The sequence below is a fragment of the Malania oleifera genome, chromosome 2 (assembly GCF_029873635.1).
Source record: "Malania oleifera isolate guangnan ecotype guangnan chromosome 2, ASM2987363v1, whole genome shotgun sequence".
Taxonomy (NCBI): Eukaryota; Viridiplantae; Streptophyta; class Magnoliopsida; order Santalales; family Ximeniaceae; genus Malania; species Malania oleifera.
Window position 1 is genome coordinate 89378301 of NC_080418.1, and position 72089 is coordinate 89450389.

At 36.5% G+C, this 72089-nt stretch overlaps 1 protein-coding gene across 1 annotated transcript; it reads left to right on the plus strand.

Moving 5' to 3' along the window:
* The first annotated feature begins 29012 nt into the window (after positions 1 to 29012).
* LOC131147821 (uncharacterized) lies at positions 29013 to 53054 on the plus strand. Its single transcript, XM_058097412.1, has 3 exons — positions 29013 to 29511; positions 29659 to 30454; positions 49429 to 53054. The coding sequence occupies exons 1-3, from the start codon at positions 29480 to 29482 to the stop codon at positions 52522 to 52524; spliced, it is 3924 nt and encodes a 1307-aa protein (XP_057953395.1). The 5' UTR covers positions 29013 to 29479; the 3' UTR covers positions 52525 to 53054.
* The last annotated feature ends 19035 nt before the right edge of the window (positions 53055 to 72089 follow it).

Here is a 72089-nt window from a genome sequence, read left to right on the forward strand (position 1 = left end):
TAAAAGGGGAGAAGAACATAAGGTTATGTACACTCATGTATTATTATTATACACCTTTGTTAGCTTTACCGTGATCCCAAGAGGGGGGGTGAATTGGTATTTTCAAATTTAAACTCTAGGTCAATCACCTAACACCAGTATGTTCACAACCTTAAGGACAATCTAGTGCAAGTAAAACAAATGTGCCAGAAATTAAGTAAAGTAGTTTTAATCAAAACCACATGCACCAGAAAGCAGTAAAGTAAAAATGACACACAGAAATTTTATCGAGGTTTGGCCAATTGCCTACGTCCCTGCCTTGGCTAACGAGCGCAAAGATTACCACTATAAGTTGCTCACTTAAATGGGTGGAGCAGCACCTATACAAACCAGGTCAATTAGCACAGGGCTGACCTCAACCTTTACACCAATCCTGACCGGGCTGGATTATCGCCCCCTCAGGCCACGCCTGGAATCACTCTGATTTACAATCAAATGGTACAATGAAATAGTGCTTTCACATAAAGCATATTTGTACCCAAACAATACGCTCAATCACATACGCATCAAAAGCAAGGATATAGTCTAAGCTCAGTGATGCAAGGTTTGTTCTATCAATTCTCAACACAATAAAGTCAATATGAAGCTCAAGAGTATTCAGCACAATACAATTAGTATGATGCTCAAGAATAATCAACACAAGCAATGACTTGGAATCTAAACAAAATATTTCAACAACACGTCAATATTCCAAGTATACTATGCAAATAATCAAACTAGTTTCTACATGATTTTCTTCATTGAAATGAGCACAAAACTAGTTTGAAAAGGTTGCTTGCTTGTTTAAAAAATCTTTGCACACCAAAAGCAAAGCTATTGGATACTTGCAATGAAGTGCAAATATCCTAAGCTTACTAGGTTATCCCAACACTAGATTTATAGTATGAAAATCCGTGGGATAAGCCTAAGCTATGCTCCCAACAAAATAAATCTCAAGCACACACAACAATGGGAGTATTAGCTCTGAGCAACAATCAAATAAACACGAATGAAACTCTCACAATCTTGGATTTGATCAAGAAGATGCAAGTTTGAGAGTGTTAGGGCAAAAATTGGATTTTCAAGAGAAAGAGAATTTTTGCTAATCACTTTTTTCTAATCATATACTAATCATGCAAATGAGAACATATTTATAGTTAGGTGAAAAAATATAACCGTTTGGGACAGGATGGGTATTATTAAAAAAGTTCCAAAGGATTAAGATCCAATTAGCTTGAAATAACCTTGTTTTACCGTGGTTAAAATAATTTTAACCGGGCGAGGTTCGAGTGGCTAAATCTTGGTTCGGTCACCCGATAAGACACAGTTTAAAAAGTTCTTCAATTAATTTCGATCACCCAGATAAAGGTTCGGCAACCCGAATCAAAGTTAGTAGCCAAGCTTTGTGACTTTGGGTGCCCAATCATATTTTTGGTGGCCCGAAGGTAGGTGTTCGGTCGCCTGGGGATATATTTGAACTAAAACCATAGGGCGCCCTAGTTGGTGAATAGTCCTTTTCGAAGGGTTCGGGCGCCCGGGAAAGATGTGTGCATTTGAGGTTCGGTCACCCGAGGGCTGGTCAACATTTTGACTTTCAAAGTTCGAGCACCCGAGGATTTTTGTACTCCAAAGGTTTGGTCACCTGACTCCTCTTATCTTGCTTAGATTTGTCCAATTTTAAGCACAATTATAACAAACTTATATATTTTATGCTATGTGTTTGAGTGTTGGAGCCTAAGGTCTTGCTATGGTCTAATTAAGCTTACGCTATATCTTGTATGCATGATTGTGTAGATGACAAACATACAACCATAGCCTAGGTTACTATTATAGACCCATATAAATTATTACAGACCGATATGAATTACAATTACAAATACAAGTCTTTGTGGTCTTCTTGTTTCTTTAAGTGTCCTTCCTTGGGATATTTATTTGAACCTGCATAAGCACTTGACAATCATCAAATATCAGTATTTGTCATTATCAAAACCGAGTACGACCTATGAGGTCAACATTCTCTCCCTTTTTGATGATGACAAATACACTAAACAAAAATTAGGTATAGCTTAAAGAAGCTCCGCCTAACCATATGCATCATGTATTTAACCAAGGTTTTTGCCTTAGATCTCCCCCTTTTGGCATCAGCAAAAAGGTACATAGGAGTGAACACTCTAGGCAATGAGTAAGTTTTACGTTTATACATTAGAAAATATGGAAAGATTTGGAAAAATTTTAGCAGTGTTGTTTGTAAATCAGATTTTCCAAAATAATCACCTGTATAAAATGTGACCTGTTTAAGGTTATATATCCTAGCAGTTTATTCATAGCTACTCAAATAGTCTAGTAATGTCCAATCAAGCAAATAAAATTTCAATACGATCATGAATTCGACAAGTTGTGTATTACAAATGATAATCATTATTCATTTCACTCAATACGATTATGCAGTAGATAAATATTTGACATGTGCAAACAATCAATAATCAACTTGCACGAAGTCTAAATCAAGAAGATAAGTCAAAAGTAATATTAGTTGCTAAGACTTGGAAAGTTCCCATTATTGAGCTCCCCCTAAATTTATCCAAGTTATGAATATATAAGCCTAAGAAGCTTCTCTACTATGCATTAAGCCTAACTCACGTCTAATTTGTATGAACCTATCCTCAGGTAGTGGTTTAGTCAATATATCTTCCCATTGTTCATTAGTGCATACAAACTCAAGAGCCACATCTCTTTTTTGCACATGATCACGAAGAAAGTGGTGTCTAATTTCAATGTGCTTAGTTCGTGAATGTGAGATAGGATTTTTAGAAATGTTGATTGCACTAGTATTATCACATTTTATCGGTATGGTTTCATAGTACAATCCAAAGTCCACAAGTTGTTGTTTCATATAAAGAGTTTGGGCACAACAACTTCCAGCCACAATATATTCAGCTTCGGCTGTGGATAAGACAACTTAGTTTTGTTTCTTAGAGAACCAAGAAACAAGAGATTGTCCTAAGTAATGACAAGTGCCGCTAGTACTTTTTCTATTGACCTTACTACCGGCAAAGTCAGCATCAGTGTAACTAACAATCTCAAAGGTAGTATGCTTAGGATACCACAAGCCTAATTCTATAGTCCCAACTAGATACCTAAGGATTCGTTTGACAACTTTTAAGTGAGATTCCTTAGGAGCTGCCTGAAACCTAGCACACATACATACACTAAACATAATATCAGGCCTACTAGAAGTGATATATAGGAGACTCCCAATCATGCCACGATACAATTTTACGTCAATAGGGATTCCTTGCTCATCTTTATCAAGCTTGATGGAAGGGTTCATAGGTGTACCAAGAATTTTGCAATCTTCCATATTAAATTTCTTTAGCAAATCTTTGATATATTTAGATTGGCATATGAAAGTTCCATAATTGGCTTGCTTAATTTGTAGCTCTAAGAAGAAACTAAGTTCACCCATCGTGCTCATTTCAAATTTACTTTGCGTGCATTTGGCAAACTCATTACATAACTCGTCATTAGTTGCTCCAAAAATGATATCGTCTACATAAATTTGAACAATGAGCATATCATCATTTTTGGATTTGATGAAGAGTGTAGTGTCAATCTTGCTACGGGTAAACCCATTTTCTAGTAGAAAACCACTAAGTCTCTCATACCAAGCTCTAAGAGCTTGTTTCAATCCATACAAGGCTTTAGATAACCGATAAATATGATCAAGATATTTATGATTTTCAAAACCAGGTGGTTGTTCTACGTATACCTCTTCATTAATGTAGCCATTTAGAAAAGTGCTTTTAACATCCATTTGAAACAATTTAAAATTTTTAGAAGCGGAAAAGGCAAGTAGCATGCGAATGGCTTCTAACCTGGCAATAGGAGCATATGTTTCATCAAAGTCAATCCCTTCCTGTTGGTTATACCCTTGGCATCTAGTCTAGCTTTATTCCTAGTTACTACCACATTCTCATCTTTCTTATTTCTATATACCCATTTAGTTCCAATGATGGTGTGCTCATTAAGCCTAGGAACTAGAGTCCACACTTTGCTTCTTTCAAATTGGTTAAGTTCTTCTTGCATGGACATTACCCAAGACTCATCTTCTATTACTTCTTTAATATTTTTAGGTTCTTCTTGGGATAAAAAGGCGGAATGATTTACTATATTTCTCAAGGAGGATCTTGTGACTACTCCACGGGATGGTTCGCCTATGATTTGATCTATAGGATGACTTCTAATGAATTTCCAATCTCTAGGCACCTCTTGATTTCCATTTTCATTATCTTCAGGTGATTTTTCATACGATTCTTGATTTTCACTTGCACTGTTTTCAATAGACATTTTCTCTAAGCATTTTCTAATATCAATATCATCTTTATCATCTTTATTAGAAAATGGATTAGACTCATCAAACACAACATGAATAGATTCAATGATAGTTAAAGTTCTTTTATTGAAAACCCTATATGCTTTGCTATTTAAAGCATATCCTAGGAAAATACCTTCATCAGATTTGGAGTCAACCTTTTCTAGATGTTCATTATCTCTAAGTACAAAGCATTTACAGCCAAACACATGAAAATAGGAAATATTAGGCTTATGGTTGTACCATAATTCATAAGGGGTTTTATTAATTGATGGTCTAATCAACACCCTATTCATAACATAGCATGTAGTATTAATGGCCTCGGCCCAAAAATATTTAGGTAAGTTATGCTCATTCAACATAGTTCTGCCCATTTCTTGCAATGACCTATTCTTTCTTTCTACTACACCATTTTGTTGAGGTGTCCTAGGTGCAAAGAAGTTATGTGATATGCCCTCTAAGTCACAATATTTTTCTATGCTTTCGTTTTTTAATTCCATGCCTTTATCACTTCTTATATGAGTGATTTTATATCCTTTTTTCATTCTGAATTCTCCTACAAAGTTTGGTGAATTGTTCACATGATTCATTTTTATGTGCAAGAAACAACACTCATGTGAATCTAGAAAAGTCATCCACAATTACAAAAGCATAAGATTTACCACCAAGACTTTGCACAGAATTACGTCCAAATAGATCTAGGTGAAGCATCTCCAAAGGTCTAGTAGTAGATATGAATTTATTTTTCTTAAAACTAGATTTTGTTTGCTTACCCATTTGACATGCATCACATATTTTATCCTTTACAAAAGACATCTTAGGCAAGCATTTAACTAATTCTTTTCTAACAAGTTTAGACAGTAAATCTATGCTAGCATGTCCTAAACGCCTATGCCATAACCAACTAGTTTCATTTAAAGCAGAAAAGCATGTTACTTGTTGTGAAGCTAGATTATCAAGAGAGGTAGTATAAACATTTTCATGTCTATTAGCAGTAAAAAGCACTTTGTGATATGTTTTATTTTCTACTATGCATTTGTCATTTTCAAAAGATTCTTTATATCCTATGCCACATAATTGACTTATGCTATGTAGATTATGTTTTAGTCCATCAACCAGCAAAACATTGTCAATAGTAAGAGAAGAATCCTTACCAACCTTACATACCCCGATGATATGTCCTTTGGCATTGTCCCAAAATGTTACATAGCCTCCATCCTTGGGAACAATTAATGTAAATTTGCCCTTGTCACCGGTCATGTGCCATGAGCACCGACTATCCAAGTACCATCTGTTCTTGGAGGAGGACGATCTTAGGCATACCTGCAAAATAAGCTAAATAACTGATGTTGGTCCCCAAATTTTGTTAGGTCCACGGGCGTTAGTAGCAGGATCTCCCTTAACTACCCATACCTTCCTAATTCTAGCATGCTTATTCCTAAGTGGACAATCAAATTGAATGTGACCAATCTGTTTACATTTAAAACATCTTAGTCTACGCTTAGGTTCTTTAGGAAGAATATGAGATTTTGACTCACGTGTAAAGTGTCCTAAGTAAAGATTAGGTCATCTAACATTTTCAATACCATTAAAACCAAGACCCTCTTTACTTAAGGACACGAGATTACCCAAGGATAGGGGTGATTACCCACCCATACAAGTAGCACCCCTCTGCTCTGATACATTTGGGAACCCGAAGGTCACTACTAAAGCATATCAGGGCACTCACCTTACTTAGTAAGCCCTCTAGTGTTAGATTGATCTCGTACTCACACAGTTCAAACAAAGGTTTACCAACGAAGGCCCCAAGGATAGGAAAATCTACATGCCCTTACAAGTAGGTTCCCTCTGCCCTAGTGCGTTATGCAGCCTATTGCTACATCTGATACTACTAGCACCCTCGCCCTTCTCAGCAAGCCCTTAAGCGAAGAGTATTCCCCACCGCAGTTGTAACATATTCTATTAGCACAAATACCTCTAATATCATATATATTATTCTTTCTATCATTATTCAACCATTCACATCTGTTCATGTTCATAGCTCAACATTTCATTGCATTTCACTTTAAGTGACTCTTTCTCATTTACATCGTTCACATTTCATATTTCATTCCATTTTCATTTCATTGCCTTTTCATTCCATTTTCATTTCATTCATTCATACTACAGCTCCTCTTTAGTCATCATCAGTTAGTCCACATAAAAATGTATTAAAAGTTGCTAACATAGCTCCTTTTAGCTATCATCAGTTAGTCCACAAAGAAATGCTTCAGAATCTGCTAATACGGCTTTCAGTTGTCATACATTTACATGGTTGCATTAACATACACAAACAGCATGGTTCATATCATATTACATTCTTAATGCTTTACTTACTTAGCCTGCATCTTATACATTGAATATATATTTGCACAGAACTTACATTTACTCATGCCACATAATTTGACAATAAAATTCATACATTGCCTGTAAAATAAGCGAACCAACATTTAACGTTTATATACTGAAAATACCTTTCATTTCTTACATAATTATCCTGAAAATATTTTCCACTTTCAATAGTTCATTTTCACATATGCATATATAATAAACAGCCTTAAACTCAGAAAAACATAATTTAAATGGTTAGCATTTTAAATCCATACTGAAACATATACACGTATATATAACACAATTCATTTTCCATTAAATTTATAAAAATTCTGATTTAATATATATTTTTCTCCTTACCTGGTTTCTTGAACTACGCCAACAGGGACCTCGAAAAATACCTGCAGCGCTCACCCGAGTCTTGAATCAAAAATCCTAATTCCATTAAATTAACCCTAAATAAAATATTATTTTAATATTTCCTAAGCTCATAAATTCCAAATAAATAATTATACCCTCAAATATAATCAATTTACCTAATTTCCCAAATCCCACTCTCGCTTTGGAGTGGGACCTAGAAAACCCCAATTGGAAATTTACTCACGCCAAAATGACGACGATCATGACTAGAATCCCATTGTGGTTCCTGATTGTTGATTTAATGGCAGATTTAAGGAGAAATTAAGGATTTAGAGGAAATATACCTTTCCCCAGGAGTGGTGCCTACGCTGCTCCCACAATAAATCCACTTTAGTAGAAATGTCGGTAGCGAAACTAGGAATCTAACGGTACCTTCTGTTTTCCGATAGGCGCTCATTAGGTTGACAAAATCGAGGAGAGAGAGGAGGAAGATGGAGGAGGTGACAAGAAGCACTAAGAGAGAGCGTAGGAGCTCTCTCTATAATTCAGGAAGCTTCTTAGGTAAGTTTTTTTTTTTTAACTTCCTTTATCTTTTTTTTTTTTTTTTGTATTAACATAATATCATATTATATTATATACTTTTATACATATCTTATCCTTATATATATATAAACACCATTTTACTTAACTAAATTAATTCAATTTAATAATGTTTAATTAATTAATTAATTAATTACTAATTACTCTTAATTAAATTTTTTTTCATACTATTTCTTTTTTTTTGTTTATTTAATACATTAATTTAATAATGTTTAACTAATTAATTGATTAATAATTTTAATTAATTAATTTTTTTTATTAATTTTTTTTCCATGTTATTACATTCTTCCCTCCTGCAAAGAATTTCGTCCTTGAAATTTTTGCCAATTAATCAATCATTTCCTCATTTTAAGAATTCATAACTCAACACATCTCACATATCACAATATCTATCCAATGAATTCCTACATTATCCATACTGAAATAAAATCATCATATAAACTTCTCAATCATCCATAGCCAAATTAAATCATTATTACCTTAATCATAAACTCATACCTGTGCCCTTGACATTATCTGGCTCAGTCGGGATCAACAAGTACACTCGTGCTGATCCACCTCTACCTAGAGCTATTTGTTGGTTTCCCCCAATACCATAACCTCTGAAATCAATTAACCAACCTCATTCCACACATTTCCATATACTCCAATTTAAATATCAAACACCCAACTTGACCACAAACCAATTAATCACATCACCTAAATTATTCTTCTTCAAAGGTTTTTCTCCCCAAATCAACCAACCTAACCTTCAAGTTCAAATCCCAAGTTCTTATTTCTCTGCTCGGAAACATCACCATCGATGGATTTACCATGATTTTCCAAAGCTAACTACTTCTTTAGAAAAACAAAGAAGACCATCAAGGGATTTCTGCCCCCAAGCTTACGAAACACAACTCAGAATTCCCAACGGTATCTTAATCTACTCATTCCTATCTTTATCGCAACTCAATCCAATACTCTGGTATAAATCATCCCTAACCTAATACTCTAATATTTCCATAACCAGCAATGTGAAATTAATCACACTTCCAACTGGACATTGCTCTGATACCATCTATAATGCCCTAACCCCCTACGTGGGACCGGAGTGCTACTAATCCATCCATTTACCTAATAATCCACATACTAATATCATGTATGCAGTAGAAAACATAAATATAATACCAGATTTTACTATTCCTATCCATAACCCAAATTAACTATTCACCACCTGTAATCAAATATATACATGTCTCCAAAACATAATCCCCAAATACCAGTATTCTCAACCATCCATATCTCAGAAAACTCAAAACATAGAACATAGAACATAAACTTATACATCTCAAAATTAATATAAAAACATATCCTTTTCCCTTTATGTTTCCCAAAAATTCTATAAAACCTCGAGCTCTCTAAGTTAGATCTCGAAATCCTGAAAAGATAAATTCATATTTGGGTGAGACACATTGTAAGAACCCGAACTGTGATATATAGATTAATTATGTAAAATAAGGGTTAATTGGTAAATAGTACAAGGTTCGTCGACGAGACCAAAGTTCGTCGACGAAGTCCCTTTTGTTCTCGTCGACGAATTTCAGAGGCTCATCGACGAGGAGAAGCCGAGAGATTTTGGGAAATCAAGAATCTCAGGCTCGTCGACTAGATCATCATCTCGTTGATGAGGCGTCTTCAGTGGCTCGTCGACGAGGGCGCCATTTCATCAACAAGGGAGGCCGAGTCAAGGGCTATAAATATCACTTTCCTTTGCTTAATCACTAAGTTATCTCAAGAATATCCTCTCCCTTTCTCTCTAGAACTTGAAGAACTCTCTCTCTCTAGGTTTCTTTGTCATTCGTCGCCTGATTCATAAATTTGACGTTACCATGTAGATTAGGGGAGGATTCTCTACATTTTTAGCATATCAGAATTTTGTTTCGAGTAGTTTCGGGTTTCAGGCTAAAATCAAGGTAAGGCTTGATTTTCTTTTCTGATTTGAAATATGTATAGTAGTATGAGTTGTAAGTTGGTATTGTACTGTGGTTTATAGGTTTTGGAGTCTCAGTTCGTAGTTTTGGGGACCGTAGAGTTCGTAGTTGGAATTCGAGCTAAGGTAAGGGGATTCTATTTATATAAGTTTATTTTCAAAATTAGTATTAGTAAGCTTGTACGTTACGATTGTATGTATTTTTTGACTACTTATTTGAGAAAATCTATCAAGTAAAATATGAGATTTTCGGGTTACAGTTATCGGGAAAATTTGGGGATTTCGGGTATCATCTCTGCTTTTTTTTAGAAAACCGTTTGTTTTGTTTAAACTGTATTATTGAGATGACTGTTATCCATATTTGTATAAAAATGTATGGTTGAATTGAAAAATGATATGATTTGTCATAAACCAAATAAGTGTGGAATGTATGATTGTATGTAATTGTTCCAAGTATTTTGTAAAACAGCTAGTGGTGGCTAATTACCATACGCTAATATGTATAGGAGTGTGAGCTCCAAAATGATTTCAGGCTTTGTGAAATCAGCTAGTGGTGGCTAAATACCGTACACTGAGACAGCTATGTGGCGACTAATTACCGTACACTGTACCATGTACCGGTGTCAAAACTATAGGCAAGAGTGTCCGGCTCTATATCCAAGGGTGTGAAATATCGCCTTTGTGTTCTGGCTAGTCATCGATGGGCGTATGCTAAATCGTAGTGGCAACGGTATCGCTGTGGGGCTTTAATTTCCATAGGGTATTAGGTGCTCGTATTGGCAACGTAATCGCTGTGAAGCTTCGGGTTTCATAGAGTAGTTGCGTATTAGTGTGATGACACTGACCATATGTTTGGGTATCATATGTACTGGAATGGATTTGTGAAAATACTAGAACTATATGGAAATGTTTTTGAACTGTATCGTATTGTATGGTGTTAATTTCTACGTAAAATAACACTGGTATGCCACACACTGATATAACCTGCTTTCTTCCTCATTGAGATGTGTCTCACCCCGAATGTATATACAAATGTTTTTAGGTCCTTCTAGCAGCTGAAACTAGCATCCTAGTATCCATAAGCAGGGGTGTCGTTTAGCTACATTTAGTGCCTGAGTAGGTACGAGTTTTGTAACCGGGTTGTCGTGATGTTTTTTGTAGACACCCGGAGTATATATTGTAATTATGGGATTGTATATCTAAGTGTTGTATGGGTTTGTATATCCTAGTGTTATATAGACTCTGGTATGGTATGTTATATAGATAGATGAAACATTTTTCGCTGCGTATTTGATGAGTATGGATGTATATGTGTATATGTATAAGGCATCTGTATACCCCATGGGGTCCAGGTCAGACCCTCTTATTGTATTGTATCATGTATGTTTTAATTGATACAAAGACAGGTTAGGTTCCTATTTTAACACCTTGGATCCATCTACGGGTTCGGGTCATGACAGCTTGGTATCAGAAATAACCAGGTTGTTAGGTCTTGTAGACTTGGTTAGGTGTATTTATGTGTATATACCAGAGTATAGGATGTAGGAAATGGGTAGTGTAGGTCAAGGATTGTGTTGTTGCTAGATGGGGACTCATTGGCGGTGTTCTGTGTCCTTCCTGGAATGACGATTTCAGAAAGATCACGGCAAACCATTGATGGATTCATGTCAGTGTGATGGGATAGGCCTAGACTCGTGGGATTGGTAATTAACATGATTAGGTGATTGATTGTGTTAATTGTGTACGATATAGGAATTCTAACTGATTCCTAATCTATTTTCAGAATGGAGGGAAAGCAGTTCTGAGGGAACTGCAAATGACGAGACTCCTTCTGTGCTTCATGGGTTGACGAGGCAGGTTATGCGAGAAATCAGGCGAAGCATTAGGAGATGCGAATGCTCTCCTACTGATGCAGGGTGTACTATTGAGAGGTTCACACGCATGCACTCTCCGACATTTGCAAGAGGACCAGATACGATTATAGTGGAGGACTGGGTCGAGAAGATCGAGAGCATTCTGGAAGTCCTCCACTGCTCTGATAGGCAAAGAGTCCTTTATGCTACTTTCCAGCTGTCGGGAGAGGCCGGGCGTTGGTGAACTACGGTGAGTCTGCTTGAGAAGTAGAGAGCTAGTTCATCGGGTATGACGTAGGGCCGCTTCAAGGAGGTATTCTTCGAGAGATACTTTCTGGTTTCCACTCGTGATGCCAAGGCTGATGAGTTTTCGGGCATGATGCAGGGTACCCTGACGGTGTAGAGATATGCTGCCAGATTCATCGAATTGTCTCAATTTGCACCGTACTTGGTCCCGAACGAGTACAAGAAGGCTCGGAGGTTTGAGAGAGGTCTGAGGAAAGACATCCACCGTCTTGTGGGGATGTTGCAGATCCGTGAGTTCTCTGTTTTGGTGGACAAATCCACCATAGTTGAGACCAACCTACGGGGAGATGAGGTGGTGCAGGATCAGAGGAAGAGGTCAGTATCTTTTGGTTCTCAGAGTGGTCCTCGGCAGGGAAAGTGGAAGAAAAAGAAGAACTATAGCTCAGGTTATCGACAGAACACCGAACAGTAGAGTTATTAGGGGGATTCATCCTCCACACCGTGCACCAAGTGCTGTAAATGGCACAATGGCGAATGTTAGCCATTTTGGGGTAATTGCTACAACTGTGGCAAACCAGGCCACCTGTCACGGAGCTGTTAGGCACCGAGGAGAGATACACCTGCACAGAGCCAGAACCGTGGGAGTAATCAAATGCCTCGGGGAAACTACCAGGCAACCACGGCTCCGGCGAGAGTGTATTCACTTACTCCAGCAGATGCGGAACACGCGGGAAACGTGGTGACAGGTACCATGGTTTTGCTTTCAAATAGAGTTATTCTTTTATTTGATTCAAGAGCAACCCATTTGTTTATATCTACTAGTTTTGTGAGGTTGTGTGGGGTTGAAACCTGAGTTATGGATGAGGGGTTGTTTTTGGCTACGCCGACTGGGAGTGTAATGATCTGTAGTAAGATGTTAGGAAACTGCCCAGTTGTAATTCAGGAGAGACTGCTACCAGCGAATCTTGTAGTATATGACATGTCTAATTTTGATGTCATATTAGGGATGCATTGGCTATCCTACAGTTTTGCGGTGATTGATTGTCGTAGGAAGGTAGTAGTGTTCAGACCTCCTAGGGAGCAAGCGTACGAGTTCGTAGGATCTTGTGTGCGTTTGACGCCACAGGTTCTATCAGGAGTACAAGCAAGGAGGCTACTCTTGGACAGATGTTAGGGGTACCTAACTTGTGTGAAGGAACTATCGAGGGAGGAGTTAAGGCTCGAGGATATTCAAGTGGTCAACTAGTTTTCGGATGTGTTTCCTGAAGATTTACCCGGTTTACCTCTGGATCGTGAAGTGGAGTTTGCAATAGAGTTGCTGTCTGGCAAGGCACCGATCTCTAAAGCTCCGTACCAGATGGCTCCAACAGAACTTTGAGAGTTGAAGGAGCAGTTGCAGGAAATACTAGACCAGGGTTTTATTTAACCGAGTGTTTCACCTTGGGGAGCTCTAGTTTTGTTTGTGAAGAAGAAGGATGGGTCGATGCGTATATGCATTGATTACCATGAGATCAACAAGGTAACTGTGAAGAATCGTTACCCATTGCCTCGTATTGATGATCTCTTTGACCAGTTGTAGGGAACACAGGTCTTTTCAAAGATCGACCTACGGTCAAGGTATCATCAGGTGAGGGTTAGATCTGAGGATGTAGTGAAGACTGCTTTCCGAACCAGATATGGCCATTATGAGTTCTTGGTTATGCCATTTGGTTTGACCAATGCTCTGACAGTATTCATGGATCTAATGAACAAGGTTTTCCATGAGTACCTGGACCAGTTCGTAGTGGTGTTTATCAATGACATTCTAGTATACTTGAGGAGTTCAGAAGAGCATGAAAACCATCTGAGGTTGGTATTATAGATTCTGCGAGAGAGGAAGTTGTATGCTAAGCTAAAGAAGTGTGAGTTCTGGTTGAATCAAGTCACGTTCTTAGGCCATGTGATGTCTAAGGGCGGTATCTCATTTGATCCTAGAAAAATTGAAGTTATGGTTGACTAGATGAGATCGAAAAGTGTGCAAGAGGTTCGGAGTTTTCTAGGACTGGCGGGTTACTATCGTTGGTTTGTAGAGGGTTTCTCTAAATTATCTGGACCTCTGACATGATTGAACAGGAAGGGGGTGAAGTTTGACTAAACTAGTGATTGCGAGCAGTGCTTTCTTGAGTTGAAGCACCGACTCGTTACTGCTCCAGTATTGACCATTCCTTCGGGGGATGGTGGTTTTGTGATCTATAGCGACATGTCCCTGAAGGGTTTGGGATGTGTGCTTATGCAACGGAGTAAGGTAGTAGCCTATGCTTCTCAGGAACTTAAGGAGTATGAGAAGAATTACCCTACGCATGATCTCGAGTTAGCTGCGATTGTTTATGCCATGAAGATCTGGCGACACTACCTGTATGGTGTTCAGTGTGAGATTTTCACTAACCACAAAAGTGTCAAGTATTTTTCACACAAAAGGAGCTGAATACGAGGCCAATGCGGTGGCTAGAGTTGATCAAGGACTACGATTACACAATCAGTTATCGCCCGAGGAAGGCTAATGTGGTAGCATATGCGTTGAGTCGGAAGTTAGAGCATGCAACAATATCTGCAATTGTAGCTCAGCATCATGTTAGACGGGATCTAGAAAGTCTTGGCGTAGAGTTGGTGTCTAGTGATCATCAGGCTTTCATTGCTAGGTTGGCGATCCAGCCGACTTTGCTTGAGCATATTAAAGCCGTGCAAGCTAATGATGCAGAGTTAGCTAAGATTGTGGAGAAAGTGCAGTAGGGGTTGGCTGCGGATTTTAACATCTCTAACGGAGGTGTGTTGAGGTTTGGGACTAGGCTGTGTGTTCCAAACGATGACAAGATCAAAAGGACGATTCTGGAGGAAGCGCATCGTTCTTTGTATACGGTACATCTGAGTAGTACGAAGATGTATCGGGATTTGCTTGAGTCCTTCTAGTGGAGTGGTATGAAGAGGGAGATTGCCCGATTCGTGAAGCAGTGTCTTACGTGTCAGAAGGTGAAAGCTGAGCATTAGAGGCCAATGGGACCGTTGCAGCCTTTGCCTATTCCGGTGTGGAAATGGGAGCACATTTCCATGGACTTTGTTACTAGATTACCGTTAGTGCCTCACAGGCAGAATGCTATATGGGTAATCGTGGACAGGTTGACAAAATCTGCTCACTTTGTACCAATGAAGGTTAGCTGCCCTTTGAATAGGCTAGCGGACTTGTACATGCATGAAATAGTAAGAATGCACGGGGTACTAGTGTCCTTTGTTTTAGATTAAAACCCAAGGTTTACTTCTCGATTCTAGAAGAGCTTACAGGAAGCACTTGGGACAAAACTTACTTTCAGTACAACGTTCCACCCCCAAACTGATGGACAATCGGAGGGAACAATACAGATTTTGGAAGATATGTTACGGGCTTGTGTATTAGACTTCGGGGGTAGTTGGATCCAATTTCTGCCACTAGTGGAATTTACCAATAACAACAGTTTCCAAGCTAGTATCGGGATGGCACTGTTCGAGGCTTTGTATGGTAGGAGGTGCCGATCTCTTCTGTTTTGGGATGAGGTTAGTGAACGTCAGGTGTTAGGACTTAAACTCGTACAGCAGGCGTCTGAGAAGGTGGGTTTGATTTGGGATAGGATTAAATCGGCTCAGAGTTGGCAGAAGAGTTATGTGGATATTCGCCGCCGCGAGTTAGAGTTCGAAGTGGGGGGTAAAATATTTTTTAGAGTCGTTCCGATGAAAGGAGTGATGAGATTCGGGAAGAAGGGCAAGCTGAGCTCGAGGTATATCAGACCATTTGAGATTCTAGAACGAGTGAGTTCGGTGACTTACCGGATTGCACTACCCCCTGTGCTCTCAAGGATCCATGATGTATTTCACATATCCATGTTGAGAAGGTACGTGTCGGATCCATCACATGTAATTAGTTACGAGTCCTTAGTGATTGGGGATACTTTGGCGTATGAGGAAGTACCTGTTCAGAAAACATAAATATAATCTCCACAAATATAATACCAGATTTTACTATTCCTATCCATGACCCAAATTCACTATTCACCACCTGTAATCACATATATACATGTCTCTAAAACATAATCCCCAAATACCAGTATTCTCAACCATCCATATCTCAGAAAACTTAAAACATAGAACATAGAACAGAAATTTATACATCTCAAAATTAACATAAAAATATATTCTTTTCTCTTTCTATTTCCCAAAAATTCTATAAAACCTCGAGCTCTCTAAGCTCGATCTCGAGAAAATCCTGAAAAGATAAATTCATATTCGGGTGAAACACGTTGTAAGAACTCGAACCATGATATATGGATTAATTATGTAAAAGAAGGGTAAATTAGTAAATAGTGCAGGGTTCGTCGACGAGGCCAGAGTTCGTCGACGAAGTCCCATCTGTTCTCATCGACGAGTTTCAGAGGCTTGTCAACAAGGAGAAGCCAAGAGATTTCGGGAAATCGAGAATCTCAGGCTCATCGATGAGATCATCGTCTCACATTGACGAGGCGTCTCTAGTGGCTCGTCGACGAGGGCATCCGAGTCAAGGGCTATAAATATCACTTTCCTTTGCTTAATCACTAAGTTATCTCAAGAATATCCTCTCCCTCTCTCTCTAGAACTTGAAGAACTCTCTTTCTATAGGTTTCTTCGCCGTTCGTCGCCTGATTCATAAATCCAACGTTACCATGTAGATCAGGGGAGGATTCTCTACATTTTTAGTAGATCAGAATTTCATTTCGAGTAGTTTCAGATTTCGGGCTATAATCAAGGTAAGGCTCGATTTTATTTTCTAATTCTAAATATGTATAGTAGTATGAGTTGTAAGCTGGTATTGTACTATGGTTTATAGGTTTTGGAGTCTCGGTTCGTAGTTTTAGGGACCGTAGAGTTCATAATTGGAATTCGGGTTAAGGTAAAGGGATTCTATTTATATCAGTTTATTTTCAAAATCGGGATCGGTAAGCTTGTAGGCTATGCTCATATGTATGTTTTGACAGCTTATTTGGGAAAATATATCAGGTAAAATATAGGATTTTTGGGTTACAGTTTTCGGGAAAATTTGGGAATTTCAGGTATCATCTCTGCTTTGTTTGGAAAACCGTTTATTTTTTTTAAACTGTATTATTGAAATGACTGTTATCCATATTTGTATAAAACTGTATGCTTGAATTGGAAAACGATATGATTTGTCGTAAACCAAATAAGTGTGGAATGTATAGTTGTATGTAATTCTTCCAGGTATTTTGTAAAACAGCTAGTTGCGGCTAATTAATGTACGCTGATATGTATAGGAGTGTGAGCTCCAAAATGATTCCAGATTTTGTGAAATCAGCTAGTGGCAACTAAATACCATATACTGAAACAACTATGCGGTGGCTAATTACCGTATGCTGCGCCATGTACCGGTGTCAAAATCGTGGGCGAGAGTGTCCGACTCTATATCTGAGGGTGTGAAATATTGCCTGTGTGTTCTGGCTGGTCACCGATGGGTGCGCGCTGCACCGTAGTGGCAACGGTATGGCTGTGGGGCTTCAGTTTCCATAGGGTATTGGGTGCTCGTATTGGCAACGTAATAGCTATGAAGCTTCGGGTTTCATAGAGTAGTTGCGTATTAGTGTGACGACACTGACCGTATGTTTGGGTATCATATGTACTGGAATGGATTTGTGAAAATACTAGAACTATATAAAACTGTATGGAAATGTTTTTGAACTGTATTGTATTGTATGATGTTATGTTCTACGTAAAATAACACTGATATGTCACACGCTGATATAACCTGCTTTCTTCCTTATTGAGAGGTGTCTAACCCCGAATGTATACACAAATGTTTCAGGTTCTTTGGGTAGCCAAAACTAACATCCTAGCATCCGAAAGCGGGGGTGCCGTTAGCTACATTTAGTGCCTGAGTAGGTACGAGTTTTGTAACCGGGTTGTCGTGATGGTTTTTGTAGACACCCGGAGTATGTATTGTAATTATGGGATTGTATATCTTAGTATTGTATGGGTTTGTATATCCTAGTGTTGTATAGACTCTGGTATGGTATGTTATATGGATAGATGAAACATTTTCCGCTACGTATTTGATGAGTATGGATGTATATGTGTATGTGTATAGGGTATCAGTATACCCCACGGGGTCCGGGTTAGACCCTCTTATTGTATTGTATTATGTATGTTTTAATTGATACAGAAACAAGTTAGGTTCCTATTTTCACATTTGGGACCCATCTGCGGGTTCGGGGCGTGACACACATCCTAGTAAGGGAATAAATAATATATTAAAATAGTGTGTGGCAAACATGAGTTTATATAACAACATAATATTTAAAATTTGAAAATCGTTAACATAATTTCTGAAATCATTCTCTAAACCTTGTCAATCACATGCAAAAGATTTAACCCAAAAGATTACCCAAGGATAGGGGTGATTACCCGCCCATATAAGTAGCACCCCTATGCTCTGATACATTTGGCAACCCGAAGGTCACTACTGAAGCATATCAGGGCACTCACCTTGCTTAGTAAGCCCTCTAGTGTTAGATTGATCTCATACTCACACAGTTCAAACAAAGGTTTACCAACGAAGGCCCCAAGGATAAAGAAATCTACCTGCCCATACAAGTAGGTTCCCTCTGCCTTAGTGCGTTATGCAGTATACTGCTACATCTGATACTACTAGCATACTCGCCTTTCTCAGAAAGCCCTCGGGCGAAGAGTTTGCTCCGCCCCAATTGTAACATATTCTATTAGCATAAATACCTCTAATATCATAATATATTATTCTTTATATCATTATTCAACCATTCACATATGTTCATGTTCATAACTTAACATTTCATTGCATTTCACTTTAAGTGACTCTTTCCCATTTATATCGTTCACATTTCACATTTCATTCCATTGTCATTTCATTGCCTTTTCATTCCATTTTCATTTCATTCATCCGTACTACAGCCGCTCTTTAGCCGTCATCAGTTAGTCCACATAGAAATGCGCTAAAATCTGCTAACACGGCTCCTTTTAGCTATCATCAGTTAGTCCACGTAGAAATGCGTTAGAATCTGCTAACGCGGCTTTTAGTCATCATACATTTACATGGTTGCATTAACATATACAAGCAGCATGATTCATAACATATTTCATTCTTAATGTTTTACTTACTTAGCTTGCATCTCATACATTTAACATATACTTATACAAAATTTATATTTACTCATGCCACACAATTTAGCAAAAAAATTCATACATTACCTGTAAAATAAGCCAACCAACATTTAACGTTTATATACTAAAAATACATTTCATTTCTTACATAATTATGCTGAAAATATTTTCCACTTTCATCAGTTCATTTTTGCATATGCATATCTAATAAACACCCCTAAACTTGGAAAAACATAATTTAAATGGTTAGCGTTTTAAACCAATATCGAAACATATATACGTATATATAACATAACTCATTTTTCATTAAATTCATAAAATTCTGATTTAATATATATTTTTTCCCTTACCTAGTTTCTTGAACTACGCCAACAGAGACCCCGAAAAATACTTGCGGTGCTCACCCAAGCCCTGAATCAAAAATCTTAATTTCATTAAATTAATCCTAAATAAAATATTATTTTAATATTTTCTAGGCCCATAAATTCCAAATAAATAATTATACCCTCAAATAAAACCAATTTACCTAATTTTCCAAATCCCACTCTCGCTTTGGAGTGGAGCCTAAAAAATCCCAATTGGAAATTTACTCACGCCAAAATGACAACGATCACGACTAGAACCCCGTGGTAGTACTTGATCGTCGATTTAACGGCAGATTTAAGGAGAAATTAAGGATTTAGAGGAAATATACCTTTCCCCAGGAGTGGTGCCTACGCCGTTCCCACGATAAATTTGCTCTAATAGAAATGTCGGTGGTGGAGTTAGGAATCCAACGGTACCTTCCATTTTTCGATCGACGCTTGTTAGGCCGACGAAATCGAGGAGAGAGAGGAGGAGGACGGAGGAGGCAACAAGAAGCACTGAGAGAGAGCGCATGAGCTCTCTCTGTAATTCAAGAAGCTTCTTAGGTAAGTTTTCTTTTTTTTTTTTAACTTCCTTTATCTTTTTTTTTTATTAACATAATATCATATTATATACTTTTATACATATCTTATCCTTATATATATATATATATATATATATATATATATATATATAACCACCATTTTACTTAACTAAATTAATTCAATTTAATATTGTTTAATTAATAAATTAATTACTAATTACTCTTAATTAATTTTTTTTCATGCTATTTCTTTTTATTTTTTTATTTAATACATTAATTGAATAATGTTTAACTAATTAATTGATTAATTATTTGAATTAATTATTTTTTTAATTATTTTTTTTCGAGTTATTACACGAACTTTGTAAAATCTCGGTCGATCTCTCTATCCCTATACTCATTTATTTCCGCACTTGTTTGTTTATATGTGTATATTATTTTGAGTGATTTACATACACTAAACTCAAGTTCAATCTAGGTTGTTAATTGGTTAAATATTTGACTAAAATTTTGAAATACCCAATTCACCCCCCTCTTGGGATATCACCAATTCTAACAGATTGCCTACATATCTTCCATGGAGGAATCATGCCATCTATAGTTCATCAAAATATTTTCAAAAAGGTTTTCAAAAAACATTTTGACGAGATTTTGAAAACTAGTTGAAAACACTTGTTGTTATGATTTACAAACTTTTATTAATTTTTTTACTAGAGCTTTAATTTTCAAATGAGTACTTGTAAAACATAGATTTAGATTGAAGTTCAAGTTTGAGGAAACCAATTTTTCCACCCTCAAGCCACTTCATATGTGATTACTTTAAAAACTGATGATTGCTTATTTAAACGTGAAGAGAATGTGGATTTTTTTTTTTCTTTTTCGTGGGAGAACCACAAACCGCCATGAAATCTAAATTTTAGAACTCTACGAGATTATAGAGAATGCTAAAAGTCACATCATGGGTGTTAACTCCAGATTTTATTGAAAAAACTTTGCAAATACTAGAAGACTATCTTGAAATCCTTTTGAAAATGAAGACTTTGTTTTTTATGGAAAAACCATTACAACTTTTGGAATTTCAACAATTTGACTCCTCCAATACACTCTAGAGAGTGTTTAGATTTGAATACAAAATGAATATCCATGAAAAATTCAAAAAAATGGGTAAAAACAAGGCCTCTAGATCTATCAATGGATTGCCTACAAAGGATGATCGATTGTCTCTTGTAGTCTAATGGCTACTTTTTTTTTTTTTCAATACAATAGGGGATGGTTGATCATGCCTACAAATTGGTCGACCATTTGCATGTCAACTTTTGGAAAAAAAAAATGTAATTTTTTCTATTTGATAAAAAAAATATTTCATAAATTCTAAACATTAACGCATTCTAGCATCCACGGATGACATGATCTACTAAGAAAAATGTAAAAACATGAACAAAATAAACTTTAACATCGCATACGTACAAACATGCTTCATATGCAAAATACAAACCAAAACTTGAAAATAAATGGAATAAGAGGGTTATAAGATTGGACTTATAGTGCAGAAAATAGTGTAGATCAAGTGGAGGGTACACTAATGAATACACATACCCCAAAGGACGGTTAAAACAAAATTGAGAGATGATGGCATTATTCTCAAATTCAAATTTGAAACCTATACCATCCCCCACCCCCCCCCCCCCCGACCCCTTTTTTAACCCTCTAAAGATGCATGAAATCCTTCAAATTTCTTCTCCCTACCCCTGTACTTGAACTTGCCCCAAGCGCTCTCCCAAAGGGTCTATTTATAGAAATTTCATGGGATGAAGGGAAACACCACTTTGAATTTGAATTTCAAAATTTTAAATTCAAACTACTAAGCTGCCCTGTTTGTTGCCTAACATGTGGAACCCTCTAGGACACTTGGTATGCCTAAATCCATTGGTCAATTAAATGAAAATAATTTTAAATTTTAAATTTTCAGTAGCCTAGTTGACCACCTAAAGAAGCCAGTCGACCACTATCGGGTGGCACCAAATTAAAGAAGGAAAAAGGATCGGTCAATAGCCAAAAAATGGCCAGTCGACCGCCCTATGACCTTTTCCTTTATGTTTTAAACTTAGGGTCCGTTTGGTATCACTATAAAAAAAATTAGAGAAATAGAGATTAGAAACGAAAAGAAAAAATCAGAAACAAAAACTAAAAACTAGAAACCAACAATTTGTTTGGTTAACATTTATAAAACTAATACAAATTAAAAATGCTCATTTTCATCTTCAAATCAAATAATATTATTAAAATATAATTAAAATAATAAAATTACAAATAATACACATTAAAAATTACTATAATAAAAAAATTTATTATAATTATTTTAATTATATTTAAATTCATGAGATCATTTAATTTTGTGATTTAAGGTGTAATCCCAAGAGGGGGGAGGGTGAATTGGATATTTAAAGATTTCTAGGTCAATAGTCCTATTTTCAAAAACACGATTAGAGTTACCCAACCTAGACTCTTTCTAAACAAATTGTTGACCTTATAGGTCACGCCCGATTTTGATTATGACAAAAACTCATTGTATCTAATGAGTGTTTGATGTTTTGTGCAGGAACTAAGATTGTTAAGATCAAGATGGGCACCAAGCTTAAAACTTGAAGACCAATTCATGTTTTTCAGTTGTAATATATATATTCAGTAGGGAAATTGGTCTGTAATAGTAATTAGGGTATTTGGTTTGTAATAAGCACACACAACACATGCATGGTTTATTATATAAGTTCAAACCAAATACAAACTAAAAGTGACCGTAGAAAGACCTTAGGGTGTCGACCGACACCGAACTTTTTTGGTGTCTTCATTATTGCACATAAATGACCCTAGGACATACACATTTGCACCTATGTTTGATAGACACTTGATTAAGGTTTGTGTGATGCATAACAAGACCGAAATGCACACATTGTGCACTGTCGGTCGACCGGCCAAGGTAGTTCATTTTGCCCTGGTCGACCGAAACAGGCCTGAGTCAACAGTTGACCAAGGTCCCAGTCGACCGGACCATTGCAGTTCAAAACTCCTAGTCGACCGAAACCCCCTGGGGTCAAATGTTTGACCATCTGGTCAACCAAGACAAAAATGAACTCCAACTACCTGGTCGACCGAGGGTCCTCGGGAAAAATTCCAACGGTCTGGTCGACCGAACCGGCCAATTCAAAATGGCTCGGTCAACCGAACCTCGGAGAAATGGGCAATCGTCCACTTTCGGTTGACCGAGCCTTCAGTTCAAAAACCTCCTGGTTGACTGAACCATACGAGATCTGGTCGACCAAAACTGTTCTGGTCAACCAAAGCTGTTCTGGTCGACCGGACCTCTCGGGTTGTCCTGATTTTTACCGCAGTTAAATATTTTTTAAACAGGCTTAATTGCATTAAAATGGTTTAAAACTATCCTAATAATACCCAATAGGTCCCTAATGGTCATAACTCTTCCCATGTCTATATATATGAGATCATTTGTGCAAATTAGCATGGGATTAGCAATATTGATTAGGAAAAATCCTTTGAAATTCCCAAAATCTATAATACTCATTTTTGAGCCTCCTACACTTAATCTTACCAGATCTTACTACTCTAATATCCTTGTAAGTGTGATTTAAGTGTGGTTGGTCCATAAGGTTTGCGCTCTTTGTCTTGATTGATTGATTTCATTTTCTTGAAGAGCAATACCTTGAGCATTCTTAGGAGACTTAATTAATAAGTCCGGCCTAAGAAGATCTCGTTCGATCTTCTAAGATTGTATATTCATTGCAACATCTTGAGAAGCTCGTATTTTATTTTGGTTGCAAAATCCTTTTAAAATCATTTAACAAATATCTATTGTGTTTTATCTTGAAAAATATTTGAAGTGATATTTGTTTGTGAGTCAAAATCTTTGTGGCAATATTTATAAATCTTTATCTCTTGCTGAATACAAAGATTAGATTTCCTTTTGCAAACCAAATCTATACGTTGCTTAAGATTTATATTATTGAGAAGATCTGCTAGTTGAAATATATACAAGGATTGATTGATATCCTTGTTTGAGCATTTAGATTGAACATCTTGTGATACAAAGATAATATAGGTTTGCACTCTCATACACTGAATACATTGATATCAAATATATTTGAGAGTTGATATATTAAACCACATTGAGCTTACATATTGAATCATATTGTGGTGTATGTTATTGCCCGTATTTGGGTACATATATGCTTTACACGAAAGCACAATCGCTGTACCATTTGATTGTAATACACATCTATTATATTTCTAGGCACGGGCCTGAAGAGGGAGACTAGCCCTAGAATAGTCCCGGATTGGCTTAGACCTGGTTAGGAAAGTTAGGTGCGTCATCCTGTTAAGACGTGTAGGTTGAGGTCAGCCCTACTAATTGACTTGGTTAAGGTTAAGGTCAGCCCTGTGCTAATTGACCTGGTTGTAATCGGTGTTGTTCCACCCTTAAGTGAGCTATTAATGGAATCCTCGGGCTTGCGAGCTAGAGGCGAGGACGTAGGCACAGTTGGCCGAACCCCGATAACATATTGTGTGTTTGTGTATATTGTCACTTTATATTTATCTCACGTGTATGTTGTTATGTCAATGATGCGCTTGATTCAAATTTCTGCATATTATATTTATCAGCATATTTGGAACTGGATTGAAAGACCTTAGGTTGTTAGACTCAGCTAACATCTAGTTCAACTTAAGAGAAAAGTTTAAAATTCCAATTCACTCCCCCCTCTTGAGAATACACCAATTTTAACACAAATTAATTCAATAGATATATGAAAAACTAAACAATTTATACAAGTATCACAATTCCAGTATATCTCAATCAATCACAATGTAATATCCAAGAACTCAAGCAGTGATACAAATGAATGTAAGCATGCAAATACTAGAATGTAAAGAGAATAAGGAAAGAGTGACACAATGTTTTTATCGAGATTCGGCCAATATTGCCTACGTCCCCGCCTCAAGCTACCAACAAGAGGATTCCACTAAAGGCTCACTTAACCGAGTGGAGCGTCGCCGTTTACACTCTCCTTATGATGCGGAGACTCCCCGACTCAAATTATGGGGTTGCACCACAACCAGTTCTCCTTATGAGACGAAGACACCTTAATTCACTTTCCGAGAGGAACCAAACCGTACACCCTTTATAGGAAGGTGCACCTCCTAGCTCTCTTAACCGGGCATCAGCCACTCCGGTGCACCTTACTGGTTAGTGCTGTCCTCTTCCGACCACAAGTTGGGAATATAAATATGATAAAATATTTTTGTACAAGTAAAGTGCTTTTTCAACAAGCAGATGTGTACAACAATAAACACAATGCACTCTAGTATGATGGGAGTTTTAAGATCAATAGAGTTTATATGAAATCTCTAAAAAATGTATATATTCAAATATATAATGCTTTCTAAGTGTATATCAAAGATCTTTGAATACTCAAGTAATATCTTGAAAAATGTTTTTCAACTATAAAGAGTAGGAGATAATGATGATTAGCTTTTCAAAAATATTTTCAAATAAGCACATGAACTAGCTTTTGAATCTTGCAATAAGTTTGCAAAGATTCCCAAGTTGTAAAGAGTTTTCCCAACAACATTTATCAATGAAATAGTATGGGAAAAACTCAAGTTCACTCTCTAATAAATGATTTTCAAATATAAATGAATGAGAGGGTATGAGCTATACCATAAATGTATATGATGCTCACAATAAAGAGTATTCAATCTCACTTCAAGTTGCAATGACTTTGCAAATGTAGAGGATGAACTTATTGATCTCTTTCTATAATGATAAAATAATGAATATAAGAAAGATTGTCAAGATAACTGAAAATCATAAAATTTGGTTTTTACTTTCTTTTTTTTATGCAAACAACTAAAAATCGGCAATAGAAACAGAAAACTAACAACATACACAAATGCGTCTTTATAATTTGTTTCTTCATTGTGGAGAAATAGAAATAGAAAATTGAAAATAGCAATGATACCAAACAGGCCTATAATTTATTATATACTTAACTTGATCTCTTTATTTTATTAGGTAAAAAAAAAACTATCGACAATGAATATTAAGTTTTGGTTAGTATTGGATAAATTTTAATAACTAGGCTTCCCTCTTATGGACTCTGGAGTCTGTGTCCCAGAATCCCAGTTTTTTTATGCAGATTTGGCAACTAGGGTCACTAGTCGAAGGCTATCGAGTGTCGACTAAGGTATAAGGGAGAGGGTAGGGTGAGGATCGTGTGGTGAGGTCATGACATGTAGGGGTGAGGCTTTGGCCGCAAAGGCAGGAGGAAGTGAGCGACAACAAGTGTTGCAGACTATGAGGGAAAGAGAGTGTTGTGGCCTGCAACTCTACGAGGAACTACGACTCTAGTGTGGCAGTGCTGACGGAAAAGGGAGAGGGAGAAGGGTAGGTGTTAGAATTGGTGCAATCCCAAGAGGCAGGGTGAATTGGTATTTCAAAATTTTATCCCTTGGGTCAATCTACTAATCAACAGTATTACACAAGTCTAGGGTCAATCTAGTGCAAGTAAAAAAAATTAATACAAATATACAATGGAATATAAACTGTAATAGAAATTTAATCAAGCATGCACAATAAAGCAGTAAAGGAGACGACACCCAGAGATGTTATCGAGGTTCGGCCAAATTGCCTACGTCTCCGCCTTGGCTAACAAGTACAAGGATTACTACTATAGGCTCACTTAATGGGTGGAGCGACACCTAAACAACCAGGTCAATTAGCACAGGGCTGACCTTAACTTTTACAACCAGGTCAATTAACATAGAGCTGATCTCAACCTACACAACCCTTCTGGGCTAGATTACCGCCCCCTCTGGCCATGCCTAGAATATAACATATTTCTCAATAAAATCAAATGGTACAGTGATTATGCTTTCATGTAAAGCAGATATGTACCTCAATACACGCAATTACATACATCACCAATGAGATATAATAAGTAAGCTCAATGTGGTTTACAATATGTCAACTCTCAAATAAATATTTGTTATCTGTGTAATTAGTGCGTGAGAGTGCAAACTACTATGTTCTTTGTTTCACAAGATATTTAAACAATGTGCTTAAACAAAGATATCAATCAAGTCTCAAATATACCAATTAGCAGGATGTCTCAATCATGTAAATATCAAATAATGTATATGCTTGGTTTGTAAAAGATATTTAATTTTTATATTCAGCAAAAGATATGTAAGTTAATGAATATTGTAGCAAAGATCAATATCACATAGACAAATATCTTTTCAAAAATATGTTGAAATGAATTACCCAAGATATTTGAGAATGTTTTTGAAAATGTTTTTGCAACCCAAAAACAAATACAAGTTTCCTTAGATATTGCAACACAAATGCAATACTTAGAAGCTTAATGCAAGTCTTCTTAGGATAAACTTATCAACAAAGTCTCCTAAGAACACTTGGGTTTAGCTCTCGATAAAATCGAATCAACCAAACAAAGATGGGAGAGCAAACTTATCTAAACAAACACTCAATCAACTTACAGAGAGTTTAAACAATAGAAGAGGGCAAGTATGAGTGATTTGAGTATGAAAATGAGTAGTAGGATTTTTGCTTGAGAGAGAATTTCTTAATGAAGTTGGCTAATCTTGTTATTAATTTTCCCAAATGGAGGGGTATATATAGACACCCCATGAATTATAACCGTTGGGGATAAGGTTGAGATTTTTAGAAAATTTTTAATGACATTTAGATATTTTAACCCTGTTAAAAAATAGTTAACCATGATAAAAATGTAGGGCAACTCGAGAGCACCGGTCGACCAGGATGAGTCCGGTCGAGCGGACCAAAAATGAACTTCAAGGTTGGTTGACTGGACAAGTATGTCTGAGGCGATCTTTTCAAATTTGCGAGGTTCGATCGACCAGAGCTAGAATGAATTAAGCTGGTCGGTCGACTAGGGCATTGGATTCCCACACGTGCGAACTCGGTCGACCAGATTGGTGAAGTTCAAAAGTCTCTTAGTCGACCAGGAAGTCAAACTGTTGACTTCAGAGTGGATCGGTCGATCGGGGTCAAATAAGCTTCAAGAGTTCGGTCGAACGGACTGTGATCAACTTGTTGACCCAAATGAACTCCCTAAGTCGGTCGACCAAATGTGCACAAAATGTGCATTTCGGTCCTAATTCATTTTACATTCACCCTATTCAAGTGTCCAACATATACAAGTACAATGGTGAGTGTCCTAGGATCTTTTTAAGGTCCAAATTTAGTTATGTTTTAATTTGAGTTTGAAATTACCTATTAGATCACATGCATGTGACGTGTGTGATGATGATTACAAATAAAATCCTAATTACTATTACAAACTAATTTACACAAATGAACTATATATATTACAACATATAATGAATTGGATCTTGACTCTCCACTTTCTTTATGTGCATCTTGATCTGAAAAAAAACTTGCATAAGAGTAGAACCTTGGATTTAAAAATATAAAATTAGGACTTTAAATTTAAATTTATAAAAACATATAAAGAAATTAATATATATTTTTTATTTTATTTAATTCAAATTCACATAAATTTGAAAATGAGACACTATAATATAATATTATTGATGGTACTCGCAAATCTAAATCAAAATTTTAATCTATTGTGCAAATATGAAAGTAATGGTTTCCGTTGCTCTATTATCTCTCATGAGATTCAGAACAGAATATTCTCACCTCTTATTGGGTCGTATATGGCAAGCGCGCACTCGAACCAGAGCGCGTGTAAACCAATTCTCACATAGAATCTGTGGACGTTTTTCTGAGCATGGGCCATGGGTAGTTTCGCAGTACGCGATCGCCCTGCATACAATATATATATATATATATATATATATATATATATACATACATACATAAGTAGCTATACGTATCTATATATATACACACACACACATGCATGGCGCGGTGGTGTGATGAAAAGGTGAGATGATGACGAATGGAAGGAAGTTTATTCTTTTATAAAAAAATAATAAAAAATAATAAAATAAAGGTTCTTTTGGGGGTTAGGGATGGGGATGGGGTCTCATGGGTCGTTGTCAGTCATAAATAAGGGAAAAGGAAGCTGAAAATGGGACTGAACCCACCATCACACTCGAGGAGGAGAGCGGGAAAAATGAAAAAAAAAAAAGCAACAAAAGCTCTCTCTCTCTCTCTCTCTCTCTCTCTTTCCCTCCCTCTTCCGCATCTGATATCGATTGATGGTTGAACTCTCATGTGAGTGATCTTCCCTTCTTCTGCACAACGAGTTAGACTCCGGAATCTCCCTGCTTCTCTCTCCACCTTTCTCTGTCTAGCTAGCTAGCTAGCTAGCTATAGCTACCTAAGCTATCGCCCTACCTACTTTCTCTTTCATCCCATTTCCGACGGTTGAAAGCCCGGCATCCGCTCCACTTCGACTCCATGGTCTTCACCATGAGCAACTTACTAACTTACTAGTTACTACTCTCTCTCTCTCTCTCTCTCTCTCTCTCTCTCTCTCTCTCTCTCTCTCGTTTTTCTTCAAATTTTCACCTGCTACGCAGAGAAGCTAATAAGTATGGCGGTGTCGTTCGAAGGGTTCTCGATAAGGTACGTTTTCCTAATTCCACTGCTGACGGATCAGTGTTTTAATCTTTCTGGAAACTCTCTCTCTCTCTCTCTCTCTCTCTCTCTATATATATATATATATATATATATATGTAATTCAAACCTCCTTCATGTGTTTCGGTGATGTAGGGAGTATGCGTCGATGATGAGGAGGGTCGACGTGGAGAAAAGCTGGCCGTTCAGCGGCGGAGATTCTCATCATGATCACGATCTAAACCCCGAACTCATGGAGCCTTTCCTTCCTCCGATCACCGTCCCTAAGTTCCGGTGGTGGGCCTACGAGCTTGAGCTCGTGAAATCGAACCAAGTTGCCGTTGAGAACCCCAAAATTCAAGCTGGAAACGAAGAGCGACCACAAGTAGAACTGGCAGAGAACAAAACCAGCTTCGACTCCAAACCGCTCGAACCCGATTCGGTCTCGCCGGAGGGTGGTTTGGGTCCAGACGGTGAGAAATTGGAGATGGTTTGCCCAGTGTGCCGGGTTTTTGTGGCGGCGACGGTGAACGCGGTAAACGCTCACATGGATAGCTGCCTCGTTCACGCGTCAAGGGTGGAGCGGCGGCAGATGAAGACGGCGGCGAGGGCCAAGCCGAGGGCGCCTAAGAAAAGATCCATTGTTGAGATTTTTGCCGTCGCGCCGCAGATCGAGATGGCGGGGAATGATGATGAGCCTGAGGATGAGGATGATGCTGATGATGATGGAAGTTGCGCTGGTTTAGAAGATCACGGGTTTGATTACTCTTCAAAGGTTGGGAGTGTGACGAATGTTGCATCAAACAGTAAGGAAACTTTCGAGAAGAGAAGAAGCAGATTGAAAGCTGATAGTACGGCTGCGATTATTTGCAAGATCAAGAGGGATAAGTTGCAGAAGCTCGAGAACAAGAGTAAGAATGGTGAAAGAGAGGGGTCTACTCGTGACAGAAAGGTATGTGATTTGTTCTCCTATCATAAAATATTGGTTGCTGTGATCTTAGTTGTTGACTGAATGAAATAATATTCTAGCTAGTTATTAATTACCGGTAAATAAATATGTTTTAATATTCTTAAATGGGTTTTGCTTTTTTTTTTTTTTTTTCACTTTCTGCACATAAAATTACTGCTGAACAAGCTGTTAGGACTGCATCAGCGCGCTTGAGGACGAAAGCAAAGCCTTGTAATTGTACCTGCAGTGTGAATTGCGCGGCAATGAGGTTCACTATATAAAGGGAAAAAGTTAAAACGGGAGATGGGGTTCTGATGTTGGAGAAGGTTTGAGCACGTTATGAATCGTGGTGTGTTGTGTGGTGCTCGAGCGGTACAGTACGGATTGCGCGCAGAGAGAGAGAGAGAGAGAGAGAGAGGTTATAAGCAAGGTGGTGATTTTTTGTTCTCCGTTTCGTAAATGTGGACTAGATCAATAATGATGATGTTCAAATTGAACCATTGGTACTGTTTCCACATGAATTGCATTCCAGGGTTGGATCTTGATGATAATAATGATCTGGCTTTAATTTTGACTGTCTTAGATTTGGATCACATGACCGGTCATCATGTCAATGTTGGTAAATATATTGGCGGAATATATATGAATGTCAGAGTGGATCTTGAAAGGGGCCAGGCTTTATTATATAAATGTCTAGTAAATGTACATGCACATATGATGTTTGCTGGTTGAGGACAATTATATAAGGTTTGATGGAACAGCTGGACGTGCAAGTGGTAGAATCCAGGGAAAATCACATGCTTCTTCATCATCATTTGATTGGTGCCTTTCAACGGTCGTTCAAACAGTAATCATCTTGATTGAATCTATGCCATTTTTATGTATGGGTTCTATTCTTGCATTTTGGCGCCTTCAGAGTGCTGCTAGAATTCCAGATCCTTGTGGCAAACGCAGAATATGTCAGCGCCAGCTTGCTATTAACTGCTTAGAAGTTAATTTGTCCATAATTTTCTTGGGCACTAATTGTTTGAGACTTCTTTACGTGTCTTACCATGAGAATGACATGTTGGTTTAAGTGTTGAGACTGTTGAGTTGAACTAATACAATCCTAGTTTTAGTGGATCGTTTTGCAGTATTTTTGCTATGGTCATGTTGGTTTAATTGTTTCATCTGGAGGACAAAGAGACAGACGGAAAGATATAAATATCCTAGACAACAACATGAAATTGTATGAAGTACTCCACAAATAATAATTCTATCTTCGTGTTGGTTTGTCAGTTTAGGAAGACATGGAAAAGGAATTGAATAGTTGCTTTCATCTTATGGGCTGAGGCGTGCCCAATAGCGGATGGGCAATTCTCTCATGTTTAGAGCAAAGGGCAAATGAGTTGAATTTGTTTTGCACATAAAGAGATAACTAATTTTGAGGTGGAACTGATTGGTTAAGAAGCCGCTAAATGGGCGATACTCTTCATCTACATGCCTTGCACTGGGTTCTACAAATTTATTGCTTGTATTTATGGTGTGGTTAAATCAGGAAAACAGTTAGTGCTGAATATTGACTTGATGGAATTAGACATGGTTTTCACATTTGGGTTGACGTACTGCTTCCTTCCATTGTAAATATTTTGATTGCTATTGTCAGTACTGCATGCTGTTCTAATGAGTATTATGTAGCACAATTGATTAACAGCGACATGAATTCGATTTTCACTTGAAGGAGATAACCAAGTGGCTGATGCTGTCGTATTGGGATTGTAATGTCTGTTTGGCCCGAGAAGGGTTGGTCATTTAAAAAGAAAACAAAGATGGAAGGATGCCATCTGTTTCATCTATTGGCCTTAACCTTCTTAATTGTTCTCTGCAATTGGATCTGGTGTTTAGTTAATTAAAAGTTAAAGGTACAACAGCATGAGGATGGAGGAAGGAGAAATATTTTATGTAATTGGAAACGTTTCTGGCAATATTTTTTATATTGTTACTATAGTTGTAAATACATGTCCTATTTGTTCGACAACTTTGTGCTCAAGCTGGAGGGGGATAAAAAAAAGTCTGGTCTTGGCCAATCAGTTAGGATCATTTTTTGCCCTCTTAATTGGGCTTTTAAATTTTTTGCAATATCATGCAAGCATATTTCTTTCCCATATTTTTGCTAAGATGAGCACTGATGGCTTGCATTATCAATAACTATATAGTTTTAAAAAATTGTCCCTTCTTTGGTAATAATGAGGTTGAAATTTCCAATTTTTTCCTACTGTTTTAGTATTTTCAGCCTACGCAATTTATGGTTCTAAAATTTAATTTTAAGATTTTAATGAATTAGTAGCAATATAATTTCACTTTATAATTATATGCTTTATTTCTTGAGTTAGTTTTTTAATTAGGTATATTGCAGCCTGGCCTTAATTGTGCATTGATGTCTTTTTTAGCAAAAATACTTGATCACCTTAGAGCTCAACAGAGTTTGCTGTTCTATATAACTTAGGTGGCTGAGTATGGAGTTTATCATAATAATTGATTAACAAATCTGAATGAATGTTTCTATTATGTGCAAAATTTTGATTTCCAAGCAGTTTTATCCATATATATCACTAAAGTTGTAGACTCTAGCATTTAGTTACATGTTTTTATTGGGATGCAGACTAAACAAGGAGCAAATAATATACTATCAATTGGACAGGTTGTCACAGTATGTCTATTTTGCAAATAAAAGATTTTTTAGCAACTAAAAGATGGTTTATTTAGTCTGCAGACATGGATTAACTGGGAGTTTCCAACTAGTACATGAAATATATACATCAAAACTTAATTAGTTGATTGTTCTACAGTCTAATTTTATATACAAGTGTTGAAGAGTCTTTGGAATAGCAACCTAATTCCTTGAACTGACCTTTTCTTAAATACTTTAAATAACAGGTTGGAAAGTGGTACCTCTATGCAATTCCTGATACACAATCATCAAAATACCAGAATTGACTCTTCACCATCACTGCTCTTATATTTCTGGATGCTTAAGTAGAAAATTTCTAAATGTGAAATTTTCTTTTGTTGTCTTAAACTTTTAAGTTTCAAACTTAAATGTTTTTGGTTTTGGGAAATGGATTGTCCATGTTTAGAAGTTAGGGGAGGACACGCACATACCCATATACATACATATATGCATACGGACATACATACATGCATGTGTACACATACACATACACACACACACATGGTAATGCTCCAACAACACCTGCGTGTCATCAAGTCCAGGACTCGTTTTTTCTTTTCTTTTTTCTTTTTTCTTCTTTTCTTTTGCTGGATCCATATGGGTTATAAAAAATAATTTTGATGATTGGATTGGAAGTTTTTTTTTTTTTTTTTCTAACTTGCTAATCACATATGGTCCCAACCAACAATGGGTAGACCCCAATTAATGCATTCAAAATTTACTTCCTCATTGAGATTATAAACATACTTCGTAACATAAAGTGAAGTTCAACTAGGTTGATCAAGCACCTCCATTATCAGTTGGGGCTCCAATTCCATTGAGAAGCTAGGTGTGATATTCAGTCCAACAGTTGAAATCAGTTCAAGTGGCCTCATATAGGCCCTAAAAAAGGAGTCTCGACACTTGGTGACATCTGTGTGTTAGTGCCACACTGCTGTCTATGTGTGTGTTTGTTTACTTGATAGTTTTACCCCTTGGTGTTGTTCACATAGGACAACAGAGATCCAATTTGGATCCCATTTGATCACGAAGGGCCTGGTTTAGAGCAGTCAAAGTTGAACTTTGTTGAGACTGTTCAAACCAAGCATAAGATTTCAACTTTGGTTTGACTAGACCCAAATGTCATCAGATGGAGCCCTATTTTGATCCATTATACATTCCATCGGATATTCCCTTTTTGTGTTCTCATGTGGACCTTACATAAGTGATGCAAAATTACTTAACCTATGCACACATGCGACTTGCTTAAGACCATTGCTTTTAGGGAGCTGAAAATAGAATCTATCTGGACAGTATACATAAAGAATTAAGAATTTATTATTCATTTGAATTGCTTGCAATGAACTTCCTTATTTTCCTTCTTATTGAGGATTATGGAGTCATCAGAACATAGTTATGTTGCTCTAGAACCATAGTTTTGACTTTCTAGATATCCGATAAATACTCATAGTCTAGGACTAGGCTCTTCTTTAGAAAGTGCATAAGCTCCCCCTTGTTATGCTTCTTCACACTCACTATAGTTATATATAGTTTTCAGAGAAGTTTCTTTGGTTAGTGCCTTGGTGAGAATGTTAACCTGTTGTTATTTAGACAGGCAATTATATTTATCCTTGTCGCAGCACTTATTTGGTGAAGTGATATTATGTGGAAACAACCGTGCTATATGACACAGGCCCATGATGGCATAAGCCTGCGTGACCCAGCATTTTCCATGTAAAAATGTGTTTGATTTGATCATGACTGAATGGACTTTTATGTATAGCACTAAAAAAACCCTGCAAAAAAATATTGTGACGAATTGTAATATTTTGTTGTTTCATATTGCTTTCCATTAGTTGCTTTTAGAATTCTTTGATCTTATATTGAATTTTTCCTGCCCTAATCCCTTCCATCTGACTATATACTCTTGTTGTTGATGCCCTGCTGCCCTGATGTCTGTATCTGCTAGGATTTCAACTTCTTTTCCATTTGGCTGCTTCATGATAATAGGTAGTCAAAAAGCTTTACACCGACTTAGGTCTCCTGCGTGATATGGCTTTAGGTTGCTGACATGGAAGTTCAGGTGTACTTTCATCCACTATGTAGATTCTACTCTAAGATGCCCTTCCAACTTTTACTCCAATTGAGGGTGGGCTTGTGTACTTGGATTGGTGACTCTTGTCCCTATTGCATTCAAGTCGTTCTTGCATCATTCTTGTCATAATGACATGTAGAAATTTTTTTTTATTTTTTTTATCATTCTGGCATCATTTTGACATGCATAATGTATCCAACTTCAAATTGCTGCAGTCTTCACGCCTGCTCTGCCCACTTCTTCATTCTCTTTAAGGCCCTATACCAAGTAGGCTTGAGCATTTTTAACAATTTGTTTACATTACTTTGTGAAGTAATATGTTTCAGGTTCTTACTAGTGAGCACCATGATGTTCTATGGTAGTGGTTGTTGGCCTGAGAAAATATCAAGAGAACTTTTAATCACTGTAGAAGATTTCTGTGGATTAAAGAAATTTATGCCACATCAAGTAGAAAAACTCAAAAGTTGCATAAATATTCCTCCAGCAGTCCAATGGGTTGTTTTCTCTGCTAATCTATATTTAAAACTGGTTCAAGAATCCTATACGCCAAGAATCTGTCTATGGCTACCCAGTTTGCAAAACGCTATTGAAGAAATCCATCAGATACTTCCATGGTCTTGTAGATAATGGTAGAAGGTCCAGTAACCCAACTATCTTTTGCCTTTCAATCTTGTTCCATTGACATTGCACTGGTCTTTAAGACAGGCCATCTTGCATCTGCTGCTAGTAATTCTCAGCTTTGAGTGGGATCTACAAGCATTGCTAGCTCAGATGGTTGGCTAACTGCAAGATGACATTCCTTCAATACTGTCTTTAGTGAATTCCCCACTGGCACATACATACGCTGCACTGCTGTCATTATATCAATGTTGATCTTCTACTGTAAACTGCTACTTCTTCACCTCTATGACTAGTTTCATCTTCTCCTCAAAACTCATACGCTTCTACATGAGGTCCCACATGGAGGTTGCAATCATGTTGGTTCATAGGCATGCCATAAGTTTCAATCCGGCGAGGTGGCATTCTACTTAGGGTATCTACTACTTTATTTGTTCCTCCCAGCCTGATACTCAAGGTGGAAATCACATTCAGCTAAGTGCTTGTGTCATTGGCCTATTTTAGGCTTAACTTTGGCTAACTGCAGTTATCTATTTTCACGAAAAATAAGGACCCTACAAGATTGTGTTGCCAAACTCTTGACAGAATGAACCATAACTAGGAATTCTTTCTCTTGAGTCATGTAGAGTCTTCTATTTTACTTATGCCCTTTAGTCTTATAGTAACATCCTATGGAGCAAGATTTGGAACATTCATGTTGATTTTGAAAAGTTCAATACATCCACAATCGCTAGTACCAGGTATCTTGTTATCATTTGTTTCTAATCCTAGAATGTTTTTAAACACAGGTCAGTCAATGATATGATCTTTCTAGAGTATCCCTCAAATATCTTCTACATCAATTGGCCAACTTGAGGAAAGATAATAATTCACTTATGGTGGTAGGTACAAATGCCCATTTTTCACTTTTGAAGTATAGCTTGTTCCCTCCGAGCTTATCAAGGGCTCAGTGTAGAAGCACCTTGTACTTTGACAAATTAGTGCCACAAATTATCATGTTACTGATGAAAAACATCATTTATTGCGATATAGAAAGAACATGTGCTTTGGTTTGTCCAAAATACATAACAAGAAATTCAAAATCCCTATAATGAACATGTCTAAGCTGATCAAACGATTCATAAATTAGTGAACGATGATTGTTCATTCAGACCATGGCCTTGTTGAAGGCCCAATAATCTAGACACAGTCATAATCTGCCATGGTTTCGCTTTTGAAACATCGGATCACTTAAGGGAGCTTTGCATGGCCTTACAAACCCCCTTTCTAGTAACAAACTTGACTGGATTGGAAGTTTAGGTAGATCTAGGGATGCGATACAATACAGAGTTCATGCTGGTGGTTTTGCTCCAAAACCAATTCAATCTCATGGTCCTCATTGTATTAGCTTGGTGTAACACCTTCGAAAATTGTTCCTAGCATCACATCTCGATATTCTTGCAGTCATCCCTAATCAATTGGAGGCATGCTTTGGCTTCTACCTCTTCTTCTATAGTATTCAAGTAGGGCAATTGGCCATATTTGTAGGTTTTCTTCCTTTTAACCCTTCCTTGAACTGGGGGTTGGGAGAAATTTTTTCTCGTTAATTAGACTTGCAGATGACTTAAGCAAAAGAATATCTTGAGTTATATTCAGAAAACCCATGCCCAACATAATATCAGAATCATCAAATGGAGTCATTGTAAAGTCTACATTTCCTATCCAACATCTTAAATGACACAATACTTTTTGCACATTTTCTGTTGTGGCTAATGCCTCTTGAGTTTTGCCCTTGAGCTTGTTGGAATCCACATCCATATTTCATTTCAATCATAGAGGTTTTGTATCCACCACAAAGTCATGTGTGGCACCTATGTTCATTGTTATCCTTGTTCTTTACCATTCATCAACAAGTTTGACATGCATTAGACATTTCCTTGGATGTTGTTCTCATTGGATTGCCTTTCAAGGGCTGCTAGAAATCTCAAAGTATCCATCATGGTTTTTTTTCCTCCTAATATCTGTTGGAACTTCAACTCCTTCTAAGGTGCCCTATGCATTCAAAGCTTTCTTGTGTTGGCAGTCCGTGCCTCAGTGAGGCCTATGAAAAAGAAAGGTGGCCTACCATCATAAAAAATCTATTTAAATATCTTTCTTTTTTTTATCCCTGAATTTAAGAGCTACTCTTTCCAAGGATTAAAGGGGCTTCTCTTAGATTCCTTCCTGGTATAGGTTTGCAAAACTTGTTTTGTCTCAATTCTTTATAAGTAGGGACCAAGTTCTTCCTTTCAAGTAATCCTCTAACCATTCTACTGCAGTGAAGGGAGCATAAAGATATTTGACAATACTTTTTAACTTGTTCTTAGGCCAAGTTTTCTGCCATTTGAGGAAATTGAGCAATTTGTTGTCTTTTTTTTTTTCTTTTTTTTCTTTTTTGTGCCTTTCATATTTAACCTTGATGCAAAGAAATCCCCAACATGTTCCAAGAGCTTCTTTGTTGTCCCACGGCTTGCAATGAGCAATATATTTTGTGCAAGTTTGGGGCAGCTTTTAACGTAAGATTTTTTATGGTACATAATTATTCTTAATTTAGCCACCCAAAATTTAGTTTTTAAACCACTTTTGTAGAGCTTCGAAATTTATTTTGAAGCTAAAATCTTTTTAAGACAAGAGTTGGTTATCAAAGCTTTCTCCAACGCTGGTTTTAGAGTAAAAATCACATCCTCACTAAATTATTGCATACTAACTTACAATTTACACATGAAATCACTTATTCCCCGTTAAAAATGAAGAATTTTGTTTGAGAACAGGAAAGGAATGGAAAATAAGAAGGAAAATCATTTTCTAGTGTATTTTCTCTCTACAACAAATAGCATTAAAAATAAATATTTGTTCTAGTATGATTAAAAATTAAGAAAAATAAAACGTTATCATGTACAAAAATCACAATTTTATTCATTAATTTGCTATATATTTTATTTTCCTCTTACTTTCCTCGATACCTAACATGAAAAAATATATCTCTTTATAGTTTCCTTCCTTTTCCCTCATATTTTTGAAGTTCCAAATGTCACTCAGATACGTTGCCATTATTAGTCTCCTAATTATGGCATGATTTTATATCATTACTGTAGATATTCTGTGATTAGTAGGCTAATTGTAGTTGATATTCTATAATTAATAGACTGATTGTAATTGCATTATTTAGTCTCCTAGATTGTTGTAATTGCTGATTTTTAGCCTTGTAACTAGTGTTTCTATTTGCTATATAATACGAGAACCCTTGCAAAGAGAGGGATTGAATCCAATTGACATGGTGTCAGAGCTCTGGTTACCAGGAGGTCTTGGGTTCTAGTCTTGTCACCTACGTTTATTCTGTGGTGTTATTTATCATTTGTTTATCTCTCCACGTGCTGTCGGATTGCATGTGCAGGGGAGTGTTAAAGCTTGATACACATTGTTGGCCCACAACCTAATAGCTTAAGTTTTTAGGTAAAGTGGTAATCTAACATGGTATCACAGTGTTATCTCAATTACGGTTGTTCAAATTTTTTTTTTTTTGGTTCCTTTCTATGGGTAACAGCAATTTCTGAGTCGTCGGTAGTTACTGACTGTCGGCAATTTTTTTTTGGGTTCTTGTGGGTGTTAAACTGCTATTCGACAGTTTTTGTTGGGTTGGGATTGGGCGGTTGATTCTGTTTGCTTCAAAATCTTTGGTGGTTGTCGATCGATGGTGTTCGGTTATCCTTTCTGGTGGCTGTCGGTGTTCTGTTTTGTCACAAATCTTTGGTGGTGTTGATCTGTGGTGCGTTTCTCGTGCAGTCAGCATTCTCTAGTTTGGTGATTCTGTTCTGTGTTGTGTGTGGTGAGCGTGGAGGAGAGTTTCTGGTGCATATCTTTGCCGATTCAAGTTTCTGGAGGTTACACCGAAGGCTGTTGACATGTGAATCAGGTTTTATTTTTTGCGATTCAATTTTTTGTTGGGTTTCATCATGTTTTCTAGTGATTCCTTTGGGGGTTTCATCGAGTCTTCTAGTGATTCCTTTGGGGTGGGTTTTACTGGAAAAAAATACTTTGCCTAGGAATTCCAGTTTCGTTTATTTGTTAAGGGGAAAGAATTGTGGGGCCAGATTGATGGTAATGATCCAGCTCATACGGAGCCTAAGGAGTTGGCCAAGTGGAAGGTCAAAGATGCACGTGTGATATCCTGGATTTTAGGGTTGGTTGATCCTCTTATTGTGCTTAACTTAAGGGCCTATAAGACTGCGAAGACTATGTGGGAGTACTTGCTGAAGGTTTATCACCGGGATAATATTGCACGTCGATTTTAGTTGGAATATGAGATAGCTAGTTACACTCAAGACAATCTCTCCATTCTAGAGTTTTATTTTGGTTTTTAGAATTTACGGGGAGATTTTTCTGATGTGGTTTATGTGAAGGTACCTATTGCATCTCTCTCTGCTGTTCAAGTTGTTCATGAGCAGAGCAAGAGAGATCAATTTCTGATGAAATAGCGCCCTAAATTTGAGGCTACTCGCTCAAATTTAATGAACCGAGATCCTTCACCATCTTTGGATGCTTGTTTTAGAGAATTACTTCGTGAGGAGTAGCGCCTTCTCAAACAAGATGAGTTCCAACAGGATGCTAACCTGAATCCCGTTGCCTATGCAGCCAATGGGAGAGTGAAGGGTAAGAAACAAGACCACTTTATTAGAGAATGTCCCACTTGACCTCCAAATCGTCATGCCACTACTTATCAGGCTACAGTGAATACTTCTTTTGCTCTAGGGATTTCCTCAGCTTCTTTGTTTTCTGCTGGATCTTCTAGTCTTACCCTTGAAATGGTCTAGTAAATGATTATGTCAGCTTGTTCCACTTTAGGGCTTCAAGGTAATACTTTGCATAAGTGTTTGCTTATTGATACTGCTGCATCCAATCATATGACCAAATCATCTGATGTGTTGTGCAATGTTCATCCATATCATGGTTCGTCGCAAATTCAAGTAGCTAATGGGAGTCATTTAGCTATTAATGAAATAGGATATATCAATCCTTCATTCAAAGATGTTTATGTATCTCCTAGACTGTCTAATAATCTCATTTCGGTTGGCCAGTTAGTTGAGAAAAACTATGATGTCCATTTTTCTCGTGATGGTTGTCTTGTGCAGGGTTAGGTGTCGGGGAAGATACTTGCGAAGGGGCCTAAAGTTGGTAGACTCTTTCCACTTCAGTTTTCTATTCCTAGTAGTTTATCTTTGGCTTGTATGATAGTTAATACTCCAAGTGAAGTATGGCATAAACGTTTGGGCCATCCAAACTCTGTTGTGTTGTCTTGTATGTTAAATTCTGGTTTTTTAGGCAATAAAGAACATGTTTTTAAACACTTGTCATTTGATTGTTCTGTATCTTTCTGGCTCTCCACTTTGCCTTGTCGCTTATAGTGATGCGGATTGGGCCGGATATCCTGATACTTGGTGGTTTGTCATGGGTTGGTGCATGTTTCTAGGTGATTCTTTGATCTCTTGGAAAAGTAAGAAACAAGCTTGTGTTTCTAAATCTTCTATTGAATCTGAATACCGGGCAATGTCTGCTGCATGTTCTGAGATTGTCTGGCTTCGTGGGCTTCTGGCTGAGTTTGGTTTTTCTCAATCAGATTCTACTCCTCTTCATGCTGATAATATTAGTGCCATTCAAATAGCTGCTAATCCTGTTTATCATGAGCATACAAAGCACATTGAAGTAGACTGTCATTCTATTCAAGAAGCCTTGGACACTCAGATTATATCTTTGCCTCATGTTTCTACTCACCTCTAGATAGTTGACGTCTTCACAAAGGCTATGGCATGACAGCTCCATCAGTTCCTTGTGGGCAAATTGATGCTTCTTGATTGGCCAGCATCAATTTGAAAGGGGATGTCAGTCAGATACAATGCCATAATTTGTCTCTCTAATTATGGCTTGATTTTATATTATTACTGTAGATATTCTGTGATTAGTATGCTGATTGTAGTTGATATTCTGTAATTAATAGGCTGATTGTAATTGCCTTATTTAGTCTCCTAGATGGCTGTAATTGCTGATTTTTAGCCTTGTAACTGACGTTTCTATTTGCTATATAATACAAGAACCCTCACAGAGAGAGGGATTCAATCCAATTGACACCAAACATGCCCTTAGTTTCTAAAATGATCCCTCCCTATTCTCTTAAGCTCTAAGTCCATGCCTGAAATGCTCACAAGTGTTAATTGCTGAACTATTATTTTGGATATCATCATATTTTGGTTGTCCACCATAACTTTGTATGAGATACATGGAAACCATTCTCACTCTTGCCACTTCAAGCTCAGTTCTTGCTCAAAAAGTATTTTCTTGAGGTCAAAAAGGAATTTAACTCCTTAGCATCGCAGTGCCTTATGCATGTGGTTCTTTTAATTTCGTCCTTCATCCCTAAGTTCCCTTTTTAGCATTTGCTTCTTGTCATTGCTCTTGGTGTTAGGCCATGGTGTCCATCACACAGCTAAGTTCTTACATTTTTTATTGTATTTTTTATTTTCTAAATGTTCTTGCAGTTTCTAATATAAGTACATCTAAACCATCACAAAGCTCCTGTTCATCAATGTCCACCTCTGTTGGCATTTATTCCAAAAAAATAACTACAAACACATTGGCTTCAATTTCAGTAATGTATGTTCCATAACTAGCTTCGTCATTATATCTCGTTAGATTATTTTGAGTAGCACACTTGTTAACATCCACGTCACCATGTGTCACAAGCTGAAATCTCCACGCCATATGAGGGGCTGTGTGACACTAGTTGTAGACTCAAGCTTAACTAGTCATCACATGAACATGTTCACAACCATTGAATATAAATTACATAGGAGTAAGCAAACATAAAACTAAGCATGAGTCAAGCAGTAAATTGTAAAGCAACACAATTTATATTACTACACCTCTGTACACAACATGTATATGGTGAGGAGCCAAGTAGGCCAAACATGTTTACAATTGCTAGTGAGCTATACAAGATTGATGAACATTTAGCCTCCCATAAGAGCTTCTAATCTCACTCTGGTACTAGGAAACATCATTATAACTGAGTAGTCATACTTCCTTTTTCCTCCAAGGCATTACTCTTGGAACAAAACACACTACACCATTATTTAAAGGATGATTACCACCCAAGGTGCTCAAGAAAAGCTATCACAAACAAGCCATAATGCCCTAAACAATCTTGGCTAATGATGTTCTCCTCACTTATGCGGTTGACATCCTCGTAGACTTTGACACTAAGTTCCATGTCTTGTGCTGGCATCCATCTTATTTCTTCATCTTTGGGGCACTTCCCCTTCCCTAAGAACTTGTTCCATTGTTGCCTTGATGCTGTTAACTCTCTATTTGCTAGGATCTCTTCAGATCCTTGTCTAGGTTGTGAGGCCTTTAGTGGTACTCTAGTTAACTGACTTTGTGTTGGCAATTGTTATCATTATTTGGTCATTTAGCATTATTAGTATGTGTTGAGTTATGTTAGTAAGTGTGAGTGAGTAAGGGTATTATGGTCATTGGCATTGTACTTGACATGGATTATATATAGAGGGAGAGACCTATCATTGAGGTTAGGTCTTCCATTTTACCCAATTATTCAACATGGTGTTAGAGCATGATTCTGGGACCTAAAATCTAATTGTTACAAGTTACAACCACCATAAAAACCGAAGCCTAAAACCCTAAATCTAATTCAAATCAACCATCATAAAAGAATTTCCAGCAACACTATAGCCCTAGAAAACAGCCAGCAGCTGCCAGAAGTCAGAGCAGTCGCTGGAAATTTCCTGGGCGGCACTGCCTGTTCGGGAACACAAAATCTACTATAGATTTTGCAAAAAACAACATCATAGTCACCCATAGACACTGCTGATCCCCCCCCCCCCCCACTGAAATCCCATCTCCAAACGGTGCTCCACGCATCCTCATGCGCCGGTTGAAGGCTGCCAAGGCCGACCCCATGCGCCAGCGCGTGAAGCCAATATCAGGCATGCTTTTTGGCCTGAATTCATCCAGCAGTGCTCGAATCCTTCTACAAATATATTAGTGAAGTTTTTCTAATGTTTTTTGTCCAAAGATATCGCCTTTTTTAATTGCTTATGCGCGGCACCTAAGAATGGTTGTTTGATGCTTCCTGAAGCTGTTTGTCAATGGTTATTGAGTTTATTGGGTCTGAAACAGTGCTATTTGCTGCGTTTTGATTCAATGTTCTAATTCCTTCCATAAAGCATAATATCAAGCTATTGGGCATCTATTTTGCTTAAAGATTTTGGACCATGCACTTATGGAAATCTATTGATTGTTGTTCGATGTTAGTAAAGGCCTTTTGTGAGTCTCTTGGAGCAGTGGCAGTGTTCATAATAATTAGTGAAGTTTTTCTAACGTTTTTTGTCCGAAGATATCGCCTTTTTTAATTGCTTATGCATGGCACCTAAGAATGGTTGTTTGATGCTTCCTAAAGCTGTTTGCCAATGGTTATTGAGTTTATTGGGTCTGAAACAGTGTTATTTGCTGTGTTTTGATTCAATGTTCTAATTCCTTCCATAAAACATAATATCAAGCTACTGGGCATCTATTTTGCTTAAAGATTTGGACCATGCACTTGTGGTAATCCATTGATTGTTGTTCGATGTTAGTAAAGGCCTTTGGTGAGTCTCTTGGAGCAATGGCAATGTTCATAATCTGTTTTTGTGAGGCTGTGGCAGTATTAAATAAGTTTGTTAGTGACTTGTCCATGGTAGTTTCGGTGGTTCACCTCGTTTGTGGTTGCTCCAATTGTTCCAGTATTGTGTGTGCTGTGAGTTGGTTTCTTGAGGCTGTGTTTAAGTTTTTTGGTACTGTGGCAGCCTTGCACTGATTTATTTGTGACTTGTTCATGGTGGGTCACCTTGTTTGTGACTTGTTCCGCTTGTTCCAGCAATGATCTTGTTACCATTGGTCTAAGTTTGTGACTGCTGGGTGGAGCTTGCAAATCCCAAAAGTATGGTTCCCTTGTTATTCATTTGTTTTGAGTGAACCACATGCTATGACTATATCAGAGAATTATTCAAGGTTTTTATAGTATCATTCGTCTCAACAAACATCTTGTCACATTGCATCTATTGTCTATAAAGGCAATCATACAATCTATAAGTCATCTGGTATCTTTCCCACTAGTCCTTGGGTTATCGATTCTGCTGCCACTGATCATATAACAGGTGCAACCAACTTTTTTTCTTCCCTCCAATATCCTAGAAAATCTACCTCAAGTTACCCTTGCTGATGGGTCCACTATTGCGGTTAAGGGGATAGGAGCAGTAAATCCTACTCCCTCCATCTCTCTTTCTTCTGTTTTATACATTCTTAAACCTCCTTTAAGTCTTATGTCAGTTAATAAGTTTACAAAGTCACTAAATTGTTTTATCACATTCTTTCCTGATTTTATGGTTATTTAGGATTTGAAGACAAGAAAGACAATTGGCATAGGATGTGAGGTGCGTGGGTTTTACTGCTTTGAGTCAGTCTCTCCTCCCTTTTCCAGCACAATCGCTGCTACACCACTTCAAATCCATTGTCGCCTTGGTCATCTGTCCTTAGACAAGTTGAAAGAGCAAGTTCCTACATTGAGTTCTATGTCTAATCTTCAGTGTGAATCTTGTTAATTGGGAAAACATCATCATGTTCCCTTTGCTTCCTAGGTCAACAAATGTGCAATTAGTCCTTTCATGCTAGTCCATTCTGATGCCTAGGATCCTAGTCATGTCACGTCGAAGTTAAGGTTTCGGTACTTTGTTATATTCACCGATGGCTACTCCAAGATGACTCGGTTATACTCAATGATAGACCATTCTAAGTTGTTTAATATCTTTTGTGCCTTCTATTCTCAAATACAGACTTAATTTGATATGCCAGTGAAGATACTTCATAGTGATAATGCTAAGGAGTATTTTAGTACCCAATTCACTACCTATATGACTAATTTTGGTATGATCAATCAATCTTCTCATGTCCACACACCAAAACAAAATGAAATTTTAGAGCAAAAAAATAGACGTATTCTTGAAGTCACTCTTGCCTATTGTATCAAATGAATGTCACCAAAGTTTTTTGGAGTCATGCCATGCTCATTGCTTGCTCTCTCATCAATAAAATGCCATCCTATATCCTTGGTGGTTAAATTGCACATTCAGTTATCTTTCTTAAGACTCCTTTATTCTCCCTTCCTCCTCATATATTCAGTTGTGTGTCATTTGTCCATTAGTTAGCTCTAGGAACGGATAAGTTGGATCCTCGTGCTATCCAATGTATTTTTTTGGGATATTCTTATACTCTAAAGGTCTATCAATGTTATAGCCCTATTGACATTGATTCTTTGTCTCAACTAATGCCAACTTCTTTGAGTCTACACCATACTACTTTGATCCCTTAAGTTTTATTGACCTTGACTCGTCCCTTCTTTGCCTTGCTTTCTAGATCCTAATCTACTAATTGTACCCAACCCTCCTACATCTTCATCTAGTTTGAGTACTTCTTGTTGCTTGGATCATCCTAATTTGTAGGTATGCACATAATGACTTAAGGGAGAAGAACCTCCTCCAGCTTCTACTTCTATGCCTCTAGCTCCCTTGTTAAATGATACTATCCTCATGATGTTGATCCTCTAGCTGTTTGTAAAGGTAAACACACTTGTACCCAACATCCAACCTCTAATTTTGTTTGTTAAGATTTCTTGGCACCCTCGTATTACTATTTTATTTGTACTTTGTCTTCTATTGCTCTTCTAAAATCTATTTTTGAAGCCCTATCCCATTTTGGGTGGACTATATGGTTGAAGTGATGCGTGTGCTACATGGTAATGATACTTGGGATTTGGTACCTCATCATCTTGATAAGTCAATTGTTGGTTGTCATTGGTGTACAATGTGAAAGTAAATCCTTATGGTTCTATCATAGAAAATAAGAATGGACACTTTGAAAAATATGAAAATAGATGATTGTGAATAATTTAGAAACAAAATACTTTAAAATAATTATAAAAAAACTAAAATCTGCTTGTTTTTTTTTTCAATTTTAATTTAAGTTCTTGAAATTACTGCCAATATATCCTAAATTACTGCTGAAGCACTGCAAAAAAGAAATTGTACATTGATTTCATTTCGTACCCTCTCGAAATTTGAAATTTCAACAAAATTACCAAAATCAAATACCATGAGCATAATGAACACTAAATTAATTTAATTCAGTTTACAGTGCACATGTAGTTAATCAAATCCTACCAAAAGTAATAAACTAAAGTCCTAATAGGGAGAAGAGAGACAAAAGCAGTATTTACACTGGTTAAGCTCAACAAGGCACTTACATTGGCTCCCCAAGGGTCCTCCTTAAATATTCCAATGGTCCATTCTCTTTTACCACAAAGATCAAGCTAGTTGCAAATGTTCTTCCCCAAACAATCCAAATGTGGACTCCTGACTCTGACAGGGCTCCTAGTTCTCAACAAAGAAACTAAAAATTCACTTGAATCTATTGAGAAAAAAATTCCATTACAATGAATAGACCTCACCAAAAAGGTACATGTCAAATTAGCTTTAACAGGAGGCAAATGAGATGACTCCTTTCAAAGCTCAATCACAAAATGAGATGGCTGAAGTAGGAATCGTGTTTAGTAGTCTATCTCCTTGTATTTTTCTCGCTTCTTGATGTGCTTCCCATGCTGTATTTACATGCCAAGCTTCATTAACCATGTTAAGACTTGATAGACATTGTTGGTCCGCAACCTAATGGCTTAAGTTCTTAGGTAAAGTGATAATCTAACATGGTATCAATGTCATTGCTAGGAGGTCCTGGGTCCTAGTATCATAGCCTGCATTTAGTTATTTGATTTTTAAAAATTTCTTCCTCCTATAATAGGATTTATGTATCATCTTTTCATCCCTCCATTTGTGATCGGGCTGCACATGTGGTGGAGTGTTAAGGCTTGATATACTTTGTTGATCCACATCCTAACAGCTTAACCATTTTAGTTAAAGTGATAACAAATGGTTGCACACATTTGAAAAGCTAGCTGTTAGCGATCTTCAGCAGAGTTCGCAAATATCAGAATTTTTGCATTAGTCAAACTACTTCATCTTGACTTGAATATTTGTTTGATCAATCTTTTTTTTTTTTTTTTTTTTTTTTTTTGTTTTTTTGTTTTTTTGTTTTTTGTTTTTTGTTTTAAAAGAAGGGTGGCACCTTCATTTATTTATTGATAAACCCTCACTTTTGGCGGAGGAATACCATGGTTACAAGACAATCAATGGGAGAAGCAAAAGACAAAACATTAAAGGCCTCCCAAAAAACAACACCAACATCCAGCCAAAAAACAGGGTTACAAGTCCAAGCAAAATAAAACAAAACAAGTACCTATAAAACAAATCTCACGCAACAAAACAAACAAAAGATAAACAACATAAAGCATAAACCAAAACCAACAGGAAATCATCTAAACATACCTCATATAAGTCGTACCCATCTTCTCCAGTTTATACAACCCATTGATAATTCTAGGGAGTTGACTACTATTTGTAAACAAATTATTCCTCCCCATAACACCTTGTCGAGTCAAGGCATCAGCCACTTTATTCCCTTCTCTATACCAATGTTTTATCGAAAAATCTACTCCCTCCAATCTTATTTCTTCATTCCGAGCCCTCTAATCTTCATTTGAAGAAGGAACTCTTCTTTAAGTGGTCCCCAATCTTATTTGGTTTGCCGTAATGATTCCAAAGAATATTCTATCTTGTACACTTGAATTGGATTTTTCTTGCGAACTCCAAATCTTCCAAAATGTTGGGTTTTTGAATAATTTCCAGCTTGTAGAAAATACCGTTCCTATATTGTAATCTGGTTATTTTAGAAACTTCCAGTAATCAACAACTTGCAATCTTCATATGATCTTAGTTACTTGAATTTCTTCTATAGAAGATCACTTTTTAATAAATGCTAGCTGAAAATATTTATACATATGGGAATATCTCCACACTAGACAGTATTTGTAAAATATTCAACTTAAGCTTCCAAGGAGATGTGTATAACTTAATATGTGAAGCCTGATCTCACCAGATGCTCAAAATAAATTTTTAACACCACCAGAAAATTAAATTACTAATGATCAAGATATAAATCCAATTTATGTCCCAAGAACTCAAGTTTGTAGTTCAAGTTTTGATGCAAAGAGGGTGACTTGTTCCAGATTGAGCTAAATCTTCCAACACATAAGATGACCGACTTTCCATAACTTACTAGAAATCTAGTGTTAAAGGCTGCTCATTGTTTTCTTAGTATTTTCGATCATGAGATGCGAATATTGCTATAAAATAATTTCCAACTCAAGATCTTCCAAAGAAGAGGTCTGGGCAGTATCATGTGTCCTGATACCTAAGTGAATTATCATTAGAATGATTATGGATTTATGTGTTCTATCTGTTGCTTTTGAATTCTAATTTGTTTATGATAGTTGAAACTTTGTGGTTGGAATATGATTAAATTGGAATTGGAAAGCTGTTACACTCTGCATCTTTTCCATCTCAGGAGAATAACATGATTATGCAGCAAAATTCACGCCATTTTGCCAGAAAATTGAGTGGCTCAATATGTAATAAGAAGTTGGCGGACATCTTGGATGCTGTTTCTCTCCCTAAAACGAAACCAAGTGTGAATGCGCAAAAGAAGCACCTGAGCCGAACTTCTAAATTGAGTGCAAAGCACCAGAAACCAGTATTTCCTGTCCGTGGCATTCTCAAGAATCACATAAAAGTTAGTTCTGGGCAGAAACCGTCCTCTATATGCAAGAGACAGTGTCCTAATCGAACAAATCTTTGTGGTGCCCAGCAAGGTGAAAGGCATGTCAGGTTTTCAGGTAAGGATGACATACTTGGACCAAGGGTGAAACAATTTTCTTCCATTGACTGTCCTAAAGGTGTTTACAATATATTTTCTGATGCCATTTCTACTTCATCCATTAAGGACACAAAAACAGTGAGTAATAATGAGTTGTCTGGAATAGAGGTGAATGGAAGTGATGAAGATATATCTGCTACCACAGAAAATGAAACTGAGATTCGATCAATAGTTGAAGAGAAACAGTTGCCTGTCAATGATCATGTTGATACGGCACATTTTCTGAAGCCCCATATTAGTCTTCAAGAAAAAGTGGATCACTATCCAAATGAATCTATATCCCCAAGTCAGGTGATACCACTTGGTGACAATTTGCATATATTTGGCAATGAAACTGCAACACATAACTGTTCCTATACTAAATGCAACCCAACTGGATCACACAACCCCTCATACACTGGCATTCCTAGAGTCCCTTCTTTTCCAAAAGTGGGGTATAATCCTGATGCAGTTACTCGAATAGCTGGCAATGTTTGCAGAACTTCTAATGGCAGTGGAACGTTCATAAAGTGTTTTGGAGATTCAACCTCTAATGTTGCTCCAGTGAGTTCAATGACAAATATGAAGGCACTTCCACAGCTTTCATCATCATGTTTTGCCACAAGTCCAAATGCAAATGAGAGTCTTCCTCTTCTATCACAACTCAATGCAGAAACATATAATGTCCATGCTTTGCAGCAGCAACCATTTTGTTATCCATATCGAAAGGAATTAACGGGTAGCTTATGTTCCTTTCCAGAGTGGAACCAAAGAGCAGTTATGTTCGGAGAAAGGTGCATGGGTGGGGATTTTTTTGGTTTACCTATTAATTCACAAGGTGAACTAATCCAGTTGAACTCAAGTGGAAAAGATGGGTTTAATGAGCTGAAGAAGCCCGGCACTCTAACAGTTTCTTCAAGTAGCTTGCCATTGTTAAATCATGGCTTACTAAAAGATGCTGGAGATTGTTCTAATGTGACAGAGAAGCATTGTGCTGAGAGAGCATTTCCAAAAGATCAGTTTGGATTCCTTCCTTTGCAGTACTATATGAAAGAGAACCCCAATTTAAATGTTCCATCTAGGTTACGTATTTCTGATTTGCAAAGTACAGGAGGAAAAAATTCTCATTGGCTACATTCCTGTAGTAGAAACCACAAGTCTTCTTACCCCTTGGATCCAGAACAAGATATGTCGAACATCTCTTGCTCTGAGTGCAGACAATATGACCAAGTTCAAAACAAAAGAGAAAATGCAATGATTCATCTGCAGGAGCATTCAAACCAGATTTTTGAGCTTGCCACCCAACCAACAATGCGGCTTATGGGTAAAGATGTTACAATTGGTGGAGGTAACAAAGGCTTGCATGGATTTGAGGATGGAAAAGTTTGGACTGATAAGGAAATCATAACAGAGCATAATCCTAACAGTATTGTACTCGACAACTCCTCAGTGAAGATACATTTTCAGCAGGACAGGGTTTTGCATCCAGCATTGGGAAAACCAAATGAGAATGTAGCTTACTTGTCAGATATTCAAAGCAATCAGGCCTCCAAGAGCATTCTACAGATGAAAGCTCCAGAGTCTAGGCTCTCTCAACCATATGTCAAATGGCAAACTAGTGGAGTGTCCACAAATGATCATTGCACTTTTAGCGGAAATATCAATTCCAGTTCACACCCTTTTGCGCATCCACCTGCTCCCCATGCACTGTTCAATAGGCCACCTAATATCCAACAAACCCTTATTTCTACTCCTGAATCTTTTAAAGTTGGATCTTGTGTACCTGTTTCAGTATCTAATCCTTTCAATATCTGTCAGCATGTGCAATTGAATTCTGCTGAATTCTGCAGGAAGAGTTTACCAGCTGCAAATACAAAGTCTGCCTTCGAGTTTCCTTTCTCTCATCCAGAATGTAGGGAACATATCCTACCATCCTCGTTTCAAAGCTCCTTCAAGAACCTCCCACCATGGTTGTTACATGCTACACAGCAGAAAGAAACAGCAATGACTTCTCACCCATATTTTCACGAGGCAGGCAAATTTCATTCCTATAGTGTTCCCAGAACTAACTTAGTCAACATTCCTACAGTTCATCATTCATCAGCAGTCTCTTATCCTTATAATTCCATGACTTCTCATACTTCCTTGCAAAGTTCACTTGGTCCTGCATCCTTGGCTCACCCTCCCTTGATTCCAGCCCGTCCTGGATCTACACCAACTGCTGCAATCAGTATGAGCCATAAGAATAGAACTAAGGCTAAAGACAAAATGAAGTCAATACCTTTCTATGTTTATCCTGATTGTAGCAAGAAAAACAAAAAGAGGCGTGCAGCTAAAGTGGATGATTCAACAAAGCCTATTAAGATTCCTGACTTAAAAATGAGAGAACTTTCTTGTGCCGTTACAGTGTTACAGGCTGCAGGAAACATTAGTGATGAGGTGCAATGTAATACTGGAGCATTTGAATTTGATTTGAACAGAGATAAAGCTGGCAATGTAGAATGCATTCCAAACAAGACTCAACAGGAAGCGCTCAGAAGTTCATTTGGAATTGATTCTTTCAAACTGGATGGTGTGACTAGACCAGGTCCCATCAAATTAAGTGCAGGAGCAAAGCACATCCTGAAACCCAGTCAAAATATGGATAACTCCAGACCAACCCATTCAACCATCCCTTTTGCTGCAATGACTGATTCAACCGGTGTTCCAGAATCTCAGAAGAAATCAGCAAAGATATACAAGTTTTAGGAGTATGTCCAACTATTCTGAGTCATTGATCTTGTGTTTAGCCACTGCTGGATCATTTGCATTACACTTTGTGAACAGGAATGCTTCCTAGTCCTAGATACAAGACCCTTTGTCTTGCTATACTTAAAACTGCTGAGTTCAAATTTTATCAATTCCAGGCCCTTTTGAGATTCTGGTACCATCTGAAACCTGTGGAACTCCGTGATCACAGCCTACATTCAAACCATCAATAGCAGGTTGGAATATGCTTTCTGTTCTGTTTATTTAAACAGATATTCTCTTCTAATATGATGTCCTAGAAGTATCTTCTGTGCATGCCTCTTTACTTCTCATTCGTAGCATCAAGTTGTTTGCAACTACATTTTCCATTTTTTTACTGGTAGCATTATGTTGTTTGTGACTACAATTTCTTTGTGCTGAATTTTTTGGTCAGATGATTATATTGCTTTTGTTTCCGTGCACCTTAAGAAACAAGTATATTCTTATTTCTTAACAAGATATAGTTACTTTTGTTACGCAACATTTTTAAATACAAGATGTAATGTATTGCATTTTCAGTATTGTTTATCATATTATTATCATGTGATATTGAATTCTATGCCCGACCTAGTATGCAACGTTACAACATAAGGAAAAGGAAATGAATAAATTTAAAAAAAAAAAGGTGTTCCTACAAACAATTTACATGTGTTGACTCATGGGATGATTGTACTCGTACCATTTGGTTTGAAAAATGTGACAAAAATAAATTCAAGTGCTCTAGGATTGATTTTGGAAACAATAATCATGGGAAGGAGAAAAAGAGCAAAGGCAACCACATAGTTTTCATAGGGAAAAGGAAACGATCATGTACAAAAAGCTTTTGATACAATTTTATTCCCAAATCAACCCCCATAAAATTGTACAAGGATATTTATAGGACTCTAGGAAACAAGAAAAATCCAAGATACTAATTTCCAAAATGAATGGATACCTATCAATGTTTTTTGTGTTCACTGGCAAGATAAAAATAATATCCCAACTAATCTTTTGGAATATCCCAACATTTAGTAGATCTAGCTTCTAGTTGTTTATGTTAATAGCGTTTAGTAGTTTGGAAAATCTAATCAAAGTAATATGTATCCCTCTCTATTTATAATATACATCATGTACATCACAATGGCCATTATACGTTTACTAACTCACACTTGCTAACTTATAATAATAATACTAAATAACCAACATTGTATACACACCCCTCTAGTTGGTGCATAAATATCATATGCTCTTAGGTTGTTATAAATGGATTTAACCCAAGTCCCCTCCCCTCCCCTCGGTCGATGCCCAATTTTGACCCAAGGCTCTTTTATAGTACTTAATGGGCTTAAGAGAGGTTTAAGCCTCATTAAGGGGCTTTAACTGCAATTCAGAGCCTTTTAGGGCCTTTCAGAGTTTTAGTGGTGTCTTAGGGCCTTTTAGGACTTTATTTGTATTTCAAGACTTCTCAAAGCTTCATTGGGCATCACAGGGGTTTTCATTCCAATTAATTGGGCTTTTGTTGGGCCTATCGGGCCTCAAAAGTACTCCCAAGCACTCTGAGGAGAAAAAATGTAATTTTCCTTGCCCCTAGGAATGCTCTAGGGATTTTTTTAGTTTTTAAGCCCTAATTTTACCTACAAATAGACACAGGAGCTACGATGAATGGAGGGTAGATTCACGAAAAATCTAAGCACAAGGGGAGAGAGATAGGAAACTCAAGCAAAAGAAAGGAAAGAGAAAAAAAGAAAGAAAAAAGAGGAAGAAAAAGAGAGAAACATGAGGAGAGGTGGTTGGGGGAATGGGAACATGGCCCTTACCATAGTGGAGAGAGAGGGGAAATTAAGAGAGAGAGAGAGAGAGAGAGAGAGAGAGAGAGAGAGAGAGAGAGAGAGAGAGAGAGAGAAGGAAAAGGAAAGAGAGGGACAAGGTCAGAAGGGGAAAGCCCTAGAGAAGGGACTAGTCCATCGCTTCCATGGGGCACCTCGACTGCCACTTACACCTCGGCCCTCATTGCACCTCGACTGCCACTTGCACCGCCCTTGCCATGCCTCAACTACCACCTTTACCACTCCTTGTCCATCGTCTTGCCATAATCACTACCTACACCCTGTCCAACCCCTTTTGCTCTTATTTCATCTGTTTCATTCATCCATCTATTTTCTCATAGGCTTCTCGCATAGGAAAAATTTTGTACTTCTCACTTTGCTCAGGAAAATATGCATTTGCCTTGTAATAAATGAGCCATTCGTTCTGAATTCAGAGCCTCCATTGAGTTTCAAGCTCTTCAAGGGCTATGATTATCACAAAGGTTTGATTTTCTATTAAAAATCTAAATTTCAATTTGTTATGATATTTTTTTTTTTTGTTTTTTCAAAGGTTTTTCAGTGCTTTTTGGCTCATGGTGAATGATCCTTTGTTGATGTTGGATCTTTGATGTATTTAAACTATTATATCTGATGATGGAATGAGGGCCTATGAACTAGTTGAGTTGTTTAGGCTGAAGGCTAATCCTTGGAATGAAATTCTATGTAGGGAGATTGATTTTGATATGCAACACATTAAAGTTAATGATTTCATAGTGGACATTTATATGAATGCAAAATCTTCAGTTGTTGGTGTCATTTGGCAATAATGAGGATATTTTGATCCCGATATTTGATGTGAGCGATGAGGCTTCTCATTTGATGACTATCCTAGATCCAGGATTACATTATATTCATCTGCTTTTTGTTTGATGACATGATTGGTCTAAAACACTCTCCTTGTGATGAATCTAAAAATGTGACAAACCTCAACGTACAGGTGATGCATCAATATGGGGTTATGGAGTCTTAGGTGAAGGTATTGATTGTAGGACTTGTTGTGAGGTTTTATTTATCCATAGGATTTTGGAGGAATAGTGAGTTTCTTTTGGAGAGGAGGCATGGGTAGCTTTTCATGTATGACTCTAGCACCCAGACCCTCTTGAAACTTCAACATGGAGGAGCATATGACACACATGCTATTATTTACAAGGAAAGCCTCACTTCAATACCTATCATTGAATGAATTGTAAGGACTGCTTACTGTTTATAGTCAGTGTGGGAAAAAGAGTGTGTTGTTAGTGTTTGTGATGAAAAAGTTATGTTCTATAGATTTATATTGAGAGGCAGTGGTTCTTTGGGGCCTCTTATGCATGTTGAATATCTCATTAAGACCCCATCGGGGTTTGAATGCAACTCCAATATGCATTAATAATGATATACATGGCTTAGTGTAGTTTGAATGTATGTGTGTTAATAATGTTTAAGAGGCCTAAACTGATCATATTCGTAGGTAATTCATTCTAGCATGCCTTCATATCAACTTAAAGTGATTCGTAACTTGGCTAATGATCGGATGATAAGGGAGAACTCACCATATGGTGACCTCTTCCTTCTTAACCCTAGGCAAGGGACAAGTGCTTTCCCTTAAGCTCATATGGGTGAATGGGAGTTGGTACTTACATCACTGGACTGAGACCCTGAGGGCAACTATGAGATTCCTATTTTGAAAATACTTTTTTTTTTTTCAAAAGATCATTCAAATTGTCTCTCTATGGCAAATGATGAGTTTAGTAAGTTTTCCAAAATCTTTTTTTTTTTTTGTCAAGCATCTCTTCTTAAAAAGGAAACTTTACTCTTTTTTTTTTTTCAAAATGTCAAATCTCTTTCATAAATATTGATTTCCCTAATCAAAGAGACTTAATCCACCAAAACTCTGATTGACAATTAGGAGATTTTCAAATCTCCTAATTAAAGGGTTGACTTCTATAGGTCATTAGAACCTCGATTGGAAATCAAAAAATTTTAAAAACCTTTAATTAAGGAATTAACCCAATCAGTGATTAAAACCCTGATCGCAGTTAGGGGATTTTCAAAATCTCCTATTAAAAGGTTGCCTCCAATAAGTCAATGAGACCCAATTAACAATAAATGATTTTCAAACTGATTCCAATCAATCATTAAGACCTGGTTAACAATCAATGATTTTCAAGAGTTGACTCAATCACCTATTAAAACCCTGATTGTCAATTAGGATTTTTTCAAACCCTCATTAATGATCGACTTCAACTATATTCAAATTCTGATTGCTAATTAAAATACTTTGCAAATCCATTAATGATTGATTAGTTCCAAGTCTACATTAAAACCTAATGTCAATCAAGAGGTTTTCAACCTTGTCAGCATTAAACTCTTCATCTTCAACATGGGATTGAGACAATAATTTCCATTAATTCGAAACTCAATCAATAATCCTATGCACCTCATCCAACCCTTGATTGAAATTAGATATCTTGACGTTGATTCCCTCCAAGATTAATTTTCAAATGGAAGGGTCATCTTTGAGTTCGCCCATGACAATCAATGAAAGTTTTTTATTTATTTAATATTTATCTTTTACCTCATATCTTCAAAATTTAGAGTTATCTGATGCCAAACTCCCCTTTTCTAGCAAGAGCGTGTGAAGGTGTTCAATCCTTTTATTTGGACTCTTGGATAGTTATTCTTCATTGAATGACCCAAAAAAGGTACCTTCTTTCTTTTCATTTCCTTACTCTTAGTTAGGATACACACACACACACACACACACACATAGCAGAAACCGTTCATAGAACGAGTGTTCGTTGGGTACTGGTTGACTAGTCCCCCATAGAATGGTTAGTCTACCACCTTCCCTACACATAAATGTACTTTCGAACCCTTATTCTTTGCGTCATAGACCTCATAAAGTTTTTTCCTTTGTTTTTCATAAACAAAATAATAAAGGTGGAAACTCCTCATTTTTAATCTTTACATTTTCTCGGAATCTTATCCACCTATGTTTGACTGTCTTGTTTAGGGGATCTCCATGCTATGACATCTTATCCATCGCCATGCCTTCAAACCAGAATTCGGTGTTGACACCCCAACCCCAAAAAACCCTCTGAAAGCTTTAGAGTTGGTATTCAAACCTCATATGGGCGGTTACAATACAAAACTAATTTCTCAAGAACAAAAATAAACCTTAATGCATTTTGTGCTCTCATGGAAGATTGGATTGTAGCTTGATTATCATGCCCACTCGACATAAAGAAATGTGGAAAACCAAGTTCTTCCAACATGTTCTTCAACTTGGGCGAAGGCCCATATCACTTGATTGGGCTGCCATTGCTTGTTTCTTTCATTCATAGATGCTAGTTTACTCCCAATAAACACATATACCTAACTTGCATCTATATACCCTTGAACATAAACGTGACTTCAATCTTAATACAAAAGACCTCTCCTAGGCACCTTCCAGCTACCACATGATGCAAATGATAGAATCCCACTAACTTGTTTTGGAGGAGTCAAGAAATTGGCTTACTCAATTGCTATAAAAATTCTGTTTTGTCAAGTGAATGTAAGGAAGTTTAACTATCCCACAAGTCTCAAGTACAGTCTATGATCAACCAACAAGTCATCCACATCTAGCCATAATTTTCTACTAGGATACTCTTAGGTAATGTAAAATGCATAAAAGTGAGGATGATATTGTCTTGGTCAAGAAAGAAGACATAAAAGAAAGACGACAAAGTTACTTTAGTAAACAATTTAATTAAAACCAAATAGAAACTTAAACTTAGAATTGACGAATGAGGAAAGACTACAAATATGAGATTTATTCGCAAGATAAGAGTTAACAAAATAAAGTTTGCACTGAAAAAGATGAAAAATGGAAAAATTATAGGACCAGATAACATCCCAATTGAAGTTTGGAAATACTTAGGTGATAACAGAATTATATAGTTAACTAATTTATTTAACACAATTATAAAAACAAATAAAATACCAAATGAATAGAGGAAAAAACACTTTAATAACTATATACAAAAAAAAAAAGGAGATATTCAAAATTGTAATAACTATTATGGAATTAAACTTATGAGTCATATGATGAAATTATGGGAAATGGTAGTTGCACAAAGGTTAAGGCTAGAAACAAAGGTCTTAGAAAATCAATTTTATTTTATGTCTGGGAGATCTACTATAGAAGTTATATATTTTTTAAAATAAGATTAATGGAAAAGTTTAGGGAAAAGAATATGGACTTACATATGGTATTTATTAACTTAGAGAAAGTGTATGATATGGTATCTAAGAAAGTTTTATGGTGGGTTTTAGAAAAAAAAAGGTGTATGTTGTAGGTATACTAATGTCATTAAAGATATGCAAGATGGAGTAATAACTAGTGTAAGGACTATAGGTGGGGAGACTAGAGAATTTCCAATCACAATAGGTGTACATCAACGTTCTGCTTTGAACCTTTATCTTTTTGCTTTAGTGATGGATCAACTTACTAGGAGTATAAAAAATGAGGTTCCATGGTGTTTGTTGTTTGCAGATGATATTCTATTGATTGATGAAACTTGAAGTGGAGTAGAGGCTAAGTTGGAATTATAGAGAGGAACTTTAGAATCTATAGACTTTAGGATAAGTAGAAATAAGACAAAATATATGAAATGTAATTTCAGTAATAGTAGGACGAATATTGGAGACAAAGTTAGACTCACTTGTAGATTTCGATAACTCGGATCTATTATGCAAGCTGAAGGAGAAATTGAAGAGGATGTAATGCATAGACTAAAGTAGGTTGGGTAAAATGAAGAAGTGCTTCAAGTGTGTGTTGTGATCGTAGCATACCTTTAATATTAAAAGGGAAGTTTTATAGGACGGTTATAAGTCCAACTATGCTATATGGATTAGAATGTTGAATGACTAAGAAACAACATATCCAAAAAGTAAAAGTTGTTGAGATGAGAATGCTTATATGGATGAGTGATATAACATTGAAAGATAAATTAAAAAAGAAACATATTTGCAGTAAGTTAGGTGTAGCTCCTATAGAAAATAAGATAAGGGAGGGATGACTCAGATGGTTTAGACACTTGCAATGTAGACACACATAGTGCACCAATGAGAAAGAGTAAGTTAGTTACTATGAGGGGTAGTAGAAAGGATAGAGGTAGACCTAAAATAACTTAAAATAAGATAGTGAGTAAGGATTTAATAACCATGAATTTGTTGAAAGAAATTGTCCATGATCACATAAATTGGTAGAAAAATATTCATGTAACCGATCCCACCTAATGGGATTTAAGGTTTGGTTTTGTTGTTGATGTTGTTGTATAAGTGTGTCAATAGGTATGAATTTGAAGAACCCAATCTCATAAAAAATCTAGAACATACTTTCTCTATGACTCCAGAATCCTCATACAAGATCTAGATACTTCAATGCCAAAACGTTATTTCAATAGTCTCAATCTTTAGTCTAAAATTTTGTCCAAAGAAAATGTTTCACACTTTTGGTACCCTAATCATCATCACGTACACAAGTAGCAAAACCATACATGTGGTGTGGCAATAGAGTACAGGAGGATCTATTATATATCACTGAAGACCAAACTCAAACACTACTGCATTGAACTTACCAACAATGCTTTTGTAGATTGCTTCAAACCATGTAAGGATATTTTGGGATCGCACATCAATGTTGACTCTCCCTACACAACAAAAAAAATACAAACCCACATGTTTGCATTATACAGACCTCCTCTTGAAGATATTCATGTAGAAAAGCATTCATCACATGTTTCTTATGCAAAGGCCAATAACAAGTGGTTGCTACTGAGAGAAAATGGCGGATCAATGTAAGTGTGGCAACCAAGGAGAATGCGGTAGAATAATCCAAACGACTATACCCTTTGGCAACAAAGTAGGTCTTGAGATTAGCCATTGATCCATCAAGGTTGACCTTCATAGTGTATGCCTAGTGACATCCAACCACAATCATATGATATGCCAATTCCCAAGATTCATATCCTATAAAGCATGCATATATTCAACCATTGTAGTCCTCCACACAAAATGGAATAAGGCTTTAGACACAAACTTGGGAAAGGAAATAGTCATAGAATAGTACAAAATATTAATAAGGGGGTAACAAGAAATAATAATAGAAAATATTATAGATTTGTTGCAACTGGAATAGGCCAAAATCTAATCTAGATGGAGACTTTGAAGGGTGATTATGCAGAGATGATAGACCAAAATCTAGAAGACTAGGCAAAGGAAAGGACTTGTCGAGGTTACAATGACTCAAGGAATAATAATAATATGGTGTAGACTCAAAGAAGTAGCAACAAAGACCAATAAATGATACAAAGTAGGACGAACAGGAATATCCTTTTGAGTAATTGGTGGCCTAGATAACATTTAATAGCATGAGGATCCAACTTATCTACTATTGGAGTGAACTAATAAACAAAGGACAGATCCAAATATAAAAAAGGTAGTGACGACAATGGTGCATTTGGGAAGAGAACAAAGTACCGTATTTTACCCCCAAAGATAAAGAATGGCATTCTATTTATAAAAGAGCAAGCAATAAAGCGCAACATCATTCCAAACACACACATGGATATTCATTTGATACTACAAGGTAAGAGCAAGGCGTTAAATTTTGATTTCGACTGAAATTTCGAAGTTCCAAAAGTATGGAAATTTCATTGGAAATTTTGATTTCTATGTCAATTTCAATTTGAAAAAAATAAAGAAAATCAATAGTAAAATATAGAATTCTTTATAAAACTTTAGAAATGGTTAACAAACATAATCATGTTAAATAAAATGTTGTTGTAAGTTTATATTTTCATATAATTTCAAAAACACTTGTAATAATCTTTTGTTTTGATAAAAAAAAAAGAGACTAAAATAGAAATTTCATTGCACTTTTAAATCTCTCATTTGCCAAGGAAATTTCATTGTATAGTTAAATTTCGACAAGTTTAGCTTAAATTTCAAGCTTTCAATAAATTCCAAATGATTTGTAGAGATTTCGACAAAAAATTATGCAAGATGAAAATCGACTGTCATTTCGATTCCGAAGGTGATGGAAATCGGATATTTCAATGGAAATTTTGACAATTTCATATAAATTTAAGATCATGTGTATGAGTGACTTTGAGTATATGTCCGTTTTCCTTTCTACAAATTTCATTTTATTATGGAGTGTGCACATAAGATAACTAATAATCATACCAAACTTACTCATAGATAGTGAATTAAGTAATGAAGCACTCCTTAGTATTATCACTACAAAGTATCCTGACATGTAAATACAGAAGGTGCAAAATCTTAAATAACTCAAAACAATACTTTAAAGCCAAGTCATTGTTGAGTAGTCATCAACAAAGGTTAAAAAAAAAAAAAATCTGAAACCTTTGACACAACATGATTTAGGCCCCAAACATCATAACGAACAAATATGAAAGGGCCAACCCATTTATTGACTTAAGAAGAAAACATAACACGTTGGTGCTTTCCCTAACAAGATGCTCAAGTCTGGACACATAACTTAAAAATTGGAATCAACTCTTTCATCTTGTTCACCAAAGGATGACAAAAGTGATAATGGATTTGAATTGGTGCATTCGCATAGAAAATGTAGTAGAAGGAGATCTAGACTTAAAGTTGTAAGGTCCACTAGCTTTATATCCTCTACTAATCACCACCCTTGTTTTCAAATCTTGAATAACTTTAATCTTGCTAAATAGACATAAGATTTTGTTAGATAATATCCTATATATTGTAATATTTTAGTGAAGGGGCACTTTAGTCTTTGTATCATTACTAGGGTTATGTTTATTCATTAGTTCAATTGTATTCAATATATATATAAATAGCACAAAGACAAATGTCACTTTGGCCTCTTGTGTAACAACTCTCTCTCTTTTTGCATTGGATCATGAATTCTAACATGGTATCAGAGCATTCTAAACACTGAGTTTTGCAATCATATTCTCTTGTGTACGTAGCGCCTTCTCTTCTCCCCTGCATGACCATCATCCAGTCGCCAACCACAAAGAGCAGATTGTAGAACCCATTTGATTGTCGTGTGACCATGAAGGTAGATTGCAAAACCCAATGGTAGCAGATCTCCATTCGACAATTGCAGCCTTGTAGATTGCTGCACTCTTTGCAATGCCGACACCGCACTTGCCTTTTCCTTTAATCCCCAGCTCCCTTCCTTTAATCCCCAGTGGTAGCATATCTCCATTCGGCAGTTGCAGCCCCGCAGATCACTGTACTTTGTAATGTTGGCATCGTACTTTCCCTGCACTTGCCACCGCACTCTCTACAACTTCGGTACATCCTCCACCACACTCACCTTGCAACTCCACCACACTCTCTTTAACTCTATCACCTCCTTAATTACCGCAAGACTCTCTGTAACTTCGGCACATCTGCCGCTGCACTCTCTACCTTTCCAGCACATCTGCCTTTGCACTCACCTTTTCGGCACATCCACCACCGCTAAACTCGCCTCTACAAAGGATTCTTTCAAGCAGCATCATCGCTTTCTCCACCAGCCCGAAGGGTTTTTCAGAGTTGGAGATTATTTGCAACAGGGAAGTGACTTTCTTGGTGGCTCCCAAACCCATGGTTTTCTCTCTTTCTCATTGATATACGTAGATAATATAATATTTATTTTGCAACATCTTGGCTTCATTTGTTGATTGAATTTCTACAATTAATTCCTTTGCATTTGAAGATGGTTGAGAAAAGATATGATTCTCTCCAGGCCATTAGTGCTAAATTGAATGTAAATAATTATTCATATTAGGCATATGTTATGAAGAATTTTTTGATTGGAAAAAACTTTTGGGGATATGTAAACAGTAATGTATCTATGCCCTTTGATAGAAAAAAAGAGACTTACGTAGAATTGTTAGCTATTTGGGAGGTGAATAATTCCAAAATGATTACCTAGATTAATAATTCTGTTGATCAGTCCATTGGTATGCAGCTAGCTAAATTTTCTACAACTAAAAAGTTTGGGATTATTTAGTAAAATTATACATGCAGTCCAATTTTGCTAAACGATATTAGTTAGAGATGGATATTAGAGCATCAAGGCAAGGCAATTAAATTATTCAACAATTTTACACTTATGACTAGTTTTTGGGATGAATTAACACTAACTGAACCTGCAGATCTTAGTTTGAATAAGTCTTACTGCACTTATAGAGAGGAACAACGACTTGCTGATTTTTTTTATCGCACTTCGAGATGAATTTGAGGCACTTTGTGGTTCTATCCTTCATTAGAGCCCTCTTCCCATGGTTGATTCAATCGTTAGTGAACTAATTGCAGAGGAAGTGTGTCTCATGTAACATGTGGGTAAAGATCTTCTCCCAATTCCTACTTAGACTGTTTTGGCTGTCTCATCTAAGCAATATTCTAATGGTCAAAATTGACATTAGAAAGTTGCCATTGATGAGTGTAGTTTTTGCAAGCAGAAGGTCATTGTACAACTCAATGTCCATTATTATTAAGGGACAACAACAAGTTTCGAAACTTAAGCATTATCACATTGTAACCACTACATCATTATAAGAGTTGTTTCTCACCGTGCCTACATTATCTATTATTGCAGTGCAGTTGCAGAAGCTTCTTTCTACATCAAAGCCTAATGCCTTATCTGTTTCTCCCTGCATAGGTTTGTCTTACTCATCCACTTTAGGTAGTGGTCCACTTAGATATTTGATTCAAGTGCTACTCATGACCTTTCTGATTGTAGTAGTTGTAAGCTTGCAAAATTCTCTGCTTTTCCCTTTAATAAAAGTACATTAGTGTCTTTTGCACCCTTTGATCTAATTCATTTTGATGTTTGGAGACTAGCTCCTACTACCTCAAAGGGAGAATCCCAATATTATGTTTCTTTCATTGATGATTATACTAGTTTTTCTTGAATATATCTTATGAAGAAAAGTTCTGATTTCATTAGCATCTATAAAATGTTTCGTAAACTCAACATTTAGTTATCATTAAGTGTGTAAAGTGCGATTTTGGGGGGGGGGGGATATAGTTCTACTGAGTTTTCCACCCTACTCATCTTTGATGACACCATACATTAATCATCGTGCACAAACACTCTTGAGCAAAATGGTGTGGCTGAAAGAAAACATAGACACATAATTGAGACAGCTCGTTCCTTTCTCCTTTTCGGTAATGTTCCCAAAGTTTTTTGGGGAGAATCAATTCTTACTAGCACATATTTGATTAACAGAATTCCTATTGCTCTTACTTGGGGAGTCTCTCCTTATGAGAAATTGTACGACAAGGCTTCAAAGTATTTTTATTTAAGGGTATTTAGTTGCACATGCTTTGTCCTTCATCCTCATACTGAGCATTCTAACCTATTTGCAAGATCCTCTATGTGTGTGTTTCTTGGTTATGGTGATGGATAAAAAGGATATCGTTGTTATAATCTGGAAACACAAAACCTTTATGTTTCTTATAACATTACCTTTCTTGAACACATTCCTTTGTTCTCTATTCCAACAAGTTCTAGCATCTTAAATGAGTATGACCTTGTAAATATTAATCAATTTACTTGTAATCTTGATTTAGAGTCTTCCCTAATTGCTCCCACTTCTTCTATTCGTCATTCATTTTCTTCTCTAGGTACAAATCCCTCATCCTTCTTAGCGTACTCCTTTTCATCTTCCAATCAAGTGGACCCTACATCTTCTTGTTATCCAACGCGAATTTGTAAGCCCCCTTCTCATCTTGATTCATATGTTCTTACGTCTAATTCTTGTTATTCTTCTAGTTTTGCTACATTTTTAGTTTCTTTTCATTCCCATTGTGAGCTTGCTTCCTATAAAGAGGCAGCTCTTGACCCTCTTTGGAAACATGCTATAAAATGAACAACTTGCTACTTTGTATAAGACATGGGAGTTGGTACCTCTTCCTTCTGGTAAAATAGTAGTGGGATATCGCTGGGTCTACACGATCAAAACAAAGTTTAATGGTTCTGTTGAAAGATATAAGGCTCGTTCGGTTGAAAAGGGTTTACTCAAAAATTTGGTTTTGATTATGAGGAGACATTTGCACTAGTTTCTAAGATGACATCTGTACGTACTGTGATTGCAGTAACTTCTATTAACCAATGGAACCTCTGACAATTAGATGTAAAGAATGTCTTCCTAAATGGGGATCTCAGAGAGAAAGTTTATATGTCTCCACCCCTTGGTGTTTCTCATCATCCAGGGGAGGTCTATAGACTGAGAGAAGTTTTGTGTGGTTTTAAACAAGCTCCCATGGCTTGGTTTGAGAAGTTCTCTAAAGTGATTTGTTCTTTTGGCTTCCGCTCAAGTGATCATGATTCTACCTTGTTTACTCGTTCTATATCTTCTGGGCATATTATTCTCCTTCTTTATATAGATGAAATTAGAGCTGCACCACCACTTTGAAATGAAAGATTTGGGACCCCTGAGATACTTTCTTAGCATTGAGGTAGCCTATTCTCCTAAAGGTTATCTCCTCTATCAGTCTAAATATGCAGCAGATGTCATTCAAAAGGCCCATCTTATTGATACTCAAACTGTAGCAACTCCTCTTGAACTTAATGTGCATTATACCTCTTCTGATGGGGTTCCATTGGCGAATCCAACTCTATACCGTACTATTGTTGGTTGTTTGGTTTATCTCTCCATCACTCGACCTGATATTACATATGCGGTTCATATTGTCAGTCAATTGTCTCCTCCCACTATAATCCATTGGGCTGTTGTTTTCCATATATTACGTTATATCAAAGGGACATTGTATCAAAGTATATTACTCTTTTCTACATCTACTTTAGAATTTCGTGCTTATTTTGATGCTGATTGGGGTGGAAATCCTACAGACCGCAAGTACACGACTAGTTTCTGTATCTTTCTTGGTGACCTTTTCATTTCCTTGGAAAAGTAAGAAGCAATTTGTAGTTTCTTGTTCTTCTATTGATGTTGAGTATCGTGTCATGGCTTCAACTACTGTTGAAAAAGTTTGGTTGCGTTGGTTACTTTCTGACATGGGTATCTTTCTTGCTGAACCCACTTTTATGTATTGTGACAACACCAGTGCTATTCATATTGCTCATAATTCTATCTTTCTTGAATGCACTAAGCATATTGAAATTGATTGTCATCTCACACGTTGTCATATTCGCCTTGGTACCATCTTGTTGAATCAGGTGTCATCCCAAGATGGAGGATGAATTGGGTATTTAAAAATTCTTTAACACTTATTTACCACTTAATCCCTTCTTATATATTTAGCAATGAGTTCTTATTACTCAATTAATTATGTGCAATGCTATCCAAACTATACATGCGATATAAACAATTTAAATGCAGTACTAAAAGTAAAGAGTAAAGGGAAAAGAGAAGACAAACACGGTTTTTATGAGGTTCAGCCGACTTGGCCTACATCCTCACCTTGAGCAGCCACTTAAGGATTTCACTAAATCCCTGCTGCTTAAGTTGGGACGGAGCTTCTCTTACAATCAGCTGCTTACAAGAGGCACAACTCTCTCCTACTCCACTCCTTACAAGAGATACAACACTCTCCTCAAACTTTGGTTCACAAGCCGAACCGTGAATACATTGATATCTGAAACATTCAAAATTGCTTCCAACAAAAAGCTCGTGAATACAATTCAAATTCCTAATACATTAACATATGATATAACTTGAAACTCAGAATGTATGAAATGATGCAATCGTTTATGTATGATATGCTTCAACACACAAATCTCTCTTTAACCAAAACTCCCAAGTAATGATATATTTAAAATGCTTTGGAGAATTTTAGGGTTCTTAGTTCACTTTGCAAAAATGCACAAATATATTTGATGTGAACTTATTAATAAAAACTTTGTCTTGAATATTAAATCAATCAAAATCACAAAGTTTTCTTTCAAATATTCAATCACAACACAACCATTGCAATCTACAAATATATATATATATATATATATATATATATATATATATATATAGATATGAATTCCAAAGATCAAAAGCCAATGTGATTTATTTCGGAAAATATCCTTCAACAATATATGTATTTAAAAACTCCAAAGATATCTAATCAAGTGGATTTGTACTATTAAAAGTATCGAGTCTTTTAATGGAAAAACTCACTCGAACCTAAAATATTTAATCAATAGCTAAAGCTCTTTTCAACTGGTAATCTTATCAAAATGATTTAATATGTATATATATATATATATATATATATATATATATATATATATGCACACTTAAGATCAACCTCTTAATACTTAGTTAAAAAATAGATTTTTCAATAATAAGCTCTATGAACAATATATATATACTCTTGAATCAAAAACCAATCAACCAATAGCTAAAAACTTTCTCAAGTAATGATCTTTTCAAAAGCACTTTTTATACGCATGTGCACACTCAAGACCAATTTCTCTAATGATATTCAATAATAAGTAATGAGATGAGAAGTTCTTGAAAATAATAATTTGAATGATCAAACCTCAATATTAGAATGAAAATCCAGATGAGTAAACAAGTTCTCTACGAGATTTTGAGTTGATTTTCCCAAGCTTGATGATTAGAAGTTGAAATGTAGTCAATCGCATAGCAATAACAGCAAGTTTCTCAATATTCTTTCAATAAGCTGCGTTCTTCTCTTTCTTGTGTCTTTTTTTCGTTCTAGGGTTTAGATATTTAGTATATATAGTGTCTTACTCTTAGAATTGATCTCCAACGTTGGATCAAAGAAATAGCTCGCGAGTTCTTTTAATAAAAATCAAATTTTAAAAGTTTTCCTGCAAGTTCGAGTGACTGAGGTCGAAACCCAGGCGACTGAAGTTCTTTAAACCTTTGAAAAATTAACTTGGAAAACAGGGTCAGGCAACTGAAGAGTGGTTCAGGCTCCTGAAGTGGCAAGTTCTGGCGCCTAAAGTCTCAAGTTCGGGCGACTGAAGTACCTCGGCCAGATTCTGTTTTTTCCCATAAATTCTCCAGGCTACCAAACTTAATCTTCAGGCTCCTGAAGAAATTCTTCAGGAGAATGAGGTTGAGTTCAGGCTACCGAAATCCCCTTTTTCTCAAATTTTTTTTTTAATTTAAAAATCTGTTTTACTTTCTTTCTTGACTCTTTTATAAAAACACTTTCCAAGGTTTTAAGAATATTTTTAAGTCCATGAAAGTTCCCTAATGATGTTCATGAAATGCATGAAACCTAAGTTCATTCTAGGTATATGTTGAGCTTCAAATTAAATCATACGACAATGTAAATGCATAAGTTCTAAATACCCATTCCCAAGATGTTCTTGAACTTTGCTGCTTGCATCTTGATTCTTGTACTCTTTGATTTCCATGGAGCTTGCCAAAATGTGTCAGCTTTACTTTATGGCTTACATGACTCATTATCTTTCCTTGTATGCTTAATATAGGTCCTGTTCACAAACTTAATGCACATATCAAATACCAAGTGATTTGTCATTATCAAAACAGAATTGGACTCGTGGAGTCAACAATCTCCCCATTTTTGGTGATGACAACTACACGAGCAAATATACATAATGGGTTACGCCTAACAAGGCTCCCCCTCAAATAATGCATCAAATATTTAATGAATGACAATATGTTCATGCTCATGTTCATACACAAAGTGTTTACTCTGAATCCAAATGAAATGTGAAAACAAGTTTGTGTGTGCAATTTTCTTTCTCCCCCTTTGCATGTCTCAATAACAATTTTGCTCATTCTTCTATTTCAATGACAATTTTATTTTTGCTCATTCTTCTCCCCCTTTTGACATCAACAAAAAGGTGTAAAATAAGAAGTCATGAATGGACATAACTTTATGTTCTTCTCCGCTTTGAAAGTTTAGAGTTTTAATCTTATTCAACCATTAGATTTTGGAAAAATTGTACTACTCCCCTTTTTACATCAAGCATTTCTCTTGCTATTGCATAAGTTTCAATGATTATATGAGAATACCAAATATTGATTGATGAGATACCAACTGTGGACTAATGTTATGTCGAATGCCCACACAAGTTGATTAATTGATTTGATATCAAATGATTACATCTTAAGTGACATTGCTCCCCCTGAATTATGTTATCTAATATAATTCTAAGTAACCTCTCGACTATGCATCAGACCTAATTCATGCCTAATTTGGATAAACCTATCCTCAGTAAGTGGTTTCGTGAATATATCTGTCCATTGTTCATCTGTGCATACAAACTCAAGTGTCACATCCCCTTTTTGTACATGATCACGAAGAAAGTGATGTCGTATCTCTATATGCTTAGTTCATGAATGTAATATGAGATTCTTTGAGATATTTATTGCACTCGTATTATCGCATCTTATAGGGATTGTTTCATAACTTAATCAAAAATCTTTCAGTTGTTGTTTCATGTATAGCGTTTGAGCACAATAACTACCTACCACTATGTATTCAGCCTCAGCTGTGGAAAAAGCAACTGAATTTTGTTTCTTAGAAAACCAAGAGACTAAGGAATGTCTTAAGAAATGACAAGTACCACTTGTGCTTTTTCTATCCACTTTGCTACCCACAAAATCAGCATCTGAATATCCGATAATCTCAAAAGATGTGTACTTAGGATACCATAATCCAATTTCCACGGTTCCTATCAGATATCTAAGTATCCGTTTAACAGCTAGCAAATGAGACTCTTTTGGTGCAGACTGAAATCTTACGCACAAACATACACTAAACATATCAGGTCTACAGGCAGTCAGGTATAACAAGCTACCTATCATTCCACGATATAGCTTGACATCTACTGGTATACCTTGTTCATCTTTGTCTAATTTCAATAAAATGCTCATAGGTGTACTTAGTATTTTTCCATCTTCCATATTAAACTTTTTGAGTAAGTCTCTAATATACTTTGATTGATTTATGAATATTCCATGTTTTGCTTGTTTGATCTGAAGTCCTAGTAAGAAATTTAGTTCACCCATCATGCTCATTTCAAATTCATTTTGCATGGTATTGGCAAATTCAGTACACAATTCTTTATTTGTAGCGCCAAATATGATGTCATCTACATATACTTGTACTAGGAGAATATCATCTTTCTTAAACTTTATGAACAAGGTTGTATTTATCTTTCCTCTTATAAATCCATTTTCTAATAGAAAACCGCTTAACCTTTCATACCAAGCTCTAGGAGCTTGCTTTAAACCGTACAAGACTTTTGTCAGTCTATAAACATGATTAGGATTCTTATGATTTTCAAAACCTGGGGTTTGTTCTACATACACTTCTTCATTTATATAGCCATTTAAAAATGCTCTTTTGACATCCATTTGATATAACTTGAAATCCTTAAAAGCTGCATATGCTAAAAGCATTCGTATGGCTTCCATCCTAGCTACAGATGCAAAGGTTTCTTCAAAATCTGTACCTTTTTCTTGATTATATCCCTGAGCTACTAATCTAGCCTTATTTCTCACAACTACTCCATGTTTATCTTTTTTATTCTTATATATCCATTTGGTCCCTCTGATTGACTTATCCTCAGGTTTGGGAACTAATGTCCATACTTTGTTTCTCTCAAATTGATTTAATTCTTCTCGCATAGACAACACCCATAATTCATCCTCTATAGCTTCACTCACATTCTTAGGTTCTTCTTGAGACATAAATGCAAAATGACTAATTATATTCCTAAGTGAGGATCGAGTGGCTACTCCATGCAATGGTTCACCTATTATTTGATCTATGGGATGATTCTTTATATATTTCCATTCTCTAGGTGGTAGATTAACTTCATTTTCAATTTGATCAATTTCAATGGATGGTTCCTTAAATTCATTTTTATTTTCTGAATCATTCTCAATTGATAGTTCTTAAAATTCCTTGTTTAATTCAATTTCATCTTTATCAATTTTTTTGGAGAAGGGATTTGACTCATCGAAGACTACATGAATTAATTCTATGACCGTCAATGTTCGTTTGTTATATACTCTATAGACTTTACTATCTAAGGCATACCCTAGGAAGATACCTTCATCAGATTTCACATCGAACTTCCCTAGATGCTCATTGTCTCTAAGCACAAAACATTTACAATCAAAGACATGAAAATATGATATGTTTGGTCTATGGCGATTCCATAACTCGTAAGGAGTCTTACTAAATAATGGTATGATTATTACTCTGTTTAGAACATAGTAGGTGATATTTACTGCCTCGGCCTAGAACTACTTAGGTAATTTATGTTCGTTAAGCATAGTTCTGGCAATTTCTTGTATAGACATATTCTTCCTTTCAACTACACCATTCTGTTGCGGTGTTCTAGGAGTTGAAAAATTATTGGCAATTCCTAATAAATTACAATAGTCTTCCATGCCTTGATTTTTAAATTCTCTACCCTTATCACTTCGAATTTTAGTAATTGTATATCCCTTTTCATTTTGGACTTTCTTGCACAGGTTTATAAATTTTTCACATGCTTCATCTTTGTGACCTAAGAATAATATCCATGTGTATCTTGAAAAATCATCAACTATGACAAAGACATATGATTTTCCTCTTAAACTCTGAATTGGGTTTGGTCCAAATAAGTCTAAGTGTAGCATTTGGAGTGGCCTAGTAGTGGAGATCTCTTTCTTCTTCTTAAAGCTTGTTCTTGCTTGTTTTCCTAGTTGG

Coding starts and splice junctions, on each gene's coding strand:
- LOC131147821 (XM_058097412.1), top strand. CDS start 29,480: ATGGCGGTGTCGTTCGAAGGGTTCTCGATAAG. Junction 29,512..29,658: donor TTCGAAGGGTTCTCGATAAG/GTACGTTTTCCT, acceptor TCGGTGATGTAG/GGAGTATGCGTCGATGATGA. Junction 30,455..49,428: donor GGTCTACTCGTGACAGAAAG/GTATGTGATTTG, acceptor TTTCCATCTCAG/GAGAATAACATGATTATGCA.